Source organism: Procambarus clarkii, chromosome 19 (genome assembly GCF_040958095.1).
Source record: "Procambarus clarkii isolate CNS0578487 chromosome 19, FALCON_Pclarkii_2.0, whole genome shotgun sequence".
Lineage (NCBI taxonomy): Eukaryota > Metazoa > Arthropoda > Malacostraca > Decapoda > Cambaridae > Procambarus > Procambarus clarkii.
Window position 1 is genome coordinate 291036 of NC_091168.1, and position 72089 is coordinate 363124.

Genomic DNA, 72089 nt, shown 5'->3' on the forward strand with positions numbered 1-72089 from the left:
TCGGCTCTTGCATTTGTCGTTGGCGACTAATGCACGGTTGTGCATGCTGGGTTTGCGTGCCTCTGATGCGTGTGTGCACTGTGGTCTTCCTGAGACGCAGTTGCATGTCTTTTATTTTTGCGGGTGGTTGCGGGGTTTGCTTGATTGGTTTCGGGACGTGTTGGTTGGAGTTTGTGGACCTGAGTGTCGGGGTGACCTTTTGAGATTTTTGTTTTTGTCCTTTCCGCGGAGATCGCGCCGTGTTCGTAATACGCTTTATCTTCTTGTTGCTGACTTTGTGTATTGTGTGTGGGTGGGTCGGAGGGAGGGTTATGGGGTTGATAGGCTTTTGGGGTTTTTGAGAGGTCGTTTGCGGTTCACGTGGTGGTGGGTGCAGCGTGCGTTTCCGAGCGAGTTCCGTGGTTGGTTCACGGGTGGGTATGTGCGTGGGGTTGCTTTTGGGTGAGTGGTTGTCTGTTTTCATCCTAGATCCCCGGCCCTCCGGGGGGCCTCCTCGGGGGAGTTGTGCTGGGTGTGTGTGTGGTTGCTCCTGTGGTTGTGTGTTCAGTTTGGTGTGTGGGGTTGTGTGTGAGTGTGGGTTTGCTTCTATGATGGCTCTTGCGTGGGCCGTTGCTTGTACCTTAAGCGAGTTGCATGCGGCTGTTTTGTTACTCATTTTGTTGGTTTGATTGCTGTTCTTCCTGGAAGTGTGTTTGTTTAGGGTACATGTATCTCTGTGTTTCATTGTTCGCCCCGGATTTTTTCTTGGGGTTGTCATATAGTAGTGCCTGGGCCTTGGCCATGGTTTGTTTTTATGTTACTTATATGATTTGTGTGTGATGTGCTAATGCTTTGTTATTTCTGTACTTGTGTGCATTGTGTATTTATATGTGTGTCTGGTTTATTCTTTATATGTTAGTTGTGTCTTTCCATGTCCGTATGCGTCCGTTTGTTGTGTGTCCGTTTCTATGTTTATGTGTATTCGGACTTGTGTCCCTGGAGTTTCTGGGGTCTTATTATGCAATGTTCTCTTCTATGCCTGTTTATGATTATGTTTTTCTTGTTATGTTCTGTTCTTAGGTTCATGTCATGTATGTATTGTGCTATACTTTGTATATTTCTTTTATCAAAAAAAAAAAAAAAAAAAAAAAAAAAAAAAAAAAAAAAAAAAAAGTCTGACGCATTGTCTATGAGCTCCCGGTCCACGGTCAGCTGCGGTCCAGCAAAACGACTCCAAAACCAAAACCACTGGTGTACTTGTATGGGAGGATTGTGAGACTTTTGTCCCACAAATTTGAACATTTGATGATAACGATGCTGGTGAGACATCTTTATTCCTCTATACAGGTGATGATATGGCTGAAATAAATTATTTTATGGAATATTTTGATCAGTAATTCATGGACCATCTCATTGCAGAGACGAACAGATACACTCACGTTCTCATTGACTCTGGCATTTTACCTGCCTCTCGCATGACACCTTGGAAAGACACGACAAATGAGGAAATGCAGGTGTTTTTAGCATTCTGCATGATAATGAGGCATTCAGATGAACACATCATCCAAATTATTGGAGTAAAGACAGCCTTGTTCCATCTCCCGTGTTCAACAGGTACATGTCACGTGATAGGTTCGTGCTGCTTCTCATGTGCCTGCACTTTGAGAACAATGATATTGAAGATAGACGTGACAGACTGTGGAAAGTGTGGAAGATATTTAGTGATATGAGAGGAAAGTTCCGTGGACAGGATCAGTTGTGGATATTCTGTCCAGGTACAGAAAGTTGTACCAGGACAGAATGTCGTGATTGATGAATCGCTAGTCCTCTTCAAGGGTACGACTGGCGTTCAAGCAGTACAGTCCATTTAAGCGGCATCGGTTTGGGCTCAAGTTTTTCGTGCTATGTGACTCCGAAACTGGTATTGTCATGTACATGATACTGTATTCAGGTACTGACGTTGACATACTAGGTCAAGATATTCACGGATTTTCAGGCACGTCACAGGGTTTTCACGTGTCATGAAAACACTTATGGAATCATTGCTGAACAAGTTAGCATATCCTGTTCCCTGACAACTACTATACCAGCCCCTTGCTAACCAGAATCCTCCTTGACCACAACACCGGCGTATATGACACTGTCAAGGCCTTCAGGACGGAAATGCCAGTGTTTAACATTGGTATTGCAGTGGGTGATTGCCAGCTGCGACAGTGTGAAAAAATGTTATCAGTGTGCTGGAGAGACAGACGCGAGGTAAATATGTTGACCACTATTCACACCGGTTCCATGTTGGACCGTGGCAAAGTGCACTTTGCAACACGGTTCCCAATATATAAACCTGATTGTGTCATTGACTACAACATAAACATGCGGCTAGTTGATAAATGTGACATGATGCTTGGTGCCGTCAAGTGCCTCACAATTATGTGAAGTTGACGATGAATTTCTTTTTCCCTCATTGACGTTGCAGTGCTCAACTGTTTCAACATGTATCTCGTGAAATAAGGCAAGAGACCCCCATTACGTACATTCAGTGTTGCTCTAGTGTCCCAACCTCTCGTAAAGTATGGGTGAAGGGCTGTGTTGCCACATGTGGGGTGCCAGCAACAATGCCTCACGCAGTTCCTGACAGACTCAGGAGTAATGAGCACCTTGCTGTACTCAAGCTCGGTTATATGCCAGGCACAGGCTAACGGGACAAGGGTAAACGTGCTTGCGAAGTTTGCAAGAACACACAACGTAGGGTACACAAGTGAAGATGCATCTGCACCTGGTGCTTTGAGTGCAAACTTCCCCTATGCCCCGTTGACTGCTTCACTGATTATCACACTCGTGGAGTTCCAAGTGTATTGATAGGGGATGTATATAGTGTGTGATAGTGTACAGTGTGTAAATATGTTATAAATGTACATAATTGAACATGAAATATTGTAAATATGAAAAATGTTTGTGGACACATTTGTTATGCATGTAACACAGTGTCTTGGAACAGTACGGATGTTCAACTGCCAGAATATGGTATATGTGTTCAATATACATAGGATTAGCCAGAAAAAATAATATATATGCATTTGTAATTGTGCAGAAAAAATGCCCCTCCATCATATGATATATACCTACGAGATCCCTGAGGCGCATTGTGCACCATCCGTCGAGATCCTCAAGGCTCATTGCGCACCACCCTGTGGTGTTTGTGTGTTACTGAGGAAGTCTTGGTTGTAGGGTTGATGTAAAGTCATGACTTGGTTACTGACTTTAATACTTAATATGATTACATGACTAGTAGCTACCAAGCTTGGCGGGCGTCCTGTACGCTCTATTGTTTACCTTCTCTCTCTGGCGTCTCAGCCGCCGCACATAGAAAACGGATGGTACCATTTTCTGTGAACATGACATCCCTCCTTTTCTTTAAAAAGAATGAATACAGGATGTCTACCATGCTTGTAGCACAAAGCAAAGTTATTGACACAAAGTAAGTTATTAACATATCAAGAGATACTGCATACATTTAACATTAATTAAGCACACAAAGAATTTAAACAACTTAATCTTTTCCACAAAGGATTTCAATGTTAAAAATATATATGCAATGTTAAACAAACATGAAAGAAACTGTAATACAAAGTTACAAAATATTGAATGAAATATCTGCATTATTCAAACAATATTAAATTTAGTTTAGCATAATAAGTAAATACTTTTCATTACATAGGAACACAATTAATCATCAAATCGTGTAGGGCGTTTAACATGACGTCTAGGACGAGAGTCCCCTAATACAATAATATCCCTTGATGAATTGTTTGTCGGGTTATAACTATTTTTTTCTTTTTCTTTTGCACGACTTTGCACTTCATCATTTTCTACACTAGTTGGAGTCACTTTAAAATAAGCCATATTACGTGTTATACTATGATCTCTATTACTAGCTGTTACCATAGTTCCTTTTACACTAATCACTTTATAGGTTTTGTATTATACGGCATATCTAACTTTCCCTCTTTTTTCTTTTTAACGAAAACAGTGTCACCAACCTTTATGAACTGTTCCTTTGCACGTTGATCATGAGCAATTTTCATTTTGCCCTTGGCTAGTGCATCCTTCTGAGCGAGACGTTTATCCGTTACCTCGGCTGGCATGACGGGTAGTGCGATTCTCATAGGACGTCCAAATAAAAGTTCGCCAGGCGACTTGCCCAGTGTTCCATGTGGTGTTGCACGGTAGTTCCTGAGAAAAGCATACATAGCTTGTTTCCAGGATCGTCCTTCGGCATGAGCACAGCGTACCGCTTTCATGAGAGGTTGCATGAATCTCTCAGCTTCTCCATTTGCTTGAGGATGTAGTGGCATCACACGGCGGTGTTTGAATCCAATATGCTCAGCAAAGTTGACAAAGTCTTGTCCATTGAATGGCGGTCCATTGTCCGTCTTGACAACTTCAGGAATGCCAAAGTTTGAAAAGATCTTGTCAAGTTTCGGGATGACGGCCTTTGCAGATGTGGAATTGATGATTTCTACTTCTGGATAACGTGAGTGATCGTCAATGACTACCATCAAGTACTCTCCAGTTGGTAGTGGTCAGCAGAAGTCCATTGATACTTCCGTCCATGGTGCAGCAGGTAGTGGTGAAGGTTGTAGAGGTGTTGGTCTTGAAGTATCCACTGCAGCTTGGCAAGGGACACAGGCATCATGCATATCCTTTGCTTGACGATCAATGCCAGGAAACCACACCTTTTCTCTTAGCAGCTGTTTCGTCCTAACAAGACCTTGGTGTCCTTGATGTGCAAGCTTCAGAGCACGTTGCTGGAGAACAGCTGGAATCACGATACGAGTACCTCGCAGCACAGTGTCGCGTTGTTGCGTAACACTTAATTCTGTCTGGATGCGTTCAAGTGCTTTGAATGCATCTTGGTCAACTCCTGAGGGTGGGATGCGTGGAAACTTTTTCTTAGTCAATGCATCCACTGTTGCTTGCAGAGTTGGGTCCTCTAGGGTTGCAGTACGGATTTCATCAAGAGTAAGAGCCTTAGGGACTGCATCACAGGTTACAGAGTGTACATATTCCTCGGTAACTTGCTGATGCTTGGTGATGGTGAAACTGTTTGCAGGATGTCGACTGATGTAATCAGCGGGATTGCCTGCACCCGGCTTGTATTTCACCGTAAAGTTGTATGGTTGCAGACGAAGAGCCCATCTCTCAATGCGAGCTGGTGGTTTGGACTTTGGATTATTGAAGATGGTCTCCAACGGTTTGTTGTCAGTGACTATCGTGGTGAAGGGTGCACCAAGCAGATACACATTGAAGTGTTCACAGCCCCATACAAGAGCAAGAGCTTCCTTCTCTGTCTGACTGTATCGTTGCTCAACATCTGTGAGAGAACGGCTGGCGTAGGCAATTACTACTCTGGAATCTGGTTGACCAGGTTTGTGTTGGGCTAAAACAGCACCTAATCCAACAGGACTAGCATCCACCGTTAACTCAGTGTCCATTGATGGATCAAAGTATGCAGCAGTCGCATTCTCTACTAGTGCATCTTTCACAGCATCAAATGCATTTTGCTCGATATCGCTCCAGTACCATGATGCATTTTTCTTCAGGAGCTCACGTAGAGGCTTCGTAATGGTAGCAAAATCTGGAATGAAGCGAGAACAGTAGTTTGCCATTCCCAGAAAACTATGTACTTCAGTGGACGTTGAAGGAGGTGCAGCATTCTTGATATCTGCAACTTTCTTAGGATCTGGAGACAGACCTTTGTCACTAAGTACATGTCCAAAGAATTCAATTTTATGTTGATTGAACTCACACTTTGCTCGGCTTAGCGTCAAATTCTTTTCTCGTAAGCGTTGCAATGTTGCACGAAGAGCTTTGTCGTGTTCAGCTTGGGTACGGCCATAAACAATGATGTCATCAGACATGTTGTCAGCATTAGGTATATCTTGCAATACCTGGCTGATGATGTGCTGGAATACCTCGGCAGCACTGTTAATACCAAAACTCAGGCGCTTGTACCTATACAGACCTCGATGTGTCGTAAACGTTGTGATGAAGCGACTCTCATCATCAAGTTCAAGCTGATGATAGCCCTTGTTTAAATCTAACTTGCTGAATACAGTTGCACCATTCAAGCGGTAGATCATATCATCTACAGTGGGTGTAGGATGGCGTTCACGCATTATTGCCTTGTTGGGAACACGCATGTCCACACAAATGCGTATCTCATCTGGATTCTTCGGCTTTGGTGGAGTGACAATTGGGCTTACCCATGGTGTTGGGCCTGTTACTGGTTCAATGATATCTAGTTCCATCAGCCTATCCAGTTCGGCATCGACTTTCTTGCGAGTATGGAATGGTTGTCGGCGATGTGGTTGGGCAACTGGAATTACATCTGGGTTGATATGCAGATGTACTTTGCTATCAGTATAACAACCTATGGATTTAAATCGATCAGAAAATTCAGCAACAATACCATCAACATTGTTTGCAGATTCCACTGCTACAGCATTAGAAAGCTGAAGTAGCCCCAATTTGGTTGAAGTCTTGTAACTGAGTAAAGACACCTTTGCATTCCTAACAACATGGAATGTAGTAATGAGCATTGCATTTTTTGACTTAATCTCTACAGTGAAAGTTCCAATCACTGGCAAGGCTACCTTTGAAGCATAGGCAGTGGCTTTGCCATTATAGTTTTCAAGCTTTGGGAACTGTTTTTTAAATTTCTCATAGTGGCACTCAGCAATGGTGTCAATGTTTGATCCAGTGTCAATGAGAACCTTGAGACAAATACCAGCAATGAATACACATGTCTCTGGGTTGTTTGGAAGATCATTCCATTCTGTGATTGCTTGTACTCCATAAGTATAATCACATTCACTGTCATCTGAGACTGGTTGTAATGAAATGTTGTCTTGTACATTATTAACATTCTGGATATGAGGTGCAATATTGTGTTTACCACCACCATTGTGTTTACCCCTATGACCTGATCCTCGTACAGTGCTTTTATTCATTGACTGTGGTTTCTTTAGTGCAGAACGACACATGGCACCAAAATGACCTAGTTTTCCACACTCATAGCACTTCTTACCTTGAGCAGGACAAACATTATCTTGGTGTGGGTAGTCTCCTCCACAATTGTAACATTTATTGTTGACACCCTCTGATGTGGGTCGTTGTGACTGCTTGAGCCTTGTTCCTTGACCCCAGTTGTGACGTGGTTCTCGGCTAAATTTACTGTTAGGTTTGGCATATCTTCTTTGATTACGATGTCCTCCCTGAACCTTACATACCTCATCACTGTTAGTAACAGTGGCAGAACCGTTGTTGGCACTGCACTCCATGACACGAGCATCACGTGCAGCATCTTCCATTCGACGAGCAATATCCAGTATCTTGGTAAGAGAACTTTCATCATCAACAAGTTCTAGAGCTCTTCGACGGAGACGTGAAGATGTGCATGTTCCAATTATTTGCTGTTTGATTTCTTTGTCAACATCAGCAAACTCACAATGGGCTGCTAAACCCTGCAGACGTGTGTGGTATTGATCCACAGTTTCATTAGAGAGTTGTTTTGCTCTCCTGAAATGCATAATTTCCATTGCAGTATTTTGCCTTGGTTTGAAATGCTCTGTTAGTTTGGCTTTGGCAGTGTCATAATCTTTGGCACCACCAGTGTCTTTCAGTGTGTCAAAGATGTCACAAACTCTATCACCTGCATAATGAAGTAGAAAGGCACGCTTTCTTTCAGCACTTTTGATGTCAGAAACTATCAACAAATTTTCAAACCTTTTAAGCCATTTGACCCACCTCTGTGACAGGTTTGTCTGGTCACAGTCAGGATCAAATGCAGGAAACTGAGGTATATTTGCCATTTTTACTGAATAAATGTAACTTATCACTTAAATGTTCCTCAGAATATTAAACACTTACTGCACTGAATATGTTAGTCAAGAATTCACTGTAATTACTTTAATTTTGCAAAGCACACAAGTATTTTAATGCAAAAGTTCACAACAGTGCACAATATAGCAGCAACTGACTTCTTACCTAGCCCTTGTGTACATGTGTTGTTCCTACTCACAGCAGCAGCACAGCAGTTGGCACAGCAGTTGGTACAGCAGCAGTTGGTACAGCAGCAGTTGGTACAGCAGTTGGTGCAGCAGTTGGTGCAGCAGTTGGTACAGCAGTCAGTTCAGTGTGATGAATTTTGTAGCACGAAGCGTCGTTTCGTAACCAAAACATCAGGTTTTGTACACATCAAAGCGTCGTTTCGTACACAACGTCGGCTGATTCCTCAGTACACAGTTTCTTCAGCACAGCTTGGGTAGCACACAGCTTGGGTAGCACACAGCATTGGTTAGCACACAGCATCGTTTAGCACACAGCATTGGTTAGCACACAGCATCGGTTAGCATACAGCATCGGGTATGGCGCTCACAGCTTCTCTTCCTCCTCCAGGCAGCATGCTTCTCCCTTGTGTTTGAAACTGAACAAATACCTGCGTTCACAGTTCATCCTCGTCGCCAATGTGGTGTTTGTGTGTTACTGAGGAAGTCTTGGTTGTAGGGTTGATGTAAAGTCATGACTTGGTTACTGACTTTAATACTTAATATGATTACATGACTAGTAGCTACCAAGCTTGGCGGGCGTCCTGTACGCTCTATTGTTTACCTTCTCTCTCTGGCGTCTCAGCCGCCGCACATAGAAAACGGATGGTACCATTTTCTGTGAACATGACACACCCGTCAAGAGCATCAAAGTGCATTGCACAGTACAGTTGTTAAGGGGGAGACAAGACTTAAAAACCGTTTTTAATGGTTTATAAGGGAGGGGGGGGGGGACCCGGGTCACTCGGCGGTTGCTGGTGCAGCTGTGCGGGAACCTGAAATTTGCCATGATAGTTTACCCGCTGGGCAGGGTTTGGCTTCGGAGGATGTTCTAGTTTCCTCAGGACAGCCCCTTTCACCGCTCTTGCGACCACTGGGTTAGTCCCCTGGGGTCCTTATGTCGGTTGCTGTGTCTCTGGCTTCCTCTTGGGGTTTTCGGGGTTTGGTGGATGGCGCCTTCCCCTTTCCTTGTTCGATGTGTTCACGGACGCCTCGTCTCTTGACTGGGGCTTAGTGACCAGCGCTCACCACGCCACGTATCATTCCTCTATCCACGGAGTGGACAGTCGATACCAGCTCCTTCCACTTTCTTTGTCGGACATTCTGGCGCCCAGAGGTGGACCTCTTCGCGTCGACGCGATCTCGGCATCTCCCATTATCTGTGGCGCTGTTCCCCTTGCCTACGAGGCTATCGCGGTGGACGCTTTCCGGTAGGACTTGTTGAGGTGGGGGTCCTAATACCTTTCTTTCCCGGTCCAGCTGCTGCTCCGTGTTCTGGCTCGACCTTAATTCTATCAGCGGAGAGGGAATAACCTGATAACTAGATAAATTAAGCATTAAAAGAATTATATATTCTATAAAATTTAAGTCTTTGTAGTAAAAGTTATAAGAGGGTAAATTACATATAATTGAAGCCAATAATATAATAAAGAAATATTTAGTAACTTGTATACAATTATAAATCAAAATTTAAATATGGTTAGGGCATATGGCTTGGTAAGGCTTGGTCACTCATGTGTTATTCTCAGTAAGGCTTGGTCACTGATGTGTTACTCTCAGTAAGGCTTAGTCACTCATGTGTTACTCTCAGTAAGGCTTGGTCACTGATGTGTTACTCTCAGTAAGGCTTAGTCACTCATGTGTTACTCTCAGTAAGGCTTGGTCACTGATGTGTTACTCTCAGTAAGGCTTGGTCACTCATGTGTTACTCTCAGTAAGGCTTGGTCACTCATGTGTTACTCTCACTAAGGCTTGGTCACTCATGTGTTACTCTCAGTAAGGCTTGGTCACTCATGTGTTACTCTCAGTAAGGCTTGGTCACTCATGTGTTACTCTCAGTAAGGCTTGGTCACTCATGTGTTACTCTCAGTAAGGCTTGGTCACTCATGTGTTACTCTCAGTAAGGCTTAGTCACTCATGTGTTACTCTCAGTAAGACTTGGTCACTCATGTGTTACTCTCAGTAAGGCTTGGTCACTCATGTGTTACTCTCAGTAAGGTTTGGTCACTCATGTGTTACTCTCAGTAAGGCTTGGTCACTCATGTGTTACTCTCAGTAAGGCTTGGTCACTCATGTGTTACTCTCAGTAAGGCTTGGTCACTCATGTGTTACTGTCAGTAAGGCTTGGTCACTCATGTGTTACTCTCAACAATAACATTGGAAGTTCGCTGACTTCCAGTTCTGTCACAATCAACAAAGAAAGCCAGTAATTGTTGGACACTTAATTTCATGTCTTTTGCCTGTTCTTTCTTACCAATGATCGTTCTATTCCTGGTGCAGCACTGCTTGATAAGATTTAGGTTTTGTTTGTGAATATGATGCAGTCTGTGGAGGAGGATCAACGCTGCTTGGTAAGGCACTCATTAATATAATATGATGCTGTCTGTAGAGGAGGATCAACGCTGCTTGGTAAGGCACTCATTAATATAATATGATGCAGTCTGTAGAGGAGGATCAACGCTGCTTGGTAAGGCACTCATTAATATAATATGATGCTGTCTGTAGAGGAGGATCAACGCTGCTTGGTAAGGCACTCATTAATATAATATGATGCAGTCTGTAGAGGAGGATCAACGCTGCTTGGTAAGGCACTCATTAATATAATATGATGCAGTCTGTAGAGGAGGATCAACGCTGCTTGGTAAGGCACTCATTAATATAATATGATGCAGTACTGTGGAGGAGGATCAACGCTGCTTGGTAAGGCACTCATTAATATAATATGATGCAGTCTGTAGAGGAGGATCAACGCTGCTTGGTAAGGCACTCATTAATATAATATGATGCAGTCTGTGGAGGAGGATCAACGCTGCTTGGTAAGGCACTCATTAATATAATATGATGCAGTCTGTGGAGGAGGATCAACGCTGCTTGGTAAGGCACTCATTAATATAATATGATGCAGTCTGTGGAGGAGGATCAACGCTGCTTGGTAAGGCACTCATTAATATAATATGATGCAGTCTGTGGAGGAGGATCAACGCTGCTTGGTAAGGCACTCATTAATATAATATGATGCAGTCTGTGGAGGAGGATCAACGCTGCTTGGTAAGGCACTCATTAATATAATATGATGCAGTCTGTAGAGGAGGATCAACGCTGCTTGGTAAGGCACTCATTAATATAATATGATGCAGTCTGTGGAGGAGGATCAACGCTGCTTGGTAAGGCACTCATTAATATAATATGATGCAGTCTGTGGAGGAGGATCAACGCTGCTTGGTAAGGCACTCATTAATATAATATGATGCAGTCTGTGGAGGAGGATCAACGCTGCTTGGTAAGGCACTCATTAATATAATATGATGCAGTCTGTAGAGGAGGATCAACGCTGCTTGGTAAGGCACTCATTAATATAATATGATGCAGTCTGTGGAGGAGGATCAACGCTGCTTGGTAAGGCACTCATTAATATAATATGATGCTGTCTGTAGAGGAGGATCAACGCTGCTTGGTAAGGCACTCATTAATATAAAGATTGGTTTTATATTTGTAGCTGATTGAATGACGTCTTACTTATCATTGGAATAAGCTAGTTTAGTGAGCATCTGCCTGGTGCTGTGGTGATTGTTTTTATCTATTCTGATAGATTTAATAGTATCATTAAAGTTTATCTCTGATGTAATCAGTTGATGGGCTACACTTGAACAGTTTTGACCTTCTTGTACTTCAGGCAGTTCAGTAGAGCTGATGATGAGCAAATCATGGAGTTTTTGTTAATACTGTTGTCTGGAGAGCCTGAAACACTTATAAATTCAGTACTACCTACCTAACTACACATGTTGTATTGCATATTAATGGGTTATAAGGCAGTCCAAACAGGGTATAAGTATGGAATACTATAACTCTCATACTGGGTGGGGTGGATATTATGAGGGACTGGTGGCTCATAACAGTTGTCACTAACCTGTGTTGGTGAGTGTATTAATAATTATCACTTTCGCACTCCGATGTCGCTTTCCAGTGACATCCGTTTTTCTCCTGGGCCGTCTCGGATGACGCGGTCTGAAATCATCCATTAAAATATTTGTTAAAAATTACAATTTTAACTGATCAATCTGGGTGTGGTTTCAAAATGAGCGCCTTTAGATTGCACAGAATTTGATGCCAAAATGAAAGACGTCACATGAAAATTGATGTCAGAACACTGGAAAGATATAAATAATTTTGTCGTGATTGAGCGTTAAAAAGTGTCCAAAAGTTAAAATATTTGTTAAAGTTTATTTATTGTTTTATTATGATGGGATTAGTTTTAAAATATGCGCCTTTAGATTGCGCACAATTTGATACCAAAATGAAAGACGTAACACGAAAATTGATGTCAGAACACTGGAAAAAATATTTAGTATTCTAGTATTTCTTTTGTTTTTGGCTATGATGAATTGTTCTAAAATTAATGGTAATTCCTGTACTGTAGTGTATAGGCCACTCCACATCCCCCTTATCCCCCTGGTGATCCCTCCCAAAGCTCCCCTCTCTCCCGACACAACCTACCCCCACCCCCGACTACACCATGCGCCTCGAGCCACAGCCGTATGGGATTAATACGGTACGGCCCGCGGCCTGGACCTAGATTCAGGAAGCTCTGTGTATTTCTTCGTAAGTGGGTTTGCTACGAAGGTTCCTAAGTGCGCCCTAAGAAGATGCTTAGGTGCGATTCAATAAGGTCCACTTAGGAAGATATTTGGGTTTTGGGTCTTGTTCACTTACGTGCCGACAGAGGTCACTACTGTGTTTCGTTTGGCCAATCAGAGTGACTGTTACATTTCTAACCTGACCAATCACGCTAATGCAATATCAGCTGTGTTATGTAAACATTGTGGTTCCTCGTGGTATTGTTGTCAGAAAAATCATCTGTTGCAAACTCTACCTACTATCAAGAAGAAGAAATGATCTGTGCATCCAGTCATGTGCCTGAAACAATCAAACACTATCTCCTTCACTGTTTTCGACATCGTAGTGCCAGAGTAAATAAAAAAAAAAAAAATAGCGCACTTAAAATAACCTTTACCATCGTGTATATTACTAGGTGACATCTCGTTACATGAAAATTATCCAATAATCAAAGCACTGGCTAAATATCTCCAGTGACCAACAATTAAAGTGGCCACATTTGACCTGTGCCACATTCATAGTTGGCGCAACCAACAGGCAAACACAGAAAACAAGTGTCTGGCCGCAGCACCAAGGATTAGCTGACGCCAGCACAAAACCACCCCGTCCTACAGTGCGGCGTCTCCCTCTAACACGCCTCTGTTTTTGTTTATTCACTTTATCTACAGTACAAGACATCAAACACTTTTGAAACCTAGTCATTCTCAACATTAACGCGTCTCCCAACATTTGTACTCGTGCAGTCATCGAGAGAATAGAAACTTCACGCAAACTACACCTACCATCAAGAACCCAAAAAAACATACTACATCCTCTTAGTATTCATAAATAAATATGACAAAGAAAATGTCTGGGATAAAAAGGAAAGCAAACTTCAGTGAAGAGGAGCTGACAGTTCTCGTTGATGAGGTTAAGAAGAGAGAAAGCATAATTTTTGGGAAGCTATCAAGACAAGTCACTACCCATGATAAACACTGTGCCTGGAGCCAAGTAGCTGTTGCTGTAAGTGGTGTTGGTCTCTGCTCAAGACAACAAGCCGATGTTCGCAAGAAATTTCAGGATCTTAAATCTTCAGTCAAGAAAAAATTGGCAGAAAATGCCCGGGAAATGAGAAAAACTGGTGAGTTAAATCTCTAGTACAGTCTCTAGTACGCATACAAGAAAAAAATAAATGACTGCAGAACATAATACAACACAACAAGTGTTAATGCTGCATGAAAATCTTATAGATGTTGTACGCAAAGTGCCAGCAGCCTTAAGGACGTGGCTGCAGAAGTACATGAAGGGAACAAGTCCCTAAAGGAGGTTGCAAAAGCAGTAGATGTAGGAAACAAGTCTTTCAAGGAGGTGGTTAAAGAAGTACAGGACTTAAACAAATCCCTCAATGATATATCCAAAGGTATATGGGAGTTGGTAGAATGTATGAAAAATAATCAGGCACTATGAAATTTATTTAAATCTTTCTAATTATAATCTCTAAAAATAGGATAAGAAATTATAATATTTTGTAATAACAATTTTAAATAAGAACAATATTGAAACATTAAAATGTAACAATTATTCATATCATTAATTTGGCTATGACTTGCATAGTATATAGTGTAATTTAATAACGAATCTACCTCATATAGTCAACTGATGTTTGGTGAAAATATTTACATGTTTTTTGTATTAAAGAATGTTTATCAATTGCTAGGTTTAATTGTTGAGAGTTCAAAGTAGTGACAATATGAAAAAAAACACCAGAATAAGAAACATTTTTATTGGCAAAAAGATTAATGGCAAAGATATAATTATTTTATCACATCCCTAATATATGTTTCACCTCAAATTGGTCTAAGGGCAACATATTGATGGCCTATATCATTGTTTTGTGTATATCATTTAAACAAAATTATATTTAATTTTTCCCTTACATGTAAGGTATATTATACACTGTACTGTATTGAAAGCAACTTTATTTTATAATTAAAATAATTCAATTTTAAGGCCAATGCTGTGTGTACACAGCATTGGCTAACAAACACTAGTAGTTATTTACAAACCAAAAATTTACCCAGCCATATTATGTACCACATTTCTTAGTGTCTATGAATAAATATTTATTGATATATTTTTCACACAAATTTTTGGTCTTTTGTCAGATGCATATATTTCTCCTCAGGTATCTGACTTTCCATATAAAGTATAGCAGCATAAATAATATTTCCAAATCAGCAGGTACATGTTTGTAACAGTTTGTTTGTATATTTCTGTTTCACTTACATATACAGTATGTGCTATTGAATTTAATAGGTAAAAATTGATAGGATAACTTACAAATAAATCTATGAATCAAATTATAAATGTTTTTGATTTCCCTTATTGATAAATTCTTGAGTTTCTGTACTTGTATTTTTATACAAAAGTTCCATTATGTAGTGTTTTCAATTACATGTTTTACTTTGTTATATAAGTATGATTTGAAATAAAAATTTATGAGAAATTATTCCTTACTACTTCCCTTCTTTTTGTGTGCCCATTTTCATGTGCTCCACCTTCAACATTTTCATTCATTATAAAGTCACCATCAATGATCTCTTCAAGAGGTATTCTTTGCTCAATGCAATAATTGTGCAATAACATAAATGCAACTGAAATCTTTGCACATTTATCTGTTTCATATTGAAGACTACCACCAGAACTGTGGAGACACCTAAACCGAGATTTTAACACGCCAAAAGTTTTCTCGATTACCACTCTTGTTCTTGCATGGCTCCTGTTATACAGCTCTTCTGGAGGGTTTTCAGGGTTTGTGAAGGGTGTAAGTAAGTTGTGTTGCAAGGGATAGCCACTGTCACCTGCATAGATATTTAATTTATAAAATGTGCATACATCTTTAAAAATCACTCACTAATCCTAAACCCACACTTTCTTTCATACACTATTTGATTCTAGCATCTGAAGTGGTTGGTTACCTTCCTCTGTCATATGATTACCTCTTGCATTACATACATCATTCTCATTTAATGTTCAGAGGCATATAACTGACATATCAAAACAACCAAAATGTAATCCACTTCCTTCCATATTTAACTTAATCATCCACTTGTAATCTCTGGTACACCCATGACACATGATGTATATTTAAACACATTTCTGCTGATTTCCATTCAAAATTCTCACTTTCATTCTCCATATCAGGGCTAAAACACATTGTCATTTCTTTAATATAAAATCAACATGAATAAATTTCTTTATACTATTCATAATACAATAAGCTGTTACCATTCAATATTAAACAACTTTTATTTATAGACTGTATAGTGTATTTGTTGTGACTCGATAAATAACAAATAGGCAACCTACTGTACTATAAATGAAGGTCATATTTAAAATGCATATCTTACCTAGCAAATAGGCAATGCCAAATTCTCCTGCTTCAAATCTGATATGGAGTCTGCTGTTAGCCCATATGAAAGCATCATGAGTGCTTCCAGGGTATCTTGCACAGAAATCCATGATTACATTATCTGGATTTGACACAACTTGAATGTTCAAAGAGTGATATTGTTTTCTATTTACATATATGTTTTCTTCAACTTTTGGAGCTTTAATGGGGACATGGGTACAATCGATTGCTCCAATTACATTGGGAAACCTACTGATATTATTAAATTTTAACTTAGTTTGTATAATTTCATTCATCTCTGTTGGCATTTTTATTTCTGCTAGTCCTTTTCTGTAGAGAGCTTCCGTCACTCCAGTTATTATTCTTGATACACTCGATTGACTGAGACCAGTTGAATCTCCAATAACACTTTGGAAACTTCCACTTGCATAAAATCTCAGAGCTACTAACAATGATGTATGGGCAGGAATGGTTGGGAGGATGAGGGGACTGGAGAATGGTGGGGAGGACTGGGAGACAGGGGAAGGTTGCTGTGGCTCAACAACGCACATGCGTTGCTGAGCCACAACAATGCGTGGCCAAGTACAGCTAGTAAGGAATAATGTATATTGGATTAATCAGTTCCAAACCACAAAAATAAATACTGTATAGTTACACAATAATTAAATATTGTGTAACTATAATGTAATTTAATTAATTGTGTAATTTAACGATTCTTCACGGCAGGGGATCGTATTCCAGGGACCATAGGATTAAGGACGTGCCCGAAACGCTACGCGTACTATAGTGGCTGTACAAGAATGTAACAACTCTTGTATATATCTCAAAAAAAAAAATGGAATAAATGCTAACACACTACACTTTACCTGTACTTCGGAGAGTTGATGGCATATGTGGAAACTAGTGAGGCAGAGGAAGAGAGATGTTCTTTGGCAGGGGAGTTCCCTAACATTAAAACTTCTGGAAGTTGTGCTTCTGATGTTCTTTCTCTTTTCTGTTTCCCTCATTACACTCACTGAATGCTTTCCTTATTAGTAACTTGTCCAAGGATGATTGTTTTTGCCTGTGCATTAAAATGTTTTTAAAGTTAGCCATAGCACTGTCATTCAACAGATTTGTAACACAGTTTGTCAAGGTGATAATTTCAAGAAAAGGTTTTCACTTTCTCTCATTTTGCATACATTTATTTTAATAGAGAACTAGATTTAGGCATACCAAACTCTGTAACAAAAGCTGACACTCGTTTACCACTCTCATATATAGCTGTGAGTTCTTTCTTCATCTGTATCATGATTCTAACCATTTTTCTTTTTGCTAGGCTCATATTACAAACTTTCATAGGTGTCATGGTGACTTATTTACAATAAGAATATAAAAAATATCCAAGAGAAAAGTGTAGTAGGTTGTGCACTGAACAACAGCTATGGTGAAACTGATGCATCAGGGACGCGTGTTTACATCTGAATGCCGAGCAAACAGACGAATACCGAACATGAACACAGCGTCTGAATACCGAAAAGTGCGAATTATGAGCATTGCAAATACCGAGGCTCCTCTGTACAAAGAAATTATGTAAATATTATGTAATTTGTATCGGTAAATACATTACAGTACCGTAATATTACTTTTTGTTGTAAATTCTTCTAGCTTAACCAAATATTTTTTTCCATAGGATAACAACCCAGAGGAATGTTCAGTGTGTTTTAACAATTATGATGACAATCAGCTACGGCCTCGCACACTGCCTTGCGGACACACATTCTGTTCCCAGTGTATTAACAATGCTATCAAGAATGGGCAGCTGACCTGCCCCAGCTGCCGTGCCCAGCATGCTGCCACAGCTGCTACTCAGTTTACAATTAATTATGGTATGGAGGCCCTTATCAGAAAACTAAAAGGTATCGAGGTTGTACCAGAGAAAACGTTACCAGCAAAACCCATTAAAGCTCCTGCAAGAGGAATCAGCAAGAAGTTACATTCCATGGTGCAGGAGCAGAAGAGCATCATCAGCAGCCTCATTACTAGCTGTGAAGAGGTACTGTCCCAGCTGGGGGAGTACCGGAGGCAGCTGGGGGACTGGAAGACTCACCATCTCCAGCTCCAGGACAGACTCTATGCTCTGGTAGAGCAGAACAAGTCAGCAATGAAGCTCTTGGAACTGGAGGATACCAGTGTGGTGGATATGACAACACAAGGAGAGGAAGGGAAGACTCAGCTGCAGGCCATGTTGGGGAGCCTCGACACAGTCAACACAGCCCAGGAAGTATTCATGACCATCAATGAAGTTGACCAATGCAACATGGAGGTAGAAAATTGGCTCAGGAAGTGCCAGGAACTCTTCCCAGATGTCAAGACTGTCCACACCTCAGTGAAGGTACGTTGCTGAAGGTAACATTGTTCTCACCCAACTGTGTGTAGTATTGCCTCTATATAAACACTTTTGACATGGAGACACATCAAGATGAGAGTAGACTTTATAGGAAACTTTTTGCTCTAACACCTGAAACATTTTTATTAATAAAGTCAACTGTCATCTTGGTGTTTCTCTAAACTGTGGTCAATGTAGAGAAACACTACTTATATTGTCAAATTACTTTACTCAGTCTGATGCTTCATTGTAGTCCTGTTACTTTACTCAGTGCCTGATGCTTCATTATAGTCCAGTTACTTTACTCTGAGCCTGATGCTTCATTATAGTCCAATTACTTTACTCAGAGCCTGATGGTTCATTATTGTCCAGTTACTTTACTCAGAGCCTGATGCTTCATTGTAGTTCAGTTACTTTACTCAGAGCCTGATGCTTCATTGTAGTTCAGTTACTTTACTCAGAGCCTGATGGTTCATTATTGTCCAGTTACTTTACTCAGAGCCTGATGCTTCATTATAGTCCAATTACTTTACTCAGAGCCTGATGGTTCATTATTGTCCAGTTACTTTACTCAGAGCCTGATGCTTCATTGTAGTTCAGTTACTTTACTCAGAGCCTGATGGTTCATTATTGTCCAGTTACTTTACTCAGAGCCTGATGCTTCATTGTAGTTCAGTTACTTTACTCAGAGCCTGATGCTTCATTATAGTCCAGGTTCCACATTAATGTTTATGTTGGTAATGACAGGTGCAGGAGACCATCAGGGAGGCCCTGGAGATGATGACCACAGAGACAGTTGCCACAGCTGACCCCGTACACCTGGGAGACTCAGCCTCCACCATTAATGTTTGTGTTGGTAATGACAGGTGCAGGAGACCATCAGGAAGGCCCTGGAGATGATGACCACAGAGACAGGTGCCACAGCTGACCCCGTACACCTGGGAGACTCGGCCTCCACCATTAATAAATAATAAATAAATAAATATGTTTATTCAGGTAAGGTACATACATACATACAAGTGATGTTACATTAGTGGATTGATATATAGATAGAGCTAGTACATACAATGCCTAAAGCCACTATTACGCAATGCGTTTCGGGCAAGAAAAACATTAATATCTAGAACTTAATACTAATTGAGCATAAAGAATAAAAAGTGTTGAGAACAAATACAAATAAAGATAAAAAAAAAGGGGGAACATGACTGAAAAAGCAGCACAAATACAATAGGTTGACAAACAGTGTTGATTAAACAAAAAAAAATTACAGACATGGGTTGACAATAGAGGAGTGAGGTAGGTTACAGGGAATTTATTAGGTAGTGTTTAGTTTTTATCTTAAACTGGTTGAGAGAGGTACAGTCTTTAACATGGTTGGGAAGGTCATTCCACATTCTGAGTCCCATGATTTGTAGAGCATTTCTAGTTTGATTAAGTCGTACTCTAGGAATATCAAAACTGTATTTATTTCTGGTGTGGTGCTCATGGGTTCTGTTACAACCTTCAATGAAGCTTTTGAGGTCAGGATTGGCATTACAGTTCAGAGTTTTATATATGAATAATACACAAGAGAGAATGTGCAGTGACTTAATATCTAACATATTCAGAGATTTGAGTAAGGGTACCGAGTGATGTCTGGGGCCAGAGTTGGATATTGTCCTAATAGCAGCTTTGTGTTGGGTAATAAGAGGACGTAAATGATTTTGGGTAGTAGAACCCCAAGCACAAATACCATAGCTGGGGTATGGATAGATGAGGGAGTAATAGAGAGTAACCAGGGCAGGGCGGGGTACATAATATCTGATCTTAGAAAGAATGCCAACAGTTTTTGAAACTTTTTTTGATATATTTAGAATGTGACCCTGGAAATTCAGCTTGTGGTCGATGAGAACGCCAAGGAATTTGCCATCTAATTTGTTACAAATTTGGGTATTGTTTATTTTGAGATTTATCTGATTAGAGGATTTATTGCCAAACATAATGTTTTCGTTGGTAATGACAGGTGCAGAAGACCATCAGGAAGGCCCTGGAGATGATGACCACAGAGACAGGTGCCACAGCTGACCCCGTACACCTGGGAGACTCAGCCTCCAGCATCATGAATAAAGTTCAGGAAATCACTGGAGAGATCCCCGAGAAGCAATTAACAGTAAGTTTTTTATTTTCTCTCATAGGTTATATCACAAGATATTGAGTTGCATTTTGAAGAGAGGAAGCCTGTTCTTAGGTTTATTGGAGTTCCCCAAGGTCAACTACTGACTCTCCTTAACATACAATCCACAATAGTTGCCTAACTCCTGGATAAATATATTCTGGTATGTGAACAGAGACACCAGGTGAAAGGAAACATGGGAATCATTTCTGTCCTGCGCGATGATTGAACCCGTGATCCTCTATTGAACCCGGTATCCTGGCCCCCTCACAAAGGCACAGAGAGCGGGTGACACTCCACCAACCTACCGGGAAAGCAACCAGGAAGACAGTGAACCAAAACAGACCACTGATGGGTTCGAAGAGACTGAAGCCTTGAAACTGCCAACAAACTTCTAAACAATGCCCGCACCAACCCCCTGCCAGTAGAGGGGGGCTGGAGCTACTGCTCCAGCACCAACCCCCTGCCAGTAGAGGGGGATAGACCTACTGGTCCCACACCAACCCCTTGCCAGTAGAGGAGGGGGGGGGGCTACTGCTACAAGTCCAGCACTACCCACTGCCAGTAGAGGTGGCCTGGAGCTACTGGGCCAGCACCAACCCCCTGCCAGTAGAGGAGGGCTGGAGCTACAGGTCCAGCACAAATCCCTTGCCAATAGAGGGAAAGGGGGGAAGCTACAGGTCCAGCACCAACCCCCTGCCAGTAGAAGGGGGCTGTAGCTACAGGTCCAGCACAAACCCCTTGCCAGTAGAGGGGAGGCTGGAGCTACAGGTCCAGCACCAACCCCTTCCCCCCCCCCCCCTTCCAGTAGAGGGGGCTGGAACTACAGGTCCAGCATTAACCACCCTACCAGTAGAGGGAGGATGGAGCTACAGGTCCAGCACACAGCCCCTTCCAATAGGGGGGGGGCTGGAGCTGCAGGTTCAGCACCAACCCTCTGCGAGGAGGGTTAGCGCAACAGGTCCAGCACCAACCCCCTGCCAGTAGAGGAGAGCTGGAGCTTCAGGTCCAGCAAACAGCCCCTTCCAATATAGGGGGCTGGAGCTACAGGTGCAGCCCCCTGCCAGTAGAGGGGGGGGGCTGGAGCTACAGGTCCAGCACCAACCTCCTGCTAGTAAAGTGGCCTGGAGCTACAGGTCCAGCACCAACCCCCCTGCCAGTAGAGGGGGGCTGGAGTTACAGGTTCAGAACCAACCCCCTGCCAGTAGAGGGGGGATGGAGCTGCAGGTCCAGCACAAATCCCCTGCCAGTAGAGGGAAGCTGGAGCTTCAGGTCCAGCACCAACCCCCTGCCAGTAGAGTGGCGCTGGAGCTATAAATCCAGCATCAACCGAATGAAGGTAGAGGGGGGGGGGGGCTGGAGCTACAGGTTCAGGACCAACCTCCCTGCCAGTAGAGGGAGGCTGGAGCTACTGGTCCAACACTAACCCTTCCCCCCATGCCAGTAGAAGGGGGTTGAAGCTACAGATCCAGTACCAACCCCCTGCCAGTAGATAGGGGCTGGAGCTACAAGTCCAGCACCAACCCCCTGCCAGTAGAGGGGTGAGCTGGAGCTACAGGTCCCGCACAAACCCCCTGTCAGTAGAGGGGGGCTGGAGCAACAGATCCAGCACCAACCCCGTGCCAGTAGAGAGGAGCTGGAGCTACAAGTCCAGCACCAACCCCGTGCCAGTATAGAGGAGCTGGAGCTACAAGTCAATCACCATCCCCCTGCTAGTAGAGGGGGCTGGAGCTACAAGTCCAGCATCAACCCCGTGCCAGTAGAGAGGAGCTGGAGCTACAAGTCAAGCACCAACCCCCTGCTAGTAGAGGGGGCTGGAGCTACAAGTCCAGCATCAACCCCCCTGCCAGTAGAGGGGAGGCTGGAGCTACAGGATCAGCACCAACCCCCTGCCAGTAGAGGGAGGCTGGAGACACTGGTCCAACACTAACCCCCCCCCCCTTCCAGTAGAAGGGGGTTGGAGCTACAGGTCCAGCACCAACCCCCTGAGAGTAGAGGGGAGCTGGAGCTACAAGTCCAGCATCAAACCCCCTGCCAGTTAAGGGGCCTGGAGCTACAAGTCGAGGACCAACCCCCTGCCAGCAAAGGGGGGGGGGGGGTATGAGCTACAAGTCCAGCACAAAATCCTTGCCAGTAGAGGGGGGCTGGAGCTACAGGTCCAACACCAACCCCCCTGCCAGTAGAGGGGGGCTGGAGCTACAGGTCCAACACCAACCCCCTGCCAGTAGAGGGGGGCTGGAGCACCAGGTCCAACACCAACCCCCTGCCAGTAGAGGGGGGGTGGATTAAACACGTCCAGCACCAACTCCCTGCCAGTAGAGGAAGACTGGAGCTACTGGTCCATCCCCAACCCCCTGCCAGTAGAAGGGGCAAATGGGCTGGAGCAACAGGTTCAGCACCAACCCCCCTGCCAGAAGAGGGGGGGGGGGTCCTGGAGCTACAGGTCCAGCACCAGCCCCCTGCCAGTAGAGGAAGGCTGGAGCTACTGGTCCAGCACCAACCCCCTGCCTGTAGAGGGGGCTGGAGCAACAGATCCAGCACCAACCCCCTGCCAATAGAGGGGGGGGGGGAGCTGGAGCTACAGGTCCAGCACCAACCCCTTGCCAGTAGAAGGGGGCTGGAACTACAGGATCAGCACCAACTCCCTGCCAGTAGAGGGGGCTGGAGCTACAGGTCCAGCACCAACCCCCTGCCAGTAGAGGGGGGCTGGAGCTACAGGTCCAGCATCAACCCCCTGCAAGGGGGCTGGAGCTACAGGATCAGCACCAACCCCCTACCAGTAGAGGGAAGTTGGAGCTACAAGTCCAGCACCAACCCCCTACCAGTAGAGGGGGGGCTGGGGCTACAGATCCGACACCAAAGTCCCTGCCAGTAGAGGGGGCGGGGCTGGAGCTACAGGTCTAGCACCAACCCCCTGCCAGTAGAGGCGCTGGAGCAACAGGTCCAGCACCAACCCCCTGCCAGTAGAGAGGCTTGAGCTATAGGTCAGGCACCAACTCCCCCTGCCAGTAGAAGAGGGTTGGAGCTACAGGTCAAGCACCTACCCCCCTGCCAGTAGAAGGGGGCTGGAACAACAGGTCCAGCAGCAACCCCTGCCAGTAGAAGGGGGCTGGAACAACAGGTCCATCCCCAACCCCCTGCCAGTAGAGTTGGGCTGGAGCTACAGGTTCAGCAGCAACCCCTGAGAGTAGAGGGGGGCTAGAGCTACTGGTCCAGAACCAACCTCCTGCCAGTAGAGGAGGGCTGGGGCTACAGATATGACACTAACGTCCCGGCCAGTAGAGGGGGGGTGGGCTGAAGCTACAGGTCTAGCACCAACCCCCTGGCAGTAGAGGAAGGCTGGAGATACTGGTCCAGAACCAACCCCCTGCCTGCAGAGGGGGGCTGGAGCTACAAGTCCATCACCAACCCCCTTCCAGTAGAGGGGGCTGGAACTACAGGTCCAGCATTAACCACCCTACCAGTAGAGGGAGGATGGAGCTACAGGTCCAGCACACAGCCCCTTCCAATAGGGGGGGGGGCTGGAGCTGCAGGTTCAGCACCAACCCTCTGCGAGGAGGGTTAGCGCAACAGGTCCAGCACCAACCCCCTGCCAGTAGAGGAGAGCTGGAGCTTCAGGTCCAGCAAACAGCCCCTTCCAATATAGGGGGCTGGAGCTACAGGTGCAGCCCCCTGCCAGTAGAGGGGGGGGGGCTGGAGCTACAGGTCCAGCACCAACCTCCTGCTAGTAAAGTGGCCTGGAGCTACAGGTCCAGCACCAACCCCCCTGCCAGTAGAGGGGGGCTGGAGTTACAGGTTCAGAACCAACCCCCTGCCAGTAGAGGGAGCATGGAGCTGCAGGTCCAGCACCAATCCCCTGCCAGTAGAGGGAAGCTGGAGCTTCAGGTCCAGCACCAACCCCCTGCCAGTAGAGTGGCGCTGGAGCTATAAATCCAGCATCAACCGAATGAAGGTAGAGGGGGGGGGGGGGCTGGAGCTACAGGTTCAGGACCAACCTCCCTGCCAGTAGAGGGAGGCTGGAGCTACTGGTCCAACACTAACCCTTCCCCCCATGCCAGTAGAAGGGGGTTGAAGCTACAGATCCAGTACCAACCCCCTGCCAGTAGATAGGGGCTGGAGCTACAAGTCCAGCACCAACCCCCTGCCAGTAGAGGGGTGAGCTGGAGCTACAGGTCCCGCACAAACCCCCTGTCAGTAGAGGGGGGCTGGAGCAACAGATCCAGCACCAACCCCGTGCCAGTAGAGAGGAGCTGGAGCTACAAGTCCAGCACCAACCCCGTGCCAGTATAGAGGAGCTGGAGCTACAAGTCAATCACCATCCCCCTGCTAGTAGAGGGGGCTGGAGCTACAAGTCCAGCATCAACCCCGTGCCAGTAGAGAGGAGCTGGAGCTACAAGTCCAGCACCAACCCCGTGCCAGTAGAGAGGAGCTGGAGCTACAAGTCAAGCACCAACCCCCTGCTAGTAGAGGGGGCTGGAGCTACAAGTCCAGCATCAACCCCCCTGCCAGTAGAGGGGAGGCTGGAGCTACAGGATCAGCACCAACCCCCTGCCAGTAGAGGGAGGCTGGAGACACTGGTCCAACACTAACCCCCCCCCTTCCAGTAGAAGGGGGTTGGAGCTACAGGTCCAGCACCAACCCCCTGAGAGTAGAGGGGAGCTGGAGCTACAAGTCCAGCATCAAACCCCCTGCCAGTTAAGGGGCCTGGAGCTACAAGTCGAGGACCAACCCCCTGCCAGCAAAGGGGGGGGGGTATGAGCTACAAGTCCAGCACAAAATCCTTGCCAGTAGAGGGGGGCTGGAGCTACAGGTCCAACACCAACCCCCTGCCAGTAGAGGGGGGCTGGAGCTACAGGTCCAACACCAACCCCCTGCCAGTAGAGGGGGGCTGGAGCACCAGGTCCAACACCAACCCCCTGCCAGTAGAGGGGGGCTGGATTAAACACGTCCAGCACCAACTCCCTGCCAGTAGAGGAAGACTGGAGCTACTGGTCCATCCCCAACCCCCTGCCAGTAGAAGGGGAAAATGGGCTGGAGCAACAGGTTCAGCACCAACCCCCCTGCCAGAAGAGGGGGGGGGGGGTCCTGGAGCTACAGGTCCAGCACCAACCCCCTGCCAGTAGAGGAAGGCTGGAGCTACTGGTCCAGCACCAACCCCCTGCCTGTAGAGGGGGCTGGAGCAACAGATCCAGCACCAACCCCCTGCCAATAGAGGGGGGGGGGGAGCTGGAGCTACAGGTCCAGCACCAACCCCTTGCCAGTAGAAGGGGGCTGGAGCTACAGGATCAGCACCAACTCCCTGCCAGTAGAGGGGGCTGGAGCTACAGGTCCAGCACCAACCCCCTGCCAGTAGAGGGGGGCTGGAGCTACAGGTCCAGCATCAACCCCCTGCAAGGGGGCTGGAGCTACAGGATCAGCACCAACCCCCTACCAGTAGAGGGAAGTTGGAGCTACAAGTCCAGCACCAACCCCCTACCAGTAGAGGGGGGGGCTGGGGCTACAGATCCGACACCAAAGTCCCTGCCAGTAGAGGGGGCGGGGCTGGAGCTACAGGTCTAGCACCAACCCCCTGCCAGTAGAGAGGCTTGAGCTATAGGTCAGGCACCAACTCCCCCTGCCAGTAGAAGAGGGTTGGAGCTACAGGTCAAGCACCTACCCCCCTGCCAGTAGAAGGGGGCTGGAACAACAGGTCCAGCAGCAACCCCTGCCAGTAGAAGGGGGCTGGAACAACAGGTCCATCCCCAACCCCCTGCCAGTAGAGTTGGGCTGGAGCTACAGGTTCAGCAGCAACCCCTGCGAGTAGAGGGGGGCTAGAGCTACTGGTCCAGAACCAACCTCCTGCCAGTAGAGGAGGGCTGGGGCTACAGATATGACACTAACGTCCCGGCCAGTAGAGGGGGGGGTGGGCTGAAGCTACAGGTCTAGCACCAACCCCCTGGCAGTAGAGGAAGGCTGGAGATACTGGTCCAGAACCAACCCCCTGCCTGCAGAGGGGGGCTGGAGCTACAAGTCCATCACCAACCCCCTGCCAGTAGAGGGGGTGGGTTGGAGCTACAGGTCCAGTACCAATCCCCTGCCAGTAGAGAGGGGCTGGAGCTACAAGTCCAGCACCAAAACCCTGCCAGTTGAGGGGGGGCTGGAGGTACAGGTTCAGGACCAACCCCCTGCCAGTAGAAGGAGGCTGGAGATACTGGTCCAACACTAACCTCTGCCCTCTGCCAGTAGTAAATCAGCGGCCACCAGGCCACTGGTTTATCCAGACGTGTTGTCTGCCCGGTGTAGCCCGGGAGTTGCTGGTCCCGAAGTTCCAGCTGAAGCGTTCCAACTGACGTTGTGCTCTTTTTCACTCCTTTTCAGTTATTGTATTTGGTTGTATTTATTTCTGCTCCATGTGTTAATCCCGTTTCTCTAACGAGTTATAGTCCAGCATTATTTTGAGCATACTTTGTTTTGCAATTATTTATAATTAATTTTATTTATAATTGGTTTATAATTTTATTATTTACACCATTTATTTACGATTATTCATAATAATATAATTTATTACATTGTTAGGCCTTTTTCCAACGACGTCGTCCCAGCCGGTGTTGTTACTGCAGAGGATGGGCCAGCTGACGGCTTGGCCGAAGCTGTTGCAGCGGGCGCCCTCCCAGCCTAACGGCCCAGTTCCGCAACTCGTTTCAGCAGACGATGCTAACGTCCCAGTTCCATGTTATGCTTCTCGGCATTTGCTCCAGTCTTCCCCATCAATTTATCACTCTTCTCAGTCTTACTGTAATTCTTGTTTTCCCAGCTTCATGAATTGTTCACGTTATTCTCTATGACAGTTATATTCCAGTCTTTAGCCTAAATTGTCTTCCAGCTCGACTTCTACTTACCACTAAGGTCTTCCCTGGTGGCCAGTTGCCGCTATTTTTCTATCTTCTCCAGATGTTGATGCTCCAGCTGTCGATGTCCAGCTGCAGGTGCCCAGCTCTGATGCTCCAGCCGCTGATGGCAGGATTTTGCAGTTCAACATTCGGCAACGGTCGTTAAGTTAATCCATTAGTTTGCTCATTTTGACTATTGGTGTTTGTGTTATACACGCTACGTTTATGTGGGTTTAAGGTCCAGGACCTAGATTCAGGAAGCTCTGTGTATTTCTTCGTAAGTGGGTTTGCTACGAAGGTTCCTAAGTGCGCCCTAAGAAGATGCTTAGGTGCGATTCAATAAGGTATACTTAGGAAGAAAAATTGTTGGTTCACCTGCGTGCCGATAGAGGTCACTACTGTGTTTCGTTTGGCCAATCAGAGAGCAGCAACATTCTTCATATTGAAGATTTAGCGCTTATCGCAGCTGTACTGCCTCCTATTTACGTCGAATTTTCTTATAAAATTAGTATATTTCGAAGTAAAACAAATGTTTTTTCAACTTCTACAGCCAGCACCGACATTGTAGTAAACAAATATGTTACATTTGTTGTTTACCTACGTAATTCTAAGAGATACTGTGTAGCTGTCCTTGTTGCTCGGAAGATGCGCTGACAATTATTGTATATATTTACTGAATTTACCCAAGGGCCACTAACTATCTAGTGACCTCGAAGAGGACAGAAAGCCGGCGGCTTGTTGAAGGGCCCGCCAATTGTCTTAATTATATTTTTTAGCTGGAATTTGGCATTTACGGCTTCAGCGGGTAGGCGGTTCCATGGGTTTATAGCCCTCTTGGTGGAAAAAAAACGTCTGTTTTCAGTCCTACTTGAGAGAACATACTCTCCAACACTATATCTGTGATTGTCCTGTTATCAGTGACTTCATACCAAATGGTATGAGGTATTTTGAGCTCTGTAATTACTTCATACACTCAGGAATATTGGAAGATATTCTTGTGCTGCACCCAGATTTTGCCAGTGGAGGCTAATAGATCAGCATTAAGTATTTTGTTCTCTCCTAATTCCATGTATGACTGGCCATCCTGTGAGGTGAGCTTGTAGCTGGTTTTTGATCTACACTGTGTGGTCCTTTAGACAGAATAGGGAAGCAGCACATTGCTGTGTATACCTAAACATGTTTAAAAATACATTGTTTGAGAGGAGTTTTGTAGAAACTGGTAAGAGTAATTATAATATAATGTTTCCATGATTCAGTGCTTACCTCTTGTGAAAATTGCTTAGAGTTGTTTAGTCAGAGTTGATTTGTTTTTTGTATTGAGGCTGGTATTTTCTAAATTGATTCCATGTACAGTATGTCTAACCATCCTGTGAGATGGGAGTATTAGATAAACTTATAGCTAGTTTTTTATCTACACTGTGTAATATTCCATATAGAATAGGGTAGCAGCACATTGCTGTGTATACCTAATCTTCTTAATAAAAAAAATCAGTAATAAAGATTTTAAATTATAGTTTGTATTATTACAAATACAGTGCTGCCGGGTAGTTTAATATCTTTAATGCCGGTGCTTTAATATCCTTATTAAATCATGTTGACCATGGATCATTAAGATCTCATGTTGATATGTAATACGTCATATTTCTTTTGAACTGCTAATCCATGCTAATCATTCATTAAATTGTGCATTATGTCTCAATTTTTCACTTCCTTGGATATACTGTACAGTACAAAAAGATAGGAAAAAATAAACCAGTAATATTTCTTTCATTATATTTTTCATTTAAATAACTGCATCAATATTTTTACAGCTGACAGGATTTGTTTTCCCATACAGGTGCATTATTTGTTAAAAAAATTTGGTTTATTGTTACACACAATGGTGCTACATAGCCTTCCCAGCTTGGTGCCTTCTTTTAATACTTACTGATTAAAAAATAAATAATAAATACATTTTATTCAGGAAAAGTACATACAGTTGATTTACAAACATAATGTTGGATTTATAGGCAGAGCTAGTACATACAATACCTAAAGCCACTAATACTCTAGCATTTCGGGCAAGGTGTGGGGGAAAAAAAACAGACTAAAACTTAATAGTAATCGGGATTAGGTATAAATTGTGTTGAAAGAAGGAATAAAAAATACAAAAAGGGGGTTAACATAGCATAAATCAGCAATTGCACATGTTGGTGAACAGCGTTGTTTAAAAAATAGCAAGACATGGGTTGACATTTAGGAGGTAAGTTAGGTTACATGGAGTTAATTAGGCAGTACTTGGTTTAACTCTTAAACTGGTTGAGAGAGGTACAGCAGTTGATTCGGGAGGTCATTCCACATTCTGGGTCCCTTGATTTGTAGAGCACTTCTAGTTTGGTTACACACAGCCAAATTGTGTAACAGGAAGAGGTCTTTGACACAAATTTGTTCCATGCTAAATGTAGAGGAATCAGCTGAGTATTCCTCAAATAAAATAAGTTGCCTCAGCTTATAAGGTAAATAAAATAAGCATTTCTCAAATAAGTAGCTGCCTCACTGCTACATAGCCTTCCCGGCATGGTGCCTTCTTTTGATAATTACTTGTTCCACACCCAAATTGTATAACAGGAAGAGGTCTTGGACCCCTACTTCCCTCTCTCTTTTTTAATAATCTATATAGTCATAATTATAGCTTTAAGTATTCAATGAATAAAGTTTGTGACATTTTTACCCTTTTCCTTACCTAACATCATTTGTGCAGCATATTTTTATTTTATGTCTCACCCAGATTTAATTTAAAAATAAAACCAAACTAAATAAATTAGAAATGGGTATGTATAGCTAAGGTACACCCTTACTACTAGGTGAACAGGGGCATTTGGTGATAGTAAATGATCCCATCAGGCAGGGCTCATCACCTTCTCTCATATTTCATGTTCACCAGTGTTTATTTACTTAATAACTACTGGTATAATATCTTGCTATTATAAAACTAATTCTACTATCATCAAACACATATTTACTTCAAGTTTCAAGCAGAGAATGCATATATAACTAACACGAAGGATTACTCTCCACTAGATTCACCAGCTATAATGTTTTGGTCATGTTCCAATATCATAAATCGATCCCAGTGTTATGTAGTAGAGAAAAAATGACTTATATCCAGTTTACGTAAAGCTACGAGTGGTCGAAACCACACTTAAATCCCGGAATGAACTTACGAAGATTTTTCAACTTAGGGTAGCTCTTTGAATACGGACGTAGCCGCCACGAAGGCGCTAAGAAGGAATTCGTTCTTAGCTAAGAGGAAAAACCTTCGTAAGTACCTTCCTGAATCCGGCCCCAGGTACTACCCACGCTGCATGATTCTTTAACTTATAAAACCCGTGGTTATTGTATTTGAGTTATTAACTAAGCCAGCTAGGTTGTGCTAGTTGCCGTGTCACAGGCCTCATGCCTTTTGCTCCAGCTTCCCTAGCTGGCTTCGCATTTACCACTAGCCTACTCACTTTATTTCCGCTCTGGATGCTTTGTCTTGTTGCATGCTTGTTTACTTTTGCTGTGTTTACAGAATGTTTCTTTAACTTTTGCTTTGCCTTAAGTTATTAAGTAAAGTCAGTTAGAATGTGCTAGTTGCAGAGTTGCGGGCCCTTGTCTCCTGGTTTAAGTTTCTGGCCCTGCATTTATGTTTAGTTTCCTCTGTAAATTATTACTGTATATTACGAGTAGACCTTGCGGCATAATTATGTTGTTTCTCCTGGTTACGTTATGTGGTTTATCATTTACGGCCTAAATGTTTACATTTAGCCTATCACAATTTAATTCTTCAATTGATGCCCCCCCAACACCAGCTGCAGGTTTTACTTCCCGGTGGAAATTTAGGCTTGTTCCCTCGACTTTGTTAAAGTTATTAAGTAAGGCCAGCTAGGCTGAGCGAGTTGCCACTCGCTGTCTCAGTTATCTCTAACTTAAGCTTTGACGCCCTGTGATCGTGCGGTCCGCCGTTTTGGTGATTTATAATTTATATTATTTGTGAACATTTATAAAATATAATTTATGATTGCTAGACTTTCAGTTATGAGTTGTATTACTTCTGCAATTTATAGCATTGCTTACGCCTCATGCCTATAAATTTTATTATTGGACTTGCAATTATGATTCGTATTTAATACGGCAATTTTTCCCGCAATTTACGCTTCGCTTAAGCTTCACGTTTAATTTGTTATATTAAGGGACTTTCAATTAGGATTTGTATTAAACTATTGCTTATTGCCTTTGCGCCATTAAGTTAATTTCAGCTAGGGTGCGCTAGTTGCAGTGCATTTGGGTTGGGTCCCCCCCCCCCATTTTTTCCTCTGGTTATTTCGTCCTATTACTCTCGTTTTTCCCTCATTGTATATTCTAAATATTGTGCATTATTTTGACCACCCATTCTTCACTCGTTTCGGCAGTACATAAGATAAATTTGGAATGCTACAGAGAAGTTTAGCATGACCTCGCGCAAGTTGTCATGCAAACTCTTGAAGCGTTCCACCTTTCCTCCCAGCCTAAGCTTCATGCTGTATTAACTTTGCAAATTCGCAGTATTGGTTTTTCCAGGTGTATGTCTTAACTTCGGCTATTCTTAATTGTCAGCTTATTCCAGTCTTATTTTGAGCAAATTTGCCTGCAGTCGGACATACTACTTCTGCCGTGGATATCCCTATGCACCGTTGGTTATTTACTGTACTATATTTATATTAATTCTAACTCTTATTTACAGCTCAGAGCAGTGTTACTTCTTTGTGCTTGCTACACCCGTTTCGGCAGTAGCCTTCCCGGCATCCAGTTATTTCAGCCAGCTCGTTACAATCTTTATGGTGGCGAGTGTACGCTGACTGGCTTATGCTTGCCATACGGCAAGCATAAGTATGCATTATATTGTCGTTTTAATAGTGAACACGTACACATATTCGAAACGTCCAAAGCTGGTGGCGAAGTGGTAAAAATATAAGTGTGCGATGTTGTCAAAGTACGAAGTGTCTAAACTGACACTTTTATACAACTACAAAAATACAAAACAAATACAAATAATTATTCAGGTAAAGTACATACAGACTGGGTAAGATGCAAAAGTTGATGGATTTATAGATAGAGCTAGTACATACAATGCCTAAAGCCACTATTACGCAAAACTACAAATATCTTCGGTTTTACTTAAAAAATATTTGTCTGGTAAAAGTTTTATATAATGCTCCCATTTCTGTCTTTCTTCTGACTAATAAATAATTTAAGTTATCAAGATGTTTTCAACCATATATTTTCGGCGTTCGACTATTCCAACATGGGCGACCATTTTGGAAACGCGATACTTGGGTTGATCTAACTGTTACTTGGGTTGACTCAACTGACACTTTGTTAGTTCCATTAATGTTCGGAGCACATCCACTATGGAAGAACTGTTTCCTTCAAAAAACATAATCGTGTAGCATTATGTTTAAAGAAACAATTCCAAGTACATTCTTTGGTTGGAAAAACATGGGTATAAATACAAGTCGTAATTGTAAATGACCAGTTACAAACAAAAATAAGAAGTAGGAAAATTGGTATGTGGAACCATACAAAACATTGGAACCCTTAGTTGATAAGAGGGTAAACAACCGCCGCCATTTTAGCAGCACCACCCGGGGATGTCCAGCACGAGCATTAAGGGAAAACCTGGACACAAACTGCACTTATCATAAAAAAGAAGCACCACCATTGACCGCCAAGTGCTCACATCAAGTCTAACTCTAAGAAACAACACTCAAGCCTTGACGCTTCTCCCAACATCCGGGGGAGAAAACCTTCATCAAACTGCACCTGTCATAAAGAAGATGAAGACTCACCAGTGTCCACAGTGTCCGAAGGTATTCACCTGTCCTTCACGTGTGAAGCGTCACATGTTAGTGCATTCAGGAGATAAACCTCACGAGTGTCCAGAGTGTGGTAAGAGATTCAGTGAGCGTGAACATGTGAAGACTCACATGTTAGTGCATTCAGGAGATAAACCTCACGAGTGTCCAGAATGTGGGAAGAGATTCAGTCGGCGTGAACATATGAAGACTCACAGGATGGTGCATGCGGATGAGAGACCTTTTCAATGTGCCGAGTGTGGCAAAAAATTTAGAGAACGTGGAACTATAATACAGCACATGTTAGTGCATTCAGGTGACAAACCTCACGAGTGTCCAGAGTGTGGGAAGAAATTCAGTCAGCTTGGAAATATGAAGGCTCACATGTTAGTGCATTCAGGTGAGAAACCTCATGAATGTCCTGAGTGTGGGAAGAGATTCAGTCTTCTTGGACACATGAAGAGGCACAAGATGATACATGCAGTGCATTCAGGTGACAAGCCTCACGAGTGTCCAGAGTGTGGGAAGAGATTCAGTCAGCTTGGAAATGTGAAGTCTCACATGTTAGTGCATTCAAGGGACAAACCGCATGAGTGTCCAGAGTGTGGGATGAGATTCAGTCGTCGTGGAAGTATGAAGACTCACAGGATGGTGCATACGGAAGAGAGACCTTTTCAATGTGCCGAGTGTGGCAAAAAATTTAGAGAACGTAAAACTATAATAAGGCACATGTTAGTGCATTCAGGTGACAAACCGCATGAGTGTCTGGAATGTGGGAAGAGATTCAGTCGTCTTGGAAGTATGATGTCTCACATGTTAGTGCATTCAGGTGACAAACCTCATGAATGTCCTGAGTGTGGGAAGAGATTCAGTCGTCTTGGACGCATGAAGAGGCACAAGATGATACATGCAGATAATAGGCTAAACACTTCGAGTGTGGAAGGTAATTAAGAGAATGTTGAAAGATAATGAGGCACATAATGGTATATTAACTTACCTTTAACCTAACAGTATGCTATCACAATGTTAGTTGGATGTTCTTCAGAGGTAATTATATTTCGTTTGTAAAAAAAACACTTCTCCATGAAAGGTAAAAATCTGAAGATATTTTATTACATGGTTCTTTTATGAAAGTTAGATGACCAAGCAAGAACTACAGAAGCTGTCACTAGGAAAACTTAAAATTGCTTATAAGTATAGAAATATCTCTTTAGTTTAGCAAAGATAAAACAAAGCTTTAAATGTTTTTCTTCATATTTATGTTAGTAATAATGTGCTTTGTTTTTGCTTCCTGTGGAAATTTATTTAAAATTTATTATACTCTGTAGCTAAATTACGGACATTTTTGTTGTAATATTATTTAGCACTGGAGTTGGTGAAGAAGACAGTCTGAGACGTACTTAAGAAGAGATCATTTGATTGGTAGGGAAATGTATGTTAATCAAGGATTTTTCTGATCAAATTTATTTGTAAACTGATGTCCATTTTTTTGGCCTATTTATGAGTTCATCTCTTGTTTATAAATATTTCACCGAAGAGTTTATTGAAGGCAGACTGGTATTTATAACTGTCAGTCAAGTTACTATAAAATTTAAATTTATATTACTCTAGAAATTTATATCACTCTAAATTTATCAGAAATTTATATTACTCTTGCATAACTTTATCAGTTATGCTGTAATTGTCTGGGAATAATATTTTACCCAATTTACCTGAGGGTAAATATAGCTGATGAGAACAGGAAGCCAGCAGCTTGTTTCAGGCCCCCATCCATCCCCCCATTTGCCTTGATCTTTTCCAGCTATATTTTGAAATTCAGCACAGTTTTGGCAGTTATGGCTTCGGCGTGTGGGCAGTTCCATCAATCAATAACCATGTGGGTGAAAAAGCCTGGTTCAAAGTTATATTACCCTGATTGGCAATTATATTTGCCTGACTGGCATAATCCTCTCTGACAACTATATTATCCAAACTGGCAATTATATTAAGATGATTGTGAATTACAATAAGCCTGACTGGCAATTATATTAGCATGACTGTCAATTTATATCAAAGGGATATTTATTTATGTAGTGGTGCTCGTGGATTCCATTACATCTATCAATGAAAAGTTTCAGATTAGGATTAGCATTTAGGAACAAGGTTTTGGACATATAAATAGCACAAGAGAATGTGTAGAGCGAGTGTATATTTAGCATGTTCTGGGATTTAAAGAGAGAGATGCTGTTTGTTGTTTGTTGTTTGAAGACAGTTTTATACTTCTGATAGCAGAGTTTTGTTTGATGATGATGGGCTTGAAGTAATTTGCAGTGGATGAATGAACCCCATGCACAGATACCATATGTTCAGATACCATCCCTAATTTACAAGAAAGCGTCTAGATTTTTAGCTCCAGCCATTGCATTGCTCTACAACAAATCATTTGGACTACAAACCTTTCCTGATATTCTAAAAAAAAAAACAATAGTAACCTTAGTCCATAAAAGTGGCAATCTCACTGAAGTCAACAATTATAGACATATATCAATTCTGCCAGTTTTTGTCTAAAATATTTTAAAGACTTAATCTACAAACAGCCTTACTCCTATTTAGCAAAACAAAATATACTTAGTTCTTGCCATGATGGCTTCAGGCCCAAAAAAGGACCACTCATGCACCGATTAGTATGATTAACTTAATATATGCACCTCTTGAAAGAAATAGGTATCTTGTTTATTTATTTGTTGGCCTATATAAGACTTTTTGATACTGTTAACACATTATCCTTCTTAAATTACAACATTACGGAGTAAGAGGTCACTCACTCCAATACCTACAATCTTGTCTCATTGACAGGCAAGTATGTCTCTGTGAATGATTCCAATTCTCCCACTCTACCCATTAACACTGGTGTTCCACCGGGCAGTATTCTTCGCCCTCTCGTCTTTCTCATCTCTACCTCCCTTTCCAGCCCATAGCCATTGTGATGGGCTTGGTTGGTGAATGTAACCTTACCTTGAGGTGTTTTCGGGACATAGCGCCCCCGCGGCCCGGTCGTCGACCAGGCCTCCTCGTAGCTGGACTGGTCAACCAGGCTGTTGGACGCGGCTGCTCGCAGCTTGAAGCATGAGTCACAGCTTGGTTGATCAGGTATCCTTTGGATATGTTTATCGAGTTCTCTCTTGAACACTGTGAGGGGTCGGCCAGTTATGCCCCTCATGTGTAGTGGAAGCATGTTGAACAGTCTCGGGCCTCTGATGTTGAAATAGTTCTCTCTCAGAGTACCTGTTGCACCTCTGCTTTTCAATGGGTAAATTCTGCACATCCTGCCATGCCTTCTGGTCTCATGTGATGTTATTTCTGTGTGCAGATTTGGGACCAGCCCCTCTACTATTTTCCATGTGTAAATTATTATGTATTTCTCCTGCCTGCGCTCAAGATAATACAGATTTAGGCTCTTTAGTCGGTCCCAATAGTTTGTTTTTTATGTTTGTGTTTTTTTGTATGTTTATGTTTTTTATTTTTTATGTCTATTTATTTTTTAATAGTTTATGTTTAGATGTTTTACTGAGTGGATTCTAGCAGTAAAGGTTCTCTGCACACTCTCCAGGTCAGCAATTTCTCCAGCTTTGAAAGGGGCTGTCATTGTGCAGCAGTATTTCATACTAGAGAGTAGTAGCATCTTGAAAAGTATCATCATTTGTATAGCATCTCTAGTGTGAAATGTTCTTGTTATCCAACCTGTCATTTTTCTAGCAGTTGTGACGGTTGCTTTATTGTGTTCTTTATATGTAAGTTCATCCGACATGAGTATACCCAAATCCTTTACATTGCCTTTTCATTCTATGTTATGATTTGACTGCATTTTGTGCGTGGTTTCCATTTTTATATATTTTTTTCCCGTAGCATATGAGCTGGAACTTATCTTCGTTAAACACCATATTATTTTCTGTATCCCAAAGAAAAACCTGATTTACATCTGATTGGAGGTTTGCCGTGTCCTCCGTGTCAGCGGACGGTGTTGGCTACTCTGTTGTTTTTCCTGATCGCACTTATGTGTGTCGCTTGCCTCCGGAGACTAGCATCTTTACAGCGGAACTTTATGCTATTCTCTATGCTCTTCGTCTCCTGCTTTCTCGTTGTCAGTCTTCCTTTGTAGTTGTTGTTGACTCTCGTAGTGCCCTCATGGCTCTCGGGTCCTTTAATGCGGTTCATCCAGTAGTTGTCGAGATCCAGCATTGGCTGTTTCTTGTTCACAGTAAATTTAAGTCGGTTGAGTTTTGTTGGGTTCCCAGCCATATTGGTGTGTCTTTAAATGAGCGTGCGGATGCTGCCGCCAAGGAAGCTGTCCGCTCTTGTCCCATCTCTCGTAAAGGCATTCCGTATTCCGACTTTTACCCGGTTATCCATTCCTCAGTCCTTACCCGTTGGCAGGCTTCTTGGTTGTCTGTTACTGGTAACAAGCTACGTACTCTTAAATGTTGTGTTTCCTCATGGCCGTCCTCCTTCCACTGTAACCGGCGGTGGGAAACAGCTCTGGCGAGGTTGCGTATTGGCCATACTCGCTTAACCCATGGTCACTTGATGTAGCGCCGCCCTGCTCCTTATTGTCCTAGTTGCATTGTCCCTCTTATGGTCGTGCATGTCCTTCTTGAATGTCCTGACTTCCAGGACGAGCGTGTGTCTTGCTTTCCGACCGCCCCTCGCGGTCACCTGTCCCTCGATAGAATTCTTGGTGACTCGGATACTTTTGATATCGTTCGCCTTATGCGTTTTTGTTCTCGTATTGGCATCCTTGGTGATATTTAGCGCCCTCTGATTATTTTGCGTATTTGATGGTGCTACATAGCCTTCCCGGTTTGGTGCCTTCTTTTGATAATTACTTACTTAGTGTATGTGGGTTGGGGTTGGAGTAGATGAGGGTAGTATCATCAGCAAACAAAATAGGTTTCAGAATGTTAGAGACATTAGGCAGATCATTAATGTATATAAGAAATAGAAGAGGTCCCAAGATGCTGCCCTGTGTCACTCCAATGGTTATTGGTAGAATGGGAGAGATTATATTATTGATGGCTACACATTGGTGTCTATCACTAAGATAGGATTGGATATAGTCTAGTGCATGGCCTCGGATTCCATAATGATGGAGTTTACATAATAGGTAATCGTGATTAACAGTATCAAAGGCCTTTCTCAGGTCAATGAAGAGTCCAATTGGAAACTCATTTTTGTCAAGGGCTGAGTAAATTATATCAAGGAGACTAATTATTGCATCGTTGGTACTCTTTTGAGAGCGGAAGCCAAACTGACAGGGGCTAAGAATGTCAAATTTTACGAGATAGGAGTAGAGCTGTTTGTAGATAATTTTTTCAAATATTTTTGATAGTATGGGTAGGTTCGATATTGGTCTATAGTTGTTTATGTCTGACGGATTACCTCCTTTATGAACTGGCGTTACTCTTGCTTTTTTAAGGATATCAGGGAAGGTATGACACTCAAGGGATTTGTTGAACAGCAGAGCTATAGGTGGCGCAAGGGCATGGGAGGCACTCTTGTATACAATGGATGGGATTTCACTGATGTTCCCAGCTTTGGTTTTTAGTGAGTGTATGATGGACACAACATCTGACGGGCTGACTGGTGAGAGGAGAAGAGAGTTTGGATAGCTGCCTGAGAGATATGTGTTGATATGTGTCTGAGTCTGTTGGATTTTACTTGCAAGGTTAGCACCAATCGATGAAAAGAAGCTATTAAATTCATTCGCCATTTCTAAGTCAGATGACAGTGTAAGGCCATCCTTAGAGAGTGTTATCTGGTTGTGGGAGTGTTGTTTAGTTCCCATGTTGTTAGAGATGGTATTCCATGTGCTTTTCATGTTGCCTTTTGCTTCTTTGAATCTAGTCTCATAATATGAAAGTTTTGCTTTTCTTATGATACTGGTAAGCACTGATGAGTACCTTTTAACTACTTCCATTGAAACTAGGCCACTCCTAAATTTCTTTTCGTATTCATGTTTTTTGTTGATTGATTTAATTATGCCACTTGTGAGCCACGGGTTATTTTTTCTTTTATCAGTTACTTGTTTGGTAAGGAGGGGACAGTGAGTGTTGTAGAGGCTTAGAGTTTTGGAGAGAAAGAGGTTAGTTGATGAGTTTATATCCTGTGAATTATTAAATTCAGATTCCCAATTAATATTGTGAAGTGCATTAGAGACATTGCCTAAAGCTGATTCACTATGTAGCCAGAATGAAAGTTTTTTGGTTTCTGGTGGTGATGTGTCAATGTTTGCTATGAGGAAAGTAGGATAGTGGTCAGTTGTTCTGTCATAAATTATCCCAGATGTAAGGGGAGCTGTTATATTAGTCCATAGGTGATCCAGGGTAGTGGCAGATGTTTGAGTGACTCGGGTGGGCTTGGTGATTGTGGGGATTAGCATACAGGAGTGCATGCTGTTACGGAAATAGTCAACTTGAGGGTTGTTTTGAAGACCCAGGTCAATATTGAAATCACCTCCCAGAATGATGTGATTTTTGTTGAGATTGTTATTTATGATAAGATTCCTTACATTGTCAGAGAATAAAGCTATGTTGGTATTAGGAAATCTATAGATGGCACCGATTATCAGGGAGGATTTAAGGGATTTACTGGAGAACTTGGCAAAGGTATATTCACAATAGTCGTCTCTATCACTAATGACACTATTGCAAATGAAGGTATCTTTGTAATATATTGCTGTACCGCCACCTTTTTTATTAGGCCTGCAGTTATGAAAGGCTTTATAACCAGCTAAATTGTAGAGTTGGGTATAGTCATTACTTAGCCAAGTTTCTGTTAAAATGATGAAAGATAATTTAGTACCTAGTGCTGTAAGTAGTGCATTTATATCATCAAAATGTTTACCAAGTGACCTAACATTTTGGTTGTAAACTGATAAGCAGGTGCTATTTAGGAGTTTGTTTTTTGCAAGATTTGCTGTGTAATACCTGCAGTAATGATGATCAATGTGCTGATTTGTGTGGATATGGGACAGAAGATTTCGATCAGGATCAATATCAGTAAGCATATAGATAAGATAATGTCACGATACAATAAGATAAGCAATTACAGGAACAGATGAAAACTAAATCTGCTGTAAAATAGAAAGTAATTATAGCAAAACACAGCAATATAATAATATAACAATACAATAAGAGCTTACAAAGTATTGAGTCTGCTAAAATTAGAGAATAATTATGGCAAAACACAACAATAAATGCAAGTAAACAAAAGAATTGAAACAATTAGAGGTAGAATAAAGGTCACTAGATAGCCATGGAGGATACACAAGTTTGGTGGAGAGAACAAAAAGTCAGTAGAGACTGTCAAGATGAATATATAAAAAAAAAAATTGACAAATGATAATTGTAAAGTAAAATAATCTAAAGATAATAAATTTTATTTAGCTTAGTTATAACCTATAATTAGTATGAACTTAATTAAAAGAACAAAATGAGATCAATAATTGATTTCAATAAATGACATAGATCAATACAATTAAATTTAAAATTTAAATGGAATAGGGTAAGATTAGATTTAAGAGTAAAATTTTACAATGAAACTGAGGTAGATGCTTGCATAAGTGCATGGAGACTTGATGGATTATTTAGGAAATTATATGAATGAGAGAACATTAGGTAAATGGTAAGGCAGAGACAGTACCTTAGACAAAGTTAGATTAAGTTAGGTTAGGCTCAGGCACTGAAAGAGTTATTTTAAGTACTGGCATTGGTCGGGTTCAGGTTTTCAGATATACCACAATCACTAAAGAAGGCCAGTAGTTGTTGGTCACATTTTATTTCATATTTTTTTCCTGTACTTTCCTTCTTCGCAATAATCGTTCCATTCCTAGTGTAGCACTGCTTGATAAGACCAGGGTTTTGTTTGCGAATTTGACGCAGCCTGAAGAGGAGGGATCCACGCTGCTTTGTAGGACACTCATTTATATAGAGCTTGGTTTTATGCTTAGCAGCTGATTGTATGAGGTCAAACTTCGCAAAGGGATTTGCAAGTTTGATGAGCATTCTCCTACTGCTACGGGGACTGTTTTAATCTATCCTGATAGCTGATTTGATTTCAACACTGACTCTGATCTTTGAATTAATTAGGGTGTGGGCTATATTACAACAATTCTCACCTTGTTGTTCATCAGGTAGATCAGTAGAGCTAATGCACTAATCTATCCCTATCTCAACTATGGTATCTGTGCATGGGGTTCAACCACTGCAAACCACCTCAAGTCCATCATCACCCAGCAAAAATCTGCTATCAGAATAATATCAAATTCTGCTTTCAGACAACACACAGCCCCCTTGTTTAACTCCCTAAACATGCTAAACATAATCTCACTCCACAAATTCTCTTGTGTCAACTACATTTACAAAACCCTGTTCTTAAATGCAAATCCTTGTCTGAAACTCTTCCTGGACAGATGTAATAGGACCCATTATCACCACACCAGAAATAAATATCTCTTCGATATCCCCAGAGTTAAACTTAATCTGTGTAAACACTCTATGCAAATAAAGGGACCCAGTTTATGGAACTCACTCCCTACTGAATTGAAAAGCTGTCCAACTTTTACATCATTCAAAATCAATACTAAAAAGTACCTAATTTCATCTTCATAGTTTTTCACTTTTTGCCTTAAAATTGCACTGTATCTATTGCTACCCAATCTCCCAACCTTTATGTTCCCAATTTGAACATCTTTACCATTGTGATCATTGCTGTTTTCTTATATGTGCTGCCAATCTGTTGTATGGTGTTTATAAATCTTGTTTATCTGTATCTTTTGCTACCCAGTCTCCCAATCTTTATGTACCCATTCTGAACATCTTTACCATTGTGATCATTGCTGTCTTATATGTGCTGTCAATCTGCTGTATGGTGTCTATTAATCTTGTTTAAATTACTAATCAAGCTGTCAATGTAATCAATCAGAGCTTTAATATAACAATGTGCTTTAATATACTTACTTATCTCTCTCATCTCATTTTTCTCTTGTAATGTATCTTTAGCATTTATCAATTCTGATTGAAATTACCTACTTAAAATTATCTGCTAGATTAAGGACCTGCCCGAAACGCTGCGCGTACTAGTGGCTTTACAAGAATGTAAATACTGTACTACCCAATGTATTCTCACAAACCCAATGTACCTTCTTGTATATATAAATAAATAAATAAAATAAATAAATAAATAAATAAATAATTATCAGGGAGTCATGAAGTTGTTGTTGCTCTTGGTCATCTTCGGAAGCCGCCTGGTGAATCTGAAGGAGATTGATCTGTTTTTCCAGCTTTTGAAGGAGGTCACTTTGAGCTGAGAGGGTTTCCTCGGCCTGAATCATATGTATTTGATCCATTGCATCATTTGCAACAGTTTGTAAGTTGAGAAATTATTTCCTCCTTTATGGAGTGGTTCTATCTCTGCTGAATTTAGTATTGTCAGGGATAATGCCAGTATCTAGGCTTTGTCCCCAAAGAATGTGAAGGGCCTGCGATAGTTTTTTTTACAGTCCTTGATGAATATGGAGTTCCAAGAATCGGGACCTGGTGTAGAGAGCATAGGCATACTGTCCATGGCTTCTTCAAAATCCAGTGGGGATAGGGTGACATCTGATACATGATTTAATGTTGGTTTCATAGACATGAAAAACTCATTCGGGTTATCAATCTTTAGTTTATTTAGTGTATCGCTGAAAACAAAGAGTTGTACTGTTTCCTCAGTATTTCGCTCATTTCTTAGTTGTCATTTGTAAAAGTTCCATCTCCCTTTCGCAGAGGCCCTCCAGTATTTTCCACATGTACAATTTTTTTTTTATCTCTCGTCTCCTTTCTAGTGAGTACATTTGGAGAGCTTTGAGACGATCCCAATAATTTAGGTGCTTTATCGTGTCTATGTATGCCATATATATGTTTTCTGTTTTCCCTTTATTTCAGCAATCTCTCCTGCTTTGAAGGGGGAAGTGAGTACTGAGCAGTAATCAAGACAGGACAGCACAAGTGATTTGAATAGTATAACCATTGTGATGGGATCTCTGGATTTTAAAGTTCTGTTGCTTGGAGTGGCCCACAGACCCACATATCTAGCACAGCCCTTTTGGTCCAGCACTTCAGTGGTCTCTGATTGTGATATGGCACCTCTAATCCTCATTGGTTCTATTCTGCATTTCCATCCATTTCTTTTGCTCCAATTTGTTGTTGTTGTTGTTCTGTGCAAATTTGTGACCTGGCCTTCAAGTATCTTCCATGTATATATTATTTGACACCTCTCGCATCTCCTTTCCAAAGAGTACATTTTGAAAGCTTAGATACGGTCCCAATAATTTAGATGTTTATCGTGTCTATGTGTGCTGTATATGTTCAATATATTCCCTTTAATTCAGAGATCTCTCCCGCTCTGAAAGTGGAAGTGAGTTTTGAGAAATACTCAAGATGGGACAGCACCAGTGATTGAAATAGTATTAGCATTGCTGTGGGGTCTCTGGAGTTGAACGTTCTCATAATCCATCCTATCATTTTCCTGGCAGCCACTATATTTGTTCAGTTATGTTCACTAAATGTTAGGTCGTCAGACCTCATAATTCCCAAATCTTTTACGTATTGCTTTCCTTTTTTTGAGTAGGTCCGGTTGTGTCTTGTACCCTGTGTTTTGTTGAAGTTACTCGTTTCCACCATACCTAAGTACTGTAACTGGAACTTATCCCCGTTAAACATCATGTAATTTTCAGTTGCCCAATCGAAGACTTTATTAATATTTGCCTGCAGTTTTTCAGTGTCTTTTATGGTAGAAATTTTCATTCTGATTTTTTTATCGTCTGCAAAGGATTATCTTGTGTACCGTACCTTGTGTTGGTTTCAGGACTTAGCATCCCCGCAGCCCGATCATCACCCTGGCCTCCACGTTGCTTGCTGGTCAACCAGGATGTTGGACGCTGCTGCTCGCAGCCTGACGTATGAGTCACAGCCTGGTTGAAAAGGTATCCTTTGGATATGATTATCAAGTTCTCTCTTGAACACTGTGAGGGGTCAGCCAGTTATACCTCTTTTGTGTAGTGGAAGCGTGTTGAACAGTCTCGGGCCTCTAATGTTGATAGTTCTCTCCCAGGGTACCTATTGCACCTCTGTTTTTCAACGAGGGATATTCTGCACATCCTGCCATGCCTCCTAGTCTCATGTGGTGTTATTTCTGTGTGCAGGTTTGGGACCAGCCCCTCTATTATTTTCCATGTGTAAATTATTGTGTATCTCTCCCACCTGCGCTGATGAGAATACAGATTTAGGCATTTTAGTCGGTCCCAATAGTTTAGATGTTTTACTGAGTGGATTCTAGCAGTAAAGATCTCTCTGCACACTCTCCAGGTCAGCAATTTCTCCAGCTTTGAAAGGGGCTGTCATTGTGCAGCAGTATTCTACTGTAGAGAGCACTAGCATCTTGAAGAGTATCATCATTGGTATAGCATTTCTAGTTTGAAAAGTTCTTGTTATTCAACCTGTCATTTTTCTTGCAGTTGGGATGGCTACTTTATTGTGTACAGTACTTTAAAGGTAAGGTCTTCCAACATGAGTACAGCCAAATCCTTTACATTGCTTTTTCGTTCTATGTTATGATTTGGCTGCATTTTGTATGTGGTTTCTGCTTATATAATTGAATATTTTCTGTAGCACAAGCGCTGGAACTTATCATCATTAAATTCCATATTTTTTTCTGTAGTTCATTGAAAGACCTGATTTACGTGTGATTGGAGGTTTGCTGTGTTCTCTATGTTGTTTACTCTCATAAAAAATCTTAGTGTCATGTGCAAAGGATGATACAGTGTTATAGATTGTGTCCTAGTCTATGTCTGATATGAAGAGAAAATGTACTGAAGCAAGCACAGTACCCTGGGAGACTGACCTGGGAGAGGGAGACAGTGTTAATGGTCCGGATTTTATTTTGTTGACTATTACTCATTGGGTTCTGTTAGTCAGGAAATTGTAGATCCATCTGCCTATTTTTCTGGTAATTCCTTTTGCACCCATTTTGTGTGCAATAGCACCATTGTCACATTTGTCGAAGGCTTTTGCGAAATCTTTGTAAATTACATCAGCATTTTGCTTGTCATCCATACCATCTAAGGCCATGTCATAGTGGTCCAGCAACTGTGATAGGCAAGAGCGCTCTGTTTTGAAACCATGTTGTTCAGGCTTATGGAGATGCTGTGATTCCATGTGTTTTGTGATCTTATTTCTTAGCACTCAAAGATTTTTTATGTTGAGTGATGTCAGTGCTATCGCTCTGTAATTTTTTTCCTCTGCCTTATTTCCTCCTTTATAGAATGGTGCTATATCTGCTGAATTTAGTAGGTCAGGGATAATGCCAGTATCTAAGCTTTGCCTCCAAAGAATGTGAAGGGCCTGCAACAGTGGTTTTTTTTACAGTTCTTGATGAATATGGAGTTCCAAGAATCAGGGCCTGGTGCAAAGTGCATAGGCATACTGTCTATGGCTTCTTCAAAATCCAGTGGGGATAGGGTGACATAAGATATATGATTTGATGTTGGCATCACATCCATGAAAAATTTATTTGGGTTATCAATCTTTAGTGTGTGTAGTGGCTCATTTCAAACAGAGTCATACTGATTCTTCAGTATTTCGCTCATTTCTTTGTTGTCATCTGAGAAAGTGCTATCTCTGTCGCAAGGGCCTGATACTAGATGTCGTTTTTGATGACACGACATAATAGGATACAAGATGACACGAAGCTGTTACTAGTATTTTTGTCTATATCCGAGATTGGAATGAGAAATAGCAGCGGTGCAAGGACTGTGCCCTGGGGGGTACAGAACTTTTCACTGCGCTTGGTCTTGATCTTATTTGATCGACTATCACACTCTGCATTCTGTTTGACAAAGTTGAAATTCCAACGCCCCACTTTACCCGTTATTCCCATTGATTTCATTATATGGGTTATCACTCCCATTTTATGCTCCATGGTCACATTTGTAGAATGCCTTTGCAAAGTCTGTGTACACAACATCTCGCCTGGCGTTCCGCGAGCGCTATGTCATGGGTTCGTATCCTGGCCGGAGAGGATTTACTAGGCGCAATTCCTTAACTGTAGCCTCTGTTTAATGCAACAGTAAAATGTGTACTTGGATGAAAAAACGATTCTTCGCGGCAGGGGATCGTATTCTAGGGACCATAGGATTAAGGACTTGCCTGAAACGCTACTCGTACTAGTGGCTGTACAAGAATGTAACTCTTGTATATATCTCAAAAAAAAAAAAAAAAAAAATCTGCATTTGGCTTTTCTTCTCAAAAACTTTCAACTTTCATTATGTGTTAAGTTAGTGCAACTGGTCTATAATTTTTTGGCAAAGCTTTACTACCTTCCTTGTGCAGATGAGCTATATATGCTGATTTAGGTGCTGCTGGTATCTCCCCTGTATCCAGGCTCTTTTTCCATATTATACTGAGTACTCATGCTACTGGTACTTTATATTTCTTTATGAATATTGAATTCCACGAGTCTGAACCTGGGGCTGCGTGCACGGGCATGTTGTCAATTTCTCTTTCAAAATCTTCCAAGTTCATGTTAATACCAGTTATATTATCTGCAGCTTGTATGTCATTCATAAAGATGCTGTCTAGATCTTCAACTTTCATGCTGTTAATTCAGGTGCTAAACAGTCTCATACTGGCTTCTTAGAATTTCACTAATTTCTTTGTTGTCCTATGTGTATGTTCCTTCAGTTATAAGTAAAGGTCCGATACTGGTGGAGATTTTTTATTTTGATTTTGCATATGTGAAAAAATATTTAGGATTTTTTTTTATCTCTTGTATAGCTTTCCGTTTCAATTCCATTTCCTCACTCATATGATCACTTCAACGTCTGCTCTATTCATAGAATTATTTCTTTGATCTCCCCGTTTAGATTTATTTTTCTTTTTAAAGACAGTCGTGTCTGTTTAAGCATTTCCGTTAATTTTTCCTTTGTGCAGTCGTCTGCGTTCTTCTTTTAGAGTGGTCCTCTTTCTGACCCTCCTCACAGGCATGTGCTTCAAGCAGATCTAGTATACTTCAGCTGTCAGTTGAGCTATTTACTGTAATTACCGAAGTGTAATTATGTAAGTGTAGTTACAGGATGAGAGCTACGCTTATGGTGTCCTGTATTCCCAGCACTCTTTATCATATAATGCTTTGAAGATACTGACGGTTTTGGCTTCCACCACCTTCTCACTTAACTTGTTCCAACCGTCTACCACTCTGTTTGCGAAAGTGAGTTTTCTTATATTTCTTCGGCATCTTTGTTTAGTTAGTTTAAATCTATGACCTCTTGTCCTTGAAGTTCCAGCTCTCAGGAAATCTTCCCTATCGATTTTATCAATTCCTGTTACTATTTTGTACGTAGTGATCATATCACCTCTTTTTCTTCTGTCTTCAAGTTTTGGCATATTTAATGCCTCTAACCTCTCCTCGTAGCTCTTGCCCTTTAGTTCTGGGAGCCACTTAGTAGCATGTCTTTGCGCCTTTTCCAGTTTATTAATGTGCTTCTTACGGTATGGGCATCACACAACCGCTGCATACTCTAGCTTTCGCCTAACAAAAGTTGTGAACAATTTCTTTAGAATTTTGCCATCCATGTATTTAAAAGCAATTCTGAAGTTAAAAAAGTGTGGCATAGGCTCCTCGCACAACGTTCTTTTATGTGGTTCTAAGGTGATAGTTTTCTATTTAAAACCACCCCTAGATTTCTTTCTTTATCAGAATTCTTTAAAGATTTCTCACATAATTTATAGGTTGTGTGGGGTCTATGTTCTCCTATTCCACATTCCATAACACGGCATTTGTTCACATTAAATTCCATTTGCCAAGTGGTGCTACATATACTTATTTTGTCCAGGTCTTCTTGAAGGGCATGAAAATCATCTAAGTTTTTTATCCTTCCTATTATCTTATCATCATCAGCAAACATGTTCATATAATTCTGTATACCAACTGATAGATAATTTATGTAGACAATGAACATCACTGGTGCAAGAACTGAACCCTGTTGTACTCCACTTGTGACATTTCTCCAGTCCGATACATTCCCTCTGATTACTGCCCTCAGTTTTCTATCAGCCAGAAAATCTTTCATCCATGTTAGAAGTTTACCTATCACCCCTCCAATATTTTCCAGTTTCCAGAACAACCTCTTATGTGGAACTCTGTCAAAAGCCATTTATAGGTCCAGATAGATGTCAACCAAACCATCTCTTTCCTGTAAAATCTCTGTTGCTCGATCATAGAAACTGAATAAATTCGATACACAGGATCTTCCAGATCGAAAACCATACTGTCTGTCTGATATTATATTATTTCTCTCCAAGTGTTCTACCCATTTAGATTTTGTTATTTTTCCAATATTTTCACTGTTAAACTTGTCAATGATTCAGGTCTATAATTGAGGGGGAGGGGTGGGGGGGTCTTCCCTGCTGCCACTTTTGTAGATTGGAACTATGTTCTTCATCTGTAGACACCTCTATATGCTCTATGTTGTTCTCTGGAATTCTTATTGTGTCTAGTTCTCTGAAGATCTCATTTTGTATAACACACTTTGGAACTTTTTGTTTAATATTTCACACATTTCCTTTTCATTTTTCATGTATCTGTCCCCTATTTTCAACCTCTGAATATATATCCTTTACCTGCAGCTTGCTTTTAAGGAATTTATAGAAAAGGCCTGGATCTGATTTACATTTGTTTGCTATACCGTTCTCAAAGTTCCTCTCTGCCTCTCTCCTTACTGACGTGTAGTTGTTTCTTGCATCTTTGTATCGCTGGTATGTTTGGGGGTTTGGCCTCTTCCTATAATGATTCCATGCGTGTGTCTTTTGATCTCTGGCTCTCTCGCAATTTCTGTTGAACCAACCCTGTTTCCTAGTCTGCATGTCTGTTTTGGTATGAATGTTTGTGTGCCTTCATCATATATTGTGCAAAATTTGGCATACATCTCATTTACTTCCTTGCCTAGCAACAAGTCTGTTCAATTATACCCAAGAAAAAAATTCTAAGTTCCCCATAGCGTCCTCTCTTGAAATCGAGTTTAATAAGTGTTTCACTCTACCCATATTCTACTAGATTTTATCGCATAGTGTATTTAATGTCGAAGAGGACGTGATCACTCTTTCCCAAGGGAAGAAGGTACTGGATGTCAAATATCTCTTCTTCTTTCCTGGTGAATACTAGATCCAGTACTGACAGAACATCCCCTTCCCTCATTCTTGTGGCCTGCTTGGCGTGTTGATACATGAATGTTTCCAAGATGAGGTTTACAAATCTGCTTGTCCAAATGTCCTCTGTTCTTGCCTCGTAGGCCTCCCAGTCTATTGCCTTAAAGTTGAAGTCCCCCAGTACCAACAATCAGGATTTATCTTTGTCAGCTCTTACCATAATCTCTCTCATGACCATTATGAGGCCCTCTTTTTTGTCATCTAGTTCTTCCTTTGTCCATGTGTTGCTTGCTGGTGGGCTGTAGACATTTAAAATTATCAGCTTATCTTGATTCCAGAGCTGCAATGTCATTATGTCAATATCTTGAGGATTTTCAAATACTAACTCTCTTACCTCCAGGTGTTCGTTCACCAGCACAGCCACTCCTTTCCCCTTCCTAGTTTTCCTGTCACGTCTCCAAACTGAGTAGTCCCTTGGGAATACAACCTCATTTAAAATATTTTCTTCAAGTTTTGTCTCTGTTAATGTGATAATACCTGTGACTTTGAGCTGAATTATAGCCTTGAACTCCAATATTTTTTATCTCACTCCATCTATATTGGTATATACTATTTTCAGGAATATGTTTCCTTTCCCTTTGTTCTTTACACCCCCTTCCTTTAATGATTTTGTTGTTTTGTCTTTATGTACCATTTCACAAGCTTTACAGACCCTGAAACTTTGTAGAAAAAAGAATTCCTTTCTTCTTCATTTCTATCCCCATTCAGACATTTCGCTTCAATAAGGTTCACTTTCAGCTTTTCTCTGTCCTCTTTTGAGAAGTCTTATCTTATTGACCAAAGTTTGCCATCCTCGTCACATTGCAATTTTCAGGTATTCCGAAGCACTTCTGGCATATACTTCACTCCATTAAATTTCACCCTTAACCCTTAAATGGCACATGGCTATATACCATTTGACACCCACAGGCGCATAAAAAAAAAAAAAAAAATTCTTCCAAACCTGTTAATTTGTGTTCACTGATCATGGGAAAAATAATAACAAAATCGTGAGTGGCATATATTGCCCGCTATAGGGCGGGGAAGTCTGGCAAAAAAACAGGCGCTGACTCAGCGTGCGTCCCAGCGGTCTGTTGATTGCCAGCTGTCAGGCCGGAGTTGCCACAAAGAGATAATTACCTAATTATTTCAATGTCTCTGATTTATTTTTCGTAGTTTTTTTTGCTGTAATATTATTCAATAGTGTGTAGTGTGATATATTTATATAATAAAATGAGTGAATCATCGCTGTACTCAAAAATATGGTGTGCATATTGTTGATTCAATTATGTTCATCAAACAGTGAACAAACAGTGGTGCAGTCTCCGTGGTGTAGTGGTAAGACACTCGCCTGGCGTTCCGCGAGCGCTATGTCATGGGTTCGTATCCTGGCCGGGGAGGATTTACTGGGTGCAATTCCTTAACTGTAGCCTCTGTTTAACGCAACAGTAAAATGTGTACTTGGATGAAAAAACGATTCTTCGCGGCAGGGGATCGTATTCCAGGGACCATAGGATTAAGGACTTGCCCGAAACGCTACGCGTACTAGTGGCTGTACAAGAATGTAACAACTCTTGTATATATCTCAAAAAAAAAAAAAAAAAAAAAAAAAAAAAAAAAAAAATACTTTGTCGGTTATTACACTATATACACAGGTTATATATAAGTATCTGCATGTTTTGTTCACCATAACGAACCACTAAGTTGCTATTATGAGTCAAAAAGTAACGAGGAGTGACCACCGTGTACCAGCCAGCCACTCCCGCCCTCCCTCCAGTCATCTGACTCGCCCACATTCTCCTTCCACAATATTGTTTTTGCTTTTATTCACTATATACAGATGCTATATATAAGTATCTACATTCGTGTTCACCATAACGAACCACTTCGTTGGTATGCTGAGTGGCAGTGGCAGTGGCAGCCAGTGACAGCCCGCCACTGGCTGCCACTCCCTCCCTCCCTCACCTCACCTGACTTGCCACCATTCTCCACCCACCATACTGTTTTTGCTATTATATACAGACGTTATATATAAGTATTTACATGTTTTGTTCACCATAACTGTACATTTAAGCTTGTATATTGAGTAAAGGCACAAAGACGTAGGACCTCACACAGTCAGCTGGCTGCCGCCCTCAAGGCCAGACGTACTAATATTTCTCCTCCAGCAATACTGTTTGTGGTGTTATTACGCTATATATACACATTATATATAAATATCTACCTGTTTTATTCACCATACTTGTACAAGTAAACTGGTATGGTGCCCAAAGACCATCGTGGTAACCAGCAAACAACTTGATAAATAGTGCAGACGACGCCACCACCCTCACCAAAATGGCGGCTCCCAACCTCCTACTCCTGCTGTTTATACCCTCTATACATCCGTTATATATAAGTATCTACATTTGTGTTCACCATAGCGAACCACTAAGCTGGTATGGTGAGTGCAGTCAATAAAAGGTGGCCACACACAGTCAGAAGACATCGCCACCACCCTCCCTCCCACAGCATTACTACTCCCTCCATGGCGCACAGCGCTAAATATCACCACAATCCTGCTATTATCAGAACCCTGGTCAGTTTTATCACAATCAGGGGTCTTCTGTAATAATATCATCGCTACATAATAGCATGAATAAGTATATTATGGCATTTTTAGGCGATGCTGTGGTCACACCCTGAACAGCAGTGCTATGAGCTCATGCTGCGTGCGTCAGGCTTGGTAGCTCACACAATATTGAGGCCCCTAACACCCGGGAATTTGGCCCACGATTTAAAAAAAAAATGGCATCTGTTTACAAGAGCCCTGATGAAGGTATGGTGAACCCTGTGTATCCACGGGCCATTAAATCTTGCGTAGTACTCCAAAGGATCACATGATGCGATGCGCAATTTACTACAAGTCGGTCAAAGCATCATATGATGCGATGCGCAATTGAAGGGTTAAGGGGGGGTTCTTGTCTTTCTTATATTTTCCTATCCTCCTAAAATCACTCAGACTATATATAGTCCCTGTGTGGGCGTTTTGTCGCGTAGGATGGTCTCCCAATGAATGTTTCCAAGGTCTATATTTATTACTTCCCAGTCGATCCTCTTATTGTTGAAATTGAATTGATTGAATAACCCTTCTCACTTGTTGGTTCTCTTGGACTTGCTGCTGTTATTAATGTTAGTTTGCACTTCAATGAGCTTATAGTCTGAGTGTGTAGAATCTGAGATTGTAATGTGTCTGATTAGTCAGGTGAGTAATGGTTGTGGTGTCAGTGTAGCCAAAAGTTTTGCTGTATTTTAAATTATTTTTAATTAAAAACAGTCTGTTCAGGGTGTGCTAGAGGTCAACCCGTTCTCGCAAATTCGTATAGTCAATATTGACTTATTAAATACATGCATAGGTGATATACTAAACATAATAGATACCCATAAAAAGCTTCATAGAAAACACCGACCTTACCTAACCTTGTTAGTATGTTAAGATAAGCATCTTATTGCTTCGTAATTACAATTATTACTTAACCTATACCTATGATAGGTTAAGTAACAATTGTAATTACGAAGCTATAAGATGCTTATCTTAACATACTAAGAAAGTTAGGTAAGGTCGGTGTTTTCTATTAAGCTTTTTAAGGGTATCTATTATGTTTAGTATGTCACCTATGCACTTATTTAATAAGTCAATATTGACTATACGAATTTGCGAGAACGGGTTGTAGAGGTACACCTTTCTTATCATTTGACTTTTACACTAGAATATGAGCTCATTTGGACATAGTCAAGATGAGTGTTTATTTTCCATAACTGTTGTTGTTGTCTACCTTGAATGGTACAAGCTGGTGAGTTGTGAAGTTCATGTACATTATTTGTTTATTAGACCCGAGACCAAATAAATCTTTTGGGTGTAATTTTATTCATTTGTTAAGAGCATATGCCCAAAGGGCCCAAAGCCCATACTTTGGGCACACTTTTCTGTAGTGTAAGTTTGCCTAGCGTGATAAATAACAGAGATCGTCATTATCCAGTTTCAGGGGATGGGCGGGGGTTTCAGGCCATCCTCCAAAGGTTTCACAACGTCAAGAAAACAGTAGTCTCTCATACCCTACCTGAGGCTCCAAAACATAAAATGGGACAGTACGTCACTTTTTTTGAGCCGCTTTAATTTTCTAGTACATTTTTTGGCCTTGTGTGATGCATAAGAGCGAAAAGTGACGTTCTTTACTGGAGGACAGGTTGGGTATTTACTCAGAGTAGAGAGAATATTATAGAGAATCTATTTTCTGTTTTTACTTGACAGGTACACCACTTGAATATGGCGTTGCTTGTGTGGCTGTGGTGGCGAAGTGATCTAGCCACAGTGGTGCGACCCATCGTGGGGTTCCTGATTTACGTCCTGGATGATCCCAGACGCGCCTTAGCCGGACCTTAGCACACGCCTTAGCCCGGACACAAGTTAAAACCCCTCAATACGGCCTTTGTGGATTTGTTCATTAGATGTATCACGCTATTGTGATTTCTGTATCATAAGTGATGTCCTTTTCCTTAGGAATGTATTCCATGATTTGTACAGATAAAGGTTTGATTGATAACAGTTGTGTACCTCAACATGTCTTGATAATAAACAATAAAAGTATATTTGTGTTTAAAAACTGATTATTGCTGTCAAGTTTCATAATTTCTGGAGTACAGTATCCACTCAATTTAACAGCCTATATGGGGCTGTACCCAGATCGTTATTTCCAGGGCTCCGATATTTCCAAAGTTGGTGAAGTGTCGGTAATATTTTGAGTAACATTCAGGTAAGATGTATTTTATATAACTAAAATGAAATAAAGTTCATTGCATAATTGCATTCCTAGTTAGTTCCTGTGTTAGGGCATATGTCACAGGTTACAATTAGTAATTCCTTCATATAAAAAGTTTGATAACACAAGTGGACAAGTGGATCACAAAACAAGTGAACCATATTAACCAAACACCTCCCTCACTGCTACTCTTCCTTCACCATTACTCTTCCCTCACTACCACCACCCTCCCTCTCACTGCTCCAATCTCCCCCCTCCCCCGCGGTCCAGCTCGTTGCAGCCGTGAGGGGGCTTGGTGGGCGGCTATCGGAGTGTGATGCTTCTTTGGGCAGTCCCCCTGTCCTTTTGTAGCCTTGTGCTCCTGCTGCTGTCCTCACTAATTTTGCTGGACGCCTTTTCCTTTTGTTTCGTTTTTCTCCCCCACCTCCCTCTTCTCCTTTCTTGTTGTCATTTCCTGCTGACCTTGTGCCTGTTTTGATCATTCTCTTGGCTTTCTTTTGTTTTGATGCTCGGGTGTTTGAGGAGGCATACCCTTGCACCCATAGAACTGTAGTACCCAATGTCTAGAGCGAGGGGAACCTTTTATTGTCAATCCCCCTTTCATCACTGAGCCCGATCTCGAGGGACTGACGGTTCTTAAGGAGGCGTTTGTACGGCGTATACTCACGATGCACCCCTAAGGGGCCCTGGCTTGATCGGCGATACCTTCTTGTTGGGTGTCCTACCTCTAATGGTGGCTCCATGGTGGGTGTGGGGGCTCATTCGAGAATGAAAGTGTTTTTTTCATATCCATGTTGATGAATGTTCCTCTTGTACCCCCTCAGGCTCGTGGGGTGGGCGACCAAGCCCCGAGTCGGACTGTATTGGAAGACCGGGCTCTGTAGCCCCCGCTGCATTGGGCCCCGACCTTGCTCCTCCTTTGACCCTCCTGACTACTCCCTACGGATCCCCCTCCCTGCTCTGTAGTTGGGTCGAGCCACAAGCCCCCAGTGGTGATTACCTCGTCCCCTGGCAAGGCTCAATCTCTTGTTGTGACTACTGCGCCTTTTAACCCTTCCTCTCTCTGGGGGTTCTCAACGCCGTCTTCGACACGGCCGCCATCCGACCAGTATCAGAGCCGGAATAGTGGCAACACTTTGGCAACAAGCAATGTAGTGGCTGGAGAGAGGTAAGGCCACACAGATTGTTATGGAAGTGTACCTTGGGCTGACAGACCAGTGTCAACCCTGTAGGAGTAGCAATGCTTTGGCAACAAGCAGTATAGAATACACCCACTGAACTGCATTGCTGGGGTGCAGGTATCTCAACCCAGCTGGCGACCTTGTTAAAAGAAGATAGGGAAGGCAGGTGGGGAAAGGAATTCTTGCAACATTTTTGTCTGGCAGGCAAGACTCAGGGAAAGTTATTGTTAAAGGGTAAGCCTGGGTCTTCCTTCACTTCTCCACGGGTCTAAGCCGGAATTGCTAACAGCAGTTTCTCCGTGGTTGACTGAAGGGCTCCCAGGGTGAATCAGTGGCACCCCCACAGTGGTGGGAGCAAAGACCTGCGGTGGTGGCTATTGTTTGTCCTCTCCTGTGGGACCAGGAGACTCCGGTGAATCCTGAGAGTCGGAGGGGCTGAGTATTCTGCCTTCTGAGCCACTAGCAGCCTCTTGCTAGCAGAGCCCGAGCCCCCCCCCTGTGACACTATGTGCTTTAATATACCTACAAATTTCTCTCATATTTATTTTTTTTCTTGTTATATACCTGTTATCATTTTTATAAATTTTGCTAGTATTTACCTACTTGAAATTTTCTTAGATTAAGGTCCTGCCCGAAACGCTGTGCATACTAATGGCTTTACAAGAATGTAATTACTATGCTATGTATCCTCACAATCCCAATGTACCTTCTTGTATGTATGTGTATATATATATATATATATATATATATATATATATATATATATATATATATATATATATATATATATATATATATATATATATATATATATATATATTGGTGTATACTGGCAGCAGGTTTTCTTTCAAACATGTTTCATTGAATATGACCGCATATTCTGTATTTATTATTTTCTGGTTTAGGGGTTCTATCCCTCTAACTATTTTCTTAGCATCAGGGCTTAATTGAAATAGGAGTTCTCCAAAACTCATTTTCGTACTTTTAAGGTGAAGAAAAGAAGTGATTTACTATAGAGTGTATTACACTTATTTGTATAATTTGCACGACGTTTCGAACCTCCATGGATCATTCTCAAGTGAACAGATCTTACAATACTAGTTGATTTTATACCCGCATTAGGTCAGGTGATAATACAATGAAGGTGAAAACATGGGGGGATACATAAGGGATAAATGTGAGGTGAAACATAGAGGCTGCAGAAGGCTTATTGGCCCATACGAGGCATCTCCTATCTAAACACAAAGATTAATCCAGTGTAATTGGCCTGTTATGTTGGACATTGTCTTCTGTGTTGGCATCGATATGTTCTTGTCTTGCCCTTACTCTCATGGTGGGTAGAGTAAATAGTTCCGTGATTTGGGTGTTCATGGTAGGTCGCTCTATTCTTATGTGAATTGCCTCAAGAATTTGTAATCTTCTTGAATCTTGGGTTTTGTCTATTATGCAAGTATTCTTGTTCAACATTTCTCTTGTTAGAGTAATGTCATGGGCTTGTCTCATGTGATTCCTAGGGGCACCAGATTGAAGATGGCATGTCAAACGCCTCGTCAGCTTGGTCGACGTCATACCTATGTACTTACATTGAAGGTTACATCCTTCGTGGGGGCAAGTGTACATGTATACAATGCTTGACTGCTGTAGAGGGTTCTCCGTCGGCTTCGGGCTGTTTATGCTAAGAAAATAGTTAGAGGGATAGAAGCCCTAAACCAGAAAATAATAAATACAGAATATGCGGTCATATTCAATGAAACATATATATATATATATATATATATATATATATATATATATATATATATATATATATATATATATATATATATATATATATATATATGCCGTACCTAGTAGCCAGAACGCACTTCTCAGCCTACTATGCAAGGCCCGATTTGCCTAATAAGCCAAGTTTTCCTGAATTAATATATTTTCACTAATTTTTTTCTTATGAAATGATAAAGCTACCCATTTCATTATGAATGAGGTCAATTTATTTTTATTGGAGTTAAAATTAACGTAGATATATGACCGAACCTAACCAACCCTACCTAACCTAACCTAACCTATCTTTATAGGTTAGGTTCGGTGTGGTAGCCGAAAAAGTTAGGTTAGGTTAGGTTAGGTAGGTTAGGTAGTCGAAAAACCATTAATTCATCAAAACTTGGCTTATTAGGCAAATCGGGCCTTGCATAGTAGGCCGATAAGTGCGTTCTGGCTACTAGGTACGACATATATATATATATATATATATATATATATATATATATATATATATATATATATATATATATATATATATATGCAGAAAAACCACATATGAAAAATAGAAAATGCTTAACACGTTTTCGGCTAATTCGCCTTCATCAGAGCAAAGTAGAATCTACTTTGCTCTGATGAAGGCGAATTAGCCGAAAACGCGTTAAGCATTTTCTATTTTTCATATGTGGTTTTTCTGCATACTTGGATCAGTGTTTTTGTGATCATTGTTGCATATATATATATATATATATATATATATATATATAGTCTGCATTTTTCGTCAAGCCACTGTCAATGTGAGAGAACTCGTGTCCAGCTTATAAGCCTATACTTGCATAAACCACAAGTGAAGATAAACAATCTTTGGACAACACCCACCAGTGGGACTCGAACCCAGAAAGCACAACTACCTTCCAGTAGCTGGCATAACTAGTATGCTTTAACCCACTACGCCATCAGACCTTACAAAAGAAGTAGATAGTTCGAGATATATATCTCAAACATCTCTACCTCCCGAAGGCACCAGATGAGTGAGGGGTCAGTCTGCATTTTTCGTCAAGCCACTGTCAATGTGAGAGAACTCGTGTCCAGCTTATAAGCCTATACTTGCATAAACCACAAGTGAAGATAAACAATCTTTGGACAACACCCACCAGTGGGACTCGAACCCAGAAAGCACAACTACCTTCCAGTAGCTGGCATAACTAGTATGCTTTAACCCACTACGCCATCAGACCTTACAAAAGAAGTAGATAGTTCGAGATATATATCTCAAACATCTCTACCTCCCGAAGGCACCAGATGAGTGAGGGGTCAGTCTGCATTTTTCGTCAAGCCACTGTCAATGTGAGAGAACTCGTGTCCAGCTTATAAGCCTATACTTGCATAAACCACAAGTGAAGATAAACAATCTTTGGACAACACCCACCAGTGGGACTCGAACCCAGAAAGCACAACTACCTTCCAGTAGCTGGCATAACTAGTATGCTTTAACCCACTACGCCATCAGACCTTACAAAAGAAGTAGATAGTTCGAGATATATATCTCAAACATCTCTACCTCCCGAAGGCACCAGATGAGTGAGGGGTCAGTCTGCATTTTTCGTCAAGCCACTGTCAATGTGAGAGAACTCGTGTCCAGCTTATAAGCCTATACTTGCATAAACCACAAGTGAAGATAAACAATCTTTGGACAACACCCACCAGTGGGACTCGAACCCAGAAAGCACAACTACCTTCCAGTAGCTGGCATAACTAGTATGCTTTAACCCACTACGCCATCAGACCTTACAAAAGAAGTAGATAGTTCGAGATATATATCTCAAACATCTCTACCTCCCGAAGGCACCAGATGAGTGAGGGGTCAGTCTGCATTTTTCGTCAAGCCACTGTCAATGTGAGAGAACTCGTGTCCAGCTTATAAGCCTATACTTGCATAAACCACAAGTGAAGATAAACAATCTTTGGACAACACCCACCAGTGGGACTCGAACCCAGAAAGCACAACTACCTTCCAGTAGCTGGCATAACTAGTATGCTTTAACCCACTACGCCATCAGACCTTACAAAAGAAGTAGATAGTTCGAGATATATATCTCAAACATCTCTACCTCCCGAAGGCACCAGATGAGTGAGGGGTCAGTCTGCATTTTTCGTCAAGCCACTGTCAATGTGAGAGAACTCGTGTCCAGCTTATAAGCCTATACTTGCATAAACCACAAGTGAAGATAAACAATCTTTGGACACCACCCACCAGTGGGACTCGAACCCAGAAAGCACAACTACCTTCCAGTAGCTGGCATAACTAGTATGCTTTAACCCACTACGCCATCAGACCTTACAAAAGAAGTAGATAGTTCGAGATATATATCTCAAACATCTCTACCTCCCGAAGGCACCAGATGAGTGAGGGGTCAGTCTGCATTTTTCGTCAAGCCACTGTCAATGTGAGAGAACTCGTGTCCAGCTTATAAGCCTATACTTGCATAAACCACAAGTGAAGATAAACAATCTTTGGACAACACCCACCAGTGGGACTCGAACCCAGAAAGCACAACTACCTTCCAGTAGCTGGCATAACTAGTATGCTTTAACCCACTACGCCATCAGACCTTACAAAAGAAGTAGATAGTTCGAGATATATATCTCAAACATCTCTACCTCCCGAAGGCACCAGATGAGTGAGGGGTCAGTCTGCATTTTTCGTCAAGCCACTGTCAATGTGAGAGAACTCGTGTCCAGCTTATAAGCCTATACTTGCATAAACCACAAGTGAAGATAAACAATCTTTGGACAACACCCACCAGTGGGACTCGAACCCAGAAAGCACAACTACCTTCCAGTAGCTGGCATAACTAGTATGCTTTAACCCACTACGCCATCAGACCTTACAAAAGAAGTAGATAGTTCGAGATATATATCTCAAACATCTCTACCTCCCGAAGGCACCAGATGAGTGAGGGGTCAGTCTGCATTTTTCGTCAAGCCACTGTCAATGTGAGAGAACTCGTGTCCAGCTTATAAGCCTATACTTGCATAAACCACAAGTGAAGATAAACAATCTTTGGACAACACCCACCAGTGGGACTCGAACCCAGAAAGCACAACTACCTTCCAGTAGCTGGCATAACTAGTATGCTTTAACCCACTACGCCATCAGACCTTACAAAAGAAGTAGATAGTTCGAGATATATATCTCAAACATCTCTACCTCCCGAAGGCACCAGATGAGTGAGGGGTCAGTCTGCATTTTTCGTCAAGCCACTGTCAATGTGAGAGAACTCGTGTCCAGCTTATAAGCCTATACTTGCATAAACCACAAGTGAAGATAAACAATCTTTGGACAACACCCACCAGTGGGACTCGAACCCAGAAAGCACAACTACCTTCCAGTAGCTGGCATAACTAGTATGCTTTAACCCACTACGCCATCAGACCTTACAAAAGAAGTAGATAGTTCGAGATATATATCTCAAACATCTCTACCTCCCGAAGGCACCAGATGAGTGAGGGGTCAGTCTGCATTTTTCGTCAAGCCACTGTCAATGTGAGAGAACTCGTGTCCAGCTTATAAGTCCTATACTTGCATAAACCACAAGTGAAGATAAACAATCTTTGGACAACACCCACCAGTGGGACTCGAACCCAGAAAGCACAACTACCTTCCAGTAGCTGGCATAACTAGTATGCTTTAACCCACTACGCCATCAGACCTTACAAAAGAAGTAGATAGTTCGAGATATATATCTCAAACATCTCTACCTCCCGAAGGCACCAGATGAGTGAGGGGTCAGTCTGCATTTTTCGTCAAGCCACTGTCAATGTGAGAGAACTCGTGTCCAGCTTATAAGCCTATACTTGCATAAACCACAAGTGAAGATAAACAATCTTTGGACAACACCCACCAGTGGGACTCGAACCCAGAAAGCACAACTACCTTCCAGTAGCTGGCATAACTAGTATGCTTTAACCCACTACGCCATCAGACCTTACAAAAGAAGTAGATAGTTCGAGATATATATCTCAAACATCTCTACCTCCCGAAGGCACCAGATGAGTGAGGGGTCAGTCTGCATTTTTCGTCAAGCCACTGTCAATGTGAGAGAACTCGTGTCCAGCTTATAAGCCTATACTTGCATAAACCACAAGTGAAGATAAACAATCTTTGGACAACACCCACCAGTGGGACTCGAACCCAGAAAGCACAACTACCTTCCAGTAGCTGGCATAACTAGTATGCTTTAACCCACTACGCCATCAGACCTTACAAAAGAAGTAGATAGTTCGAGATATATATCTCAAACATCTCTACCTCCCGAAGGCACCAGATGAGTGAGGGGTCAGTCTGCATTTTTCGTCAAGCCACTGTCAATGTGAGAGAACTCGTGTCCAGCTTATAAGCCTATACTTGCATAAACCACAAGTGAAGATAAACAATCTTTGGACAACACCCACCAGTGGGACTCGAACCCAGAAAGCACAACTACCTTCCAGTAGCTGGCATAACTAGTATGCTTTAACCCACTACGCCATCAGACCTTACAAAAGAAGTAGATAGTTCGAGATATATATCTCAAACATCTCTACCTCCCGAAGGCACCAGATGAGTGAGGGGTCAGTCTGCATTTTTCGTCAAGCCACTGTCAATGTGAGAGAACTCGTGTCCAGCTTATAAGCCTATACTTGCATAAACCACAAGTGAAGATAAACAATCTTTGGACAACACCCACCAGTGGGACTCGAACCCAGAAAGCACAACTACCTTCCAGTAGCTGGCATAACTAGTATGCTTTAACCCACTACGCCATCAGACCTTACAAAAGAAGTAGATAGTTCGAGATATATATCTCAAACATCTCTACCTCCCGAAGGCACCAGATGAGTGAGGGGTCAGTCTGCATTTTTCGTCAAGCCACTGTCAATGTGAGAGAACTCGTGTCCAGCTTATAAGCCTATACTTGCATAAACCACAAGTGAAGATAAACAATCTTTGGACAACACCCACCAGTGGGACTCGAACCCAGAAAGCACAACTACCTTCCAGTAGCTGGCATAACTAGTATGCTTTAACCCACTACGCCATCAGACCTTACAAAAGAAGTAGATAGTTCGAGATATATATCTCAAACATCTCTACCTCCCGAAGGCACCAGATGAGTGAGGGGTCAGTCTGCATTTTTCGTCAAGCCACTGTCAATGTGAGAGAACTCGTGTCCAGCTTATAAGCCTATACTTGCATAAACCACAAGTGAAGATAAACAATCTTTGGACAACACCCACCAGTGGGACTCGAACCCAGAAAGCACAACTACCTTCCAGTAGCTGGCATAACTAGTATGCTTTAACCCACTACGCCATCAGACCTTACAAAAGAAGTAGATAGTTCGAGATATATATCTCAAACATCTCTACCTCCCGAAGGCACCAGATGAGTTAGGGGTCAGTCTGCATTTTTCGTCAAGCCACTGTCAATGTGAGAGAACTCGTGTCCAGCTTATAAGCCTATACTTGCATAAACCACAAGTGAAGATAAACAATCTTTGGACAACACCCACCAGTGGGACTCGAACCCAGAAAGCACAACTACCTTCCAGTAGCTGGCATAACTAGTATGCTTTAACCCACTACGCCATCAGACCTTACAAAAGAAGTAGATAGTTCGAGATATATATCTCAAACATCTCTACCTCCCGAAGGCACCAGATGAGTGAGGGGTCAGTCTGCATTTTTCGTCAAGCCACTGTCAATGTGAGAGAACTCGTGTCCAGCTTATATGCCTATACTTGCATAAACCACAAGTGAAGATAAACAATCTTTGGACAACACCCACCAGTGGGACTCGAACCCAGAAAGCACAACTACCTTCCAGTAGCTGGCATAACTAGTATGCTTTAACCCACTACGCCATCAGACCTTACAAAAGAAGTAGATAGTTCGAGATATATATCTCAAACATCTCTACCTCCCGAAGGCACCAGATGAGTGAGGGGTCAGTCTGCATTTTTCGTCAAGCCACTGTCAATGTGAGAGAACTCGTGTCCAGCTTATAAGCCTATACTTGCATAAACCACAAGTGAAGATAAACAATCTTTGGACAACACCCACCAGTGGGACTCGAACCCAGAAAGCACAACTACCTTCCAGTAGCTGGCATAACTAGTATGCTTTAACCCACTACGCCATCAGACCTTACAAAAGAAGTAGATAGTTCGAGATATATATCTCAAACATCTCTACCTCCCGAAGGCACCAGATGAGTGAGGGGTCAGTCTGCATTTTTCGTCAAGCCACTGTCAATGTGAGAGAACTCGTGTCCAGCTTATAAGCCTATACTTGCATAAACCACAAGTGAAGATAAACAATCTTTGGACAACACCCACCAGTGGGACTCGAACCCAGAAAGCACAACTACCTTCCAGTAGCTGGCATAACTAGCATGCTTTAACCCACTACGCCATCAGACCTTACAAAAGAAGTAGATAGTTCGAGATATATATCTCAAACATCTCTACCTCCCGAAGGCACCAGATGAGTGAGGGGTCAGTCTGCATTTTTCGTCAAGCCACTGTCAATGTGAGAGAACTCGTGTCCAGCTTATAAGCCTATACTTGCATAAACCACAAGTGAAGATAAACAATCTTTGGACAACACCCACCAGTGGGACTCGAACCCAGAAAGCACAACTACCTTCCAGTAGCTGGCATAACTAGTATGCTTTAACCCACTACGCCATCAGACCTTACAAAAGAAGTAGATAGTTTGAGATATATATCTCAAACATCTCTACCTCCCGAAGGCACCAGATGAGTGAGGGGTCAGTCTGCATTTTTCGTCAAGCCACTGTCAATGTGAGAGAACTCGTGTCCAGCTTATAAGCCTATACTTGCATAAACCACAAGTGAAGATAAACAATCTTTGGACAACACCCACCAGTGGGACTCGAACCCAGAAAGCACAACTACCTTCCAGTAGCTGGCATAACTAGTATGCTTTAACCCACTACGCCATCAGACCTTACAAAAGAAGTAGATAGTTCGAGATATATATCTCAAACATCTCTACCTCCCGAAGGCACCAGATGAGTGAGGGGTCAGTCTGCATTTTTCGTCAAGCCACTGTCAATGTGAGAGAACTCGTGTCCAGCTTATAAGTCTATACTTGCATAAACCACAAGTGAAGATAAACAATCTTTGGACAACACCCACCAGTGGGACTCGAACCCAGAAAGCACAACTACCTTCCAGTAGCTGGCATAACTAGTATGCTTTAACCCACTACGCCATCAGACCTTACAAAAGAAGTAGATAGTTCGAGATATATATCTCAAACATCTCTACCTCCCGAAGGCACCAGATGAGTGAGGGGTCAGTCTGCATTTTTCGTCAAGCCACTGTCAATGTGAGAGAACTCGTGTCCAGCTTATAAGCCTATACTTGCATAAACCACAAGTGAAGATAAACAATCTTTGGACAACACCCACCAGTGGGACTCGAACCCAGAAAGCACAACTACCTTCCAGTAGCTGGCATAACTAGTATGCTTTAACCCACTACGCCATCAGACCTTACAAAAGAAGTAGATAGTTCGAGATATATATCTCAAACATCTCTACCTCCCGAAGGCACCAGATGAGTGAGGGGTCAGTCTGCATTTTTCGTCAAGCCACTGTCAATGTGAGAGAACTCGTGTCCAGCTTATAAGCCTATACTTGCATAAACCACAAGTGAAGATAAACAATCTTTGGACAACACCCACCAGTGGGACTCGAACCCAGAAAGCACAACTACCTTCCAGTAGCTGGCATAACTAGTATGCTTTAACCCACTACGCCATCACACCTTACAAAAGAAGTAGATAGTTCGAGATATATATCTCAAACATCTCTACCTCCCGAAGGCACCAGATGAGTGAGGGGTCAGTCTGCATTTTTCGTCAAGCCACTGTCAATGTGAGAGAACTCGTGTCCAGCTTATAAGCCTATACTTGCATAAACCACAAGTGAAGATAAACAATCTTTGGACAACACCCACCAGTGGGACTCGAACCCAGAAAGCACAACTACCTTCCAGTAGCTGGCATAACTAGTATGCTTTAACCCACTATGCCATCAGACCTTACAAAAGAAGTAGATAGTTCGAGATATATATCTCAAACATCTCTACCTCCCGAAGGCACCAGATGAGTGAGGGGTCAGTCTGCATTTTTCGTCAAGCCACTGTCAATGTGAGAGAACTCGTGTCCAGCTTATAAGCCTATACTTGCATAAACCACAAGTGAAGATAAACAATCTTCGGACAACACCCACCAGTGGGACTCGAACCCAGAAAGCACAACTACCTTCCAGTAGCTGGCATAACTAGTATGCTTTAACCCACTACGCCATCAGACCTTACAAAAGAAGTAGATAGTTCGAGATATATATCTCAAACATCTCTACCTCCCGAAGGCACCAGATGAGTGAGGGGTCAGTCTGCATTTTTCGTCAAGCCACTGTCAATGTGAGAGAACTCGTGTCCAGCTTATAAGCCTATACTTGCATAAACCACAAGTGAAGATAAACAATCTTTGGACAACACCCACCAGTGGGACTCGAACCCAGAAAGCACAACTACCTTCCAGTAGCTGGCATAACTAGCATGCTTTAACCCACTACGCCATCAGACCTTACAAAAGAAGTAGATAGTTCGAGATATATATCTCAAACATCTCTACCTCCCGAAGGCACCAGATGAGTGAGGGGTCAGTCTGCATTTTTCGTCAAGCCACTGTCAATGTGAGAGAACTCGTGTCCAGCTTATAAGCCTATACTTGCATAAACCACAAGTGAAGATAAACAATCTTTGGACAACACCCACCAGTGGGACTCGAACCCAGAAAGCACAACTTACCTTCCAGTAGCTGGCATAACTAGTATGCTTTAACCCACTACGCCATCAGACCTTACAAAAGAAGTAGATAGTTCGAGATATATATCTCAAACATCTCTACCTCCCGAAGGCACCAGATGAGTGAGGGGTCAGTCTGCATTTTTCGTCAAGCCACTGTCAATGTGAGAGAACTCGTGTCCAGCTTATAAGCCTATACTTGCATAAACCACAAGTGAAGATAAACAATCTTTGGACAACACCCACCAGTGGGACTCGAACCCAGAAAGCACAACTACCTTCCAGTAGCTGGCATAACTAGTATGCTTTAACCCACTACGCCATCACACCTTACAAAAGAAGTAGATAGTTCGAGATATATATCTCAAACATCTCTACCTCCCGAAGGTACCAGATGAGTGAGGGGTCAGTCTGCATTTTTCGTCAAGCCACTGTCAATGTGAGAGAACTCGTGTCCAGCTTATAAGCCTATACTTGCATAAACCACAAGTGAAGATAAACAATCTTTGGACAACACCCACCAGTGGGACTCGAACCCAGAAAGCACAACTACCTTCCAGTAGCTGGCATAACTAGTATGCTTTAACCCACTACGCCATCAGACCTTACAAAAGAAGTAGATAGTTCGAGATATATATCTCAAACATCTCTACCTCCCGAAGGCACCAGATGAGTGAGGGGTCAGTCTGCATTTTTCGTCAAGCCACTGTCAATGTGAGAGAACTCGTGTCCAGCTTATAAGCCTATACTTGCATAAACCACAAGTGAAGATAAACAATCTTTGGACAACACCCACCAGTGGGACTCGAACCCAGAAAGCACAACTACCTTCCAGTAGCTGGCATAACTAGTATGCTTTAACCCACTACGCCATCAGACCTTACAAAAGAAGTAGATAGTTCGAGATATATATTTATTTATTTATTTATTTATGCATATACAAGAATGTACATAAGGAATGTGAGGATACAATTATGGTAATTACAGTCTTGTAAAGCCACTAGCACGCGCAGCGTTTCGGGCAGGTCCTTAATCTAAGAAAATTTTAAGGAGGTAAATACTTGCAAAATTTATAGACAAAAAAATGATAACAGATTACATGGAATGAAAAAAAAAAAAGATGAGAGAAAATTATAGGTACAGTATATTAAAGCACATAGGTAGCTATGATTGATTGCAATGACAGCTTAAAATGGTAGTTGACAACAAATTGGTAGGCACAATACAGCAGAAACAATATAAGATTGATTGCAATGACAGCTTGAATGGTAGTTGACAAAAATTGGTAGTCACAATACAGCATATGGCTAGCACATAAAAGAAGACAGCAATGAACACAATGATAAGGTTGTTTGATATTACATAAAAATTAGGAGATTGGGTACCACTAGGTACAGTAGGTACAGAGCAAATTTAAAGCTCAGTGTAGGAAACTAAATAGATGAAGTTAGGTACTTTTTGGTTTTGCTTTTAAATAAGGCAAAAGTTTTACAGTTTTTCAATTCACTAGGGAGTGAGTTCCATAGACTAGGTCCCTTAATTTGCATAGAGTGTTTACACAGATTAAGTTTGACCCTGGGGATATCAAAGAGATATTTATTTCTGGTGTGGTGATAATGGGTCCTATTACATCTGTCCAGGGAGAGTTTCAGAGCATGGTTTGCATTTAAGAACAGGGTTTTGTAAATGTAGTTGACACAAGAGAATGTGTGGAGGGAGTTAATATTTAGCAAGTTTAGAGATTTAAACAAGGGAGCTGAGTGTTGTCTGAAAGCAGAGTTAGTTATTATTCTGATAGCAGATTTTTGCTGTGTGATGATGGGCTTAAGGTGGTTTGCAGTGGTAGACCCCCATGCACAGATACCATAATTAAGATAGGGGTAGATTAGTGCATAATATAGTGAGAGGAGAGCAGAGTTAGGAACATAATATCTGATTTTGGAGAGTATACCAACTGTCTTAGAGACTTTCTTAGTTATGTGTTGAATGTGGGTGCTGAAGTTGAGTCTCTTGTCTAGGAATAGGCCAAGAAACTTGCCATCATTTTTATTACTGATGTTAATGTTGTCTATCTGTAGCTGAATTGCATTTGATGATTTGCTTCCAAATAAGATGTAGTAAGTCTTTTCGATGTTTAATGTTAGTTTGTTCGTTGACATCCATAAGTGGACTTTTTTTAATTCATTATTCACAACATTATTTAGTGTATGTGGGTTGAGGTTTGAGTAGATAAGGGTAGTATCGTCAGCAAACAATATAGGTTTGAGAATATTAGAGACATTAGGCAGATCGTTTATATATATAAGAAATAGAAGAGGTCCTAAGATGCTGCCCTGTGGCACTCCAACGGTAATTGGTAGAGTGGAAGAAGTTGTATCATTGATGGTTACATATTGGTGTCTGTCACTAAGATAGGATCGGATGTAGTCAAGGGCAAGGCCTCGGATTCCATAATGCTGGAGTTTAAATAAGAGGTAGTTGTGATTAACAGTATCAAAGGCTTTTCTTAGGTCAATGAAGAGTCCAATCGGAAACTCATTTTTGTCAAGGGCTGAGTAGATAATGTCAAGGAGACTAATGATTGCATCATTGGTACTCTTTTGGGACCGGAAGCCAAACTGGCAGGGGCTGAGTATGTCGAATTTTACGAGGTAGGAATAGAGCTGTTTGTAAATAATTTTTTCAAATATTTTTGATAGAATGGGTAGATTTGATATTGGTCTATAATTGTTTATGTCCGCCGGATTGCCTCCTTTATGGACTGGCGTTACTCTTGCTTTTTTGAGGATATCAGGGAAGGTGTGACACTCTATAGATTTGTTGAACAGTAGTGCTATGGGTGGGGCAAGGGCATGGGAGGCTCTCTTGTACACAATGGACGGAATTTCACTGGTGTTCCCTGCCTTGGTTTTTAGAGAGTGTATGATGGACACAACATCTGCCGGGCTGATTGGTGAAAGGAGAAGAGAGTTTGGATAGCTGCCTGAGAGATATGTGTTAATATGTGTCTGAGTCTGTGGGATTTTACTGGCAAGATTAGCACCAACCGATGAAAAGAAACTATTAAATTCATTTGCCATTTCTAAATCAGTTGACGGTATATCCCCATCCTTGTAGAGTTTTATTTGGTTATGTGAGTGTTGTTTAGTTCCTAGGATACTAGAGATAGTTTTCCAAGTGTTTTTCATGTTGCCTTTTGCTTCATTGAATCTATTCACATAATATGCAAGTTTTGCCTTTCTTATGATACTGGTAAGCATTGATGAGTACCTTTTAGCTACTTCCTTTGAAACTAGGCCAATCCTAACTTTCTTTTCATATTCATGTTTCTTGTTGATTGAGTTGAGAATGCCATTTGTGAGCCATGGATTGTTTAATCTTTTGTCAGTTACTTGCTTTGTAAGAAGGGGACAATGAAGGTTGTAGAGGCTTAGAGTTTTGGAGAGGAAGAGGTTAGCTAATGAATTTATATCATGGGTATTATTGAATTCAGAATCCCAGTTAATATTGTGAAGTGCCTCTGTAAGATTGTCTAAAGCTGATTCACTGTGTAGCCTAAATGAAAATTTCTTGCTTTTTGGTGGTGTTATGTCCATGTTCGCTATGAGAAAGGTAGGATAGTGGTCAGTTGTTCTGTCGTAGATTATACCAGATACAAGGGGAGCTGTTATGTTTGTCTATATGTGGTCCAAGGTAGTGGCTGATGTTTGAGTGACTCGGGTAGGTTTGGTGATAGTGGGGATTAGCATACAGGAGTTCATGCTGTTAAGGAAATAGTCAACTTGAGAGCAGTTTTGTTGACCCAGGTCAATATTAAAGTCTCCTCCCAGTATGATGTGGTTTTTGTTGAGATTGTTGTTTATAATAAGATTCCTTAGGTTGTCTGAGAAAGAAGCTATGTTAGTATTAGGAAATCTATAGATGGCTCCAATAGTCAAAGAGGATTTAAGGGATTTAATTGTAAACTGAGCAAAAGTATATTCACAGTAGTCATCTCTGTCACTAATAACACTGTTGCAGATAAATGTATCTCGGTAATATATAGCTGTGCCACCACCTTTTTTATTAGGCCTACAGTTATGAATGGCTTTATAACCAGCTAAGTTGTAGAGTTGGGTATAGTCTTTATTTAGCCAAGTTTCTGTTAAAATAATGAACGATAGGTTAGTACCTAGTGCTGTGAGTAGTGCATTTAAATCGTCAAAATGTTTACCAAGTGATCTAACATTTTGGTTATAAACTGATAGACAGGTGCTATTTTGGAGTTTGTTTTTAGCCTGGTGTGCTGTGAAATACTTACAATAATGATGATCAATGTGCTGGTTGGTATAGATATGAGACAGAAGATTTTGATCAGGATCAATATCAGTGTGCATAGAGATGCAGAGGGATCACGATACAAGATACACGATAAAGCAAAACACAAGAATAAGAGCAGATACAATAAAATAGTAACAATTTAGAAGTAAAATAAAGATCCAATAGATAGCCAGGGAGGACACAGAAGTTACATAAAATAAAACACAAAAAATCAGTAGAGACTGACAATATAAATGTAAAATAAAAAATAATAAGAAAAATAATAATCATAAAAAAATGATCTTGAAGATAATTAGCTTAGTAATGGTTAATTAACAGGGTAATAAAAAGCCCTAGGTTTAGTGACAAGGGGATTAACTAAGAACAAATAATTAAGAGTATAAAACAGGCAAAGATGACAAACAAAAAATAAAGTAAAAATTAAAATAAAAATAAAAATAAACACCTTTGGAAAGGAAAGGCAGAGCTTAAGTACACTTTGGTTGTATGTGAGACTACAAATTATGTTCTGGTTATTCAGCTGATATCCCACAGTCATCCAGGAAAGAAGTGAGGTGTGCTTCAGTGGTTATGACATAAGTTTTTCCAGAGTCAGTCTTCCTAGCTATTATTTTACCATCGCGCACAAAACAATGTTTAATAGCAGTGGATCTATTGCGAATTCCACGTAGTTTAAATAAGAGATTTTGTCTGAATCTGGTAAGACATTCGTTCACATAAACCTTGGATTTCCTAGCGACTGCAGCAGTGATAAGGTCTGACTTGCGGGAGCAGCTATCCAACTTCACGCGTATCCTTCTGTTGTTTGCACCAGATGATTTGGTACCCACTCTATAAGCTGACTTAATGTCTCTTGCTTCGATTGAATAATTCAACTTAGTACGCAATTCCTGGATCACGATGGCAGTACAGTCTTCTCTGTCAGTTTCATGGGGAAAATCCTGTGATGAGATGATGACAGAATCAAGGAGCTTAAGTTGGTCTGATTCGTCTTGGGTTGCAGTTTGTTGCTGTTGTAGGGAGTTAAAGTGGTTCTCTAACTTTTGTAACATCTCTTCTTGCTTCTTAGAGGTTTCTGCTGGTTTAAAGTTAGTAACCGAGATCCGAAGAGAGCTTAATTCATGTTCGAGGTAGCCGACTCTGGCAGACAGATCTTGGTTAGCCTTGTGCATTGCCAAAGCATCACTCTGAAGCTTCATTATCAGGTCCGACTGCTCTCGGATTATAGACTTTTGGTCATCATGTATTTGAGTCAATAATCTGAGCCATGGATTATCAGCGGGACGCTTAAAGTCAGTACATGGGGAGGCAGCTCGTTTAAGTTGCTCCATATGGTTACATAACTGTTGTAAGGCTCGAGTCAGTGACGACGCTTCAATCAGCTGGGAAGGTTTGTTATTGTTGACGCAGGGAGGGTCGGTACTCCCCCCGGCAGCCCCTAAGGGGGAGACAGCCGCATTATTCCTGTTGCTAGCTTGGCTGGTTGGGTTCATCCTGATAGGTGTGCTATCATTCTTTACGGCCTTGCCGAGCTTAGAATTGTTTAGCATGGTAGCA

At 41.8% G+C, this 72089-nt stretch overlaps 1 protein-coding gene and 1 non-coding gene across 3 annotated transcripts; both read left to right on the forward strand.

Annotated features, from left to right (window-relative positions):
* Positions 1–31895: 31895 nt before the first annotated feature.
* LOC123765401 (U6 spliceosomal RNA) lies at positions 31896–32000 on the forward strand. Its single transcript, XR_006773712.1, has one exon. It is a non-coding gene; the product is annotated as a U6 spliceosomal RNA (small nuclear RNA).
* A 1011-nt stretch (positions 32001–33011) lies between these two features.
* Positions 33012–54216, forward strand: LOC123765347 (zinc finger protein 543-like). Of its 2 annotated transcripts, XM_069326902.1 has the most exons (3): positions 33012–34276; positions 44215–44332; positions 53881–54216. In XM_069326902.1, exons 1-2 carry the CDS (start codon positions 33316–33318, stop codon positions 44310–44312), a joined length of 1059 nt encoding a protein of 352 aa, XP_069183003.1. In that variant the 5' UTR covers positions 33012–33315; the 3' UTR covers positions 44313–44332; positions 53881–54216. The 2 variants fall into 2 exon arrangements, with proteins under 2 accessions (XP_069183003.1, XP_069183004.1); XM_069326903.1 differs by lacking the exon at positions 44215–44332 and having other exon boundaries at positions 33016–34276.
* The last annotated feature ends 17873 nt before the right edge of the window (positions 54217–72089 follow it).

What these genes read in the sequence shown, in the direction of transcription:
- LOC123765347 (XM_069326902.1), top strand. Translation starts at nt 33,316, where the DNA reads ATGAAGACTCACCAGTGTCCACAGTGTCCGAAGGTATTCACCTGTCCT. An exon ending in AAACACTTCGAGTGTGGAAG is followed by an intron (nt 34,277 to 44,214) that starts GTAATTAAGAGA and finishes TGTTGGTTTCAG; the next exon opens with GACTTAGCATCCCCGCAGCC.